The sequence below is a fragment of the Xiphophorus couchianus genome, chromosome 22 (genome assembly GCF_001444195.1).
Source record: "Xiphophorus couchianus chromosome 22, X_couchianus-1.0, whole genome shotgun sequence".
Lineage (NCBI taxonomy): Eukaryota > Metazoa > Chordata > Actinopteri > Cyprinodontiformes > Poeciliidae > Xiphophorus > Xiphophorus couchianus.
Window position 1 is genome coordinate 11,003,007 of NC_040249.1, and position 60,948 is coordinate 11,063,954.

General features: G+C 36.9%; 3 protein-coding genes across 7 annotated transcripts; 1 reads left to right on the top strand and 2 right to left on the bottom strand.

The window, feature by feature from the left end:
- Positions 1-24,585: 24,585 nt before the first annotated feature.
- Positions 24,586-32,354, bottom strand: chst3a (carbohydrate (chondroitin 6) sulfotransferase 3a). 2 transcript variants are annotated; one of them, XM_028007999.1, is made up of 4 exons: positions 32,152-32,353; positions 29,969-30,126; positions 27,675-28,226; positions 24,586-26,984 (listed from the first exon to the last, which is right to left on the bottom strand). In XM_028007999.1, exons 2-4 carry the CDS (start codon positions 30,046-30,048, stop codon positions 26,288-26,290), a joined length of 1,329 nt encoding a protein of 442 aa, XP_027863800.1. In that variant the 5' UTR covers positions 30,049-30,126; positions 32,152-32,353; the 3' UTR covers positions 24,586-26,287. The 2 variants fall into 2 exon arrangements, with proteins under 2 accessions (XP_027863800.1, XP_027863801.1); XM_028008000.1 differs by lacking the exon at positions 29,969-30,126 and having other exon boundaries at positions 32,152-32,354.
- Positions 32,355-39,956: 7,602 nt separating this feature from the next.
- Positions 39,957-53,721, top strand: cdhr1a (cadherin-related family member 1a). Of its 3 annotated transcripts, XM_028006123.1 has the most exons (17): positions 39,957-40,096; positions 40,616-40,711; positions 40,965-41,110; positions 41,192-41,242; positions 41,943-42,032; positions 42,142-42,228; positions 42,768-42,884; positions 43,170-43,313; positions 43,953-44,031; positions 44,143-44,243; positions 44,429-44,632; positions 45,249-45,401; positions 46,819-46,983; positions 47,818-47,885; positions 50,201-50,429; positions 50,526-50,783; positions 51,716-53,721. In XM_028006123.1, exons 1-17 carry the CDS (start codon positions 40,036-40,038, stop codon positions 52,274-52,276), a joined length of 2,610 nt encoding a protein of 869 aa, XP_027861924.1. In that variant the 5' UTR covers positions 39,957-40,035; the 3' UTR covers positions 52,277-53,721. The 3 variants fall into 3 exon arrangements, with proteins under 3 accessions (XP_027861924.1, XP_027861925.1, XP_027861923.1); XM_028006124.1 differs by lacking the exons at positions 39,957-40,096; positions 51,716-53,721 and adding an exon at positions 50,979-51,203 and having other exon boundaries at positions 40,364-40,711; XM_028006122.1 differs by lacking the exon at positions 39,957-40,096 and having other exon boundaries at positions 40,367-40,711.
- A 1,484-nt stretch (positions 53,722-55,205) lies between these two features.
- lrit2 (leucine-rich repeat, immunoglobulin-like and transmembrane domains 2) lies at positions 55,206-60,526 on the bottom strand. 2 transcript variants are annotated; one of them, XM_028006383.1, is made up of 4 exons: positions 60,392-60,526; positions 59,398-60,188; positions 57,176-57,921; positions 55,206-55,667 (listed from the first exon to the last, which is right to left on the bottom strand). In XM_028006383.1, the coding sequence occupies exons 1-4, from the start codon at positions 60,499-60,501 to the stop codon at positions 55,641-55,643; spliced, it is 1,674 nt and encodes a 557-aa protein (XP_027862184.1). In that variant the 5' UTR covers positions 60,502-60,526; the 3' UTR covers positions 55,206-55,640. The 2 variants fall into 2 exon arrangements, with proteins under 2 accessions (XP_027862184.1, XP_027862183.1); XM_028006382.1 differs by lacking the exon at positions 55,206-55,667 and having other exon boundaries at positions 57,066-57,921.
- Positions 60,527-60,948: the final 422 nt, after the last annotated feature.

Genomic DNA, 60,948 nt, shown 5'->3' on the forward strand with positions numbered 1-60,948 from the left:
GGGATTAATGAAGTTCTGCTTGATTAAACGTTGATGGCATTAAAAAGAAAAAAAAAAAGAACGCCTATTTTTTCTCCTCCTAGTGACATAATGGACACTTTTACATAAATAATGGAATCCTTCATGGTCATGGAGACCAACAAATTATATGGTGAAAACAACCCCTCCTCCTGAACACTTCATCGATTAATTAAGGCTATTGCCCTTGATTATCCAATAACAGGTTTTGTAAATGTTTGACCTCTAACCTTCAGCCTTCCCTGACTGAAGGGTTATTGACTGAAGGAAAAGGTCTGTTTTCAGATGACCAGATTATTACTTTTACATTACAACACTTTTACAAAGAGCAACTGACAGAGTTGATTTTCATGGACGCCATTGAGCCGTGGTAGTGGTTGTTTTTGTAGAAAGTTGAAATACATTTCTTCACTATCACACTGCACCCATTTAGACACCCATTACATTAAATGATTGTCAAAATGAAATGTTGGATCAATAGTAGCCATTGTTCTCTAAAAGCTACTGATGCAAAAAGTTTCTTCCAGGTTGTGGTTCAGGAAAAAGAACACCCTACTTGATGTTTTTTTTTTTTCAATCAAGTGAATAGATTATTTTTAGTGTTTTGCAATATGATGCCATAAAAATGTTTCCAGATATGTTTTATTGTTAATCTGTTGTACGTAAATACATGTTTTCCATTTTTAACTCTCCTTTTGTGGCAACTGGAGAATGCAATCTTTACAGTCACGGTTAAACTATATGTATGTATTGTCAAAATGATTCAGTAATGGTACAGTACATATCTGTTGAGAGACTACATGTTTAAATGGCCAAATTACTCTGACTTAATACCAATTTGTTTGCACAATTAAGACCTGAATAAAACAATGTCTTCCACTGACACACAAGTTAAGAGGAGTTAAACATGGAATACAGAAATGAATCCTATGCTAACCCAAATGTGTGGGGTTTTGGCAAAAGTATTCGCACACCTAAAACCTTTCCATATTTTATCTTATTAGAACTAAAAACTGTGTTTTTGGACTTGGATTTTGTTAGACCATGAGAAAGTAATACACTATTGTACAATAAACCAAAATATATTGTTTTATTTTTTACTTCTTTTTAATAAAAAACAAGAAATATGGCATAAATGTGCATTCAGCTCTTTTTAATCTAATGCCAGAGCAAACATTTGTCTTGATAAGTGATGTAAATCTTAGCTGTTCTATGAAGGCCTACAAGGTTTGCAAAGTTGATATTCTTATGCCACAGAACAGAGGATACCTACAAGGACACTCTCCTCGTATTTCCTAAACTGACAGCAAAGCATTCAGCAAAGAAGCAGCCAAGATACCTTTGATATCTCTAGAAGAGCTGCACTAACCCACTACTCAAATGGGATAATCATTGTTAATGATTATCCCATTTGGCCATCATGTTATACTGTAAGGAGGAAAGCCATTGTTAAAAGATAGAAGAATGGGACACAGCAAACATGTGAAAGATGATGGTCTGGACAGATGGAACCAAAACTCAACTTTTTGGCCTAAATGCAATAACTCTGCACAGCAGAAAGCTAATAATTCACATTATCCTTTACCACATTGAAACGTGGTAAAGGCAGCATCAGGCTGTGAGGAGCATGTATTCTAGCAATTACAGAGAAGGTTGTAAGACTTGATTGAAAGCTTTATGTCTAGGGTTTTCAGGCTTTCCTGAAAAAGAAATCGTGTAGGCTGCGAAAAACACTAAAGCTGCAGAAGGACTACAACCCTGAATATTTAGCCAAGCCTACAAAAAGGTACCATGCATTTTCTTTTTTTTTTGCAACCAATCTTAACACTAGGATTACCAGGATTTTGAGAAATTCCTATCTCTACCAAGAGGGGCCAGATTGGGTATCTTCTTAGAGCTACCGAGAGAGGGCCAAACTGGGTTATTAGCATCCAAATGTGGCCAAACTGACGACTCTGAATGGTCTAATTAGCATCCCTGTAGATGAGCAGGGGGGAGGAGAGCCAAACTCACTACATCAACTTTCACGCTGATTGTCCTTGGAACAGGATAGAAATTTTGAAAATAACTACTTCTGGTGGTTCCCAGATCTGGGAGACTTTGTACATGCAAATTTGCATGCTGCCTTTTGTGCTGTGGAGTATAAATATCTGGACATTCACTCAGCTTTTTAGTTTGCAAGAATCAAGATGGCGAAGAGGACACAGAAGCTGATGAATGCTGAAGAGGCTTTGGAATTACTTATGCAGAATTCATCCTACAACCCTGGTCGACACATCACTGTTGATGAACAGCTTTTCCCCACTAAAACCCGCTGCTGTTTCCTTCAATACATAGCAACAAAACCGGACAAGTTTGGCATCAAGTTTTGGGTGGCTTGCGACTTGAAATCAAAGTACATCTGCAATGTCTTCCCATATCTTGGCAAGGACCCCAGTCGTCCCAGCGGGGAGAGACTGTCCGAGACTGTAGTGATGAGGCTGATGGAACCGTTCATGGACAAGGGCAGAACTGTAACCACGGACAATTTCTTCACATCACTGTCACTTGCGCAACGACTGCGTAGCCGGAAAACCACCATCCTCGGCACAGTCAACAAGTGTCGCAGGGAAATTCCACAATCCACTAAACGTAAGGATCGCACTGAATTCACCACTCAGGTGTTTTCAACCTCTGATGCCACGCTGACTGTGTATGTGCCCAAAAGGAAGAAGGTCGTTTACATTCTCAGCAGCATGCACAGCGTGGTTGAGACTGAGGATACCACCAGAAGAAAGCCAAACACCATCAAACAATATAACAAAGCAAAGTGCGGTGTGGATGTGATGGACAAAATGGTGCGGGAGTACAGCGTGCGTGCAGGAACACAGAGGTGGCCAGTTGCCGTGTTCTACAACATGATTGACATGGCAGCACTGAATGCGCATGTGCTGTATCAGGCATGCACTGGGGTGCAGGAGAGACGGGTGGACTTCCTGGTGGAGCTCGCAAAAGAGTTGGCTAACTCTCATGTGAGTGAGAAGAAGGCGTGCAAGGAGCAACTGCTTTGCCAACAACCTGCCACACCCAGCCCAGGCAAAAGGGCGAAGTGCCAAATCAACCGTCGATGCATTAAAAATAGTACAAATAGGAGATGCGTTGACTGCTTCAAATACGCATGTGGCAAATGCAGCAAGCCCATGAACTGGCAGTGCCAGATGTGTGCCGACAGTGCAGACAGTGCACAGAATGAGGGCTGAAATGCCACTGTGCCTATTGCAAATAATTGCGGAATTGTTTTATTTCTTGTATTTTTTTTATTGTTATTAATGACAAAAATAAAAAGCATTCAAACAAATAACAGTTGTTCTTTTGTATATTTTTTTTGTATATCTTCTGTATACTCTTCTCCATCCTGCTTCTTGCAAACTAAGAAGCCTCTTGACCTCTTGACTTAGACACAAATACATCTGGTACCTGTCTGTAAAATTTCTAAATCTCCATTTAAAATATTAAAAATAATTCATTGTGCTTTTTTGCTAAAATAAAACTAAGCTAAATATAACATATATATAATCTTTATATTATATAAGCAGGGAAATTACTTCGCTTTTGCAGCATAGAGACTATCTACAACTTGAAGTTGTAGATAAAATAAAATAAAGAAATAACATGAAATTTAAATTGATTAGCACTAGGAGAGGGCCAGGTTTTCGATTTCTCCCCAGACTGGCTGAAACAGGGCCACAAGACCCTGTCCAAACTGACGACTCTGATGGCTCAAATTAGCCTCCATTCATCCATTCTTCTATTCTTCTATTGTTCTATTGTACATGTGGTCGTTGACCGTCAGGCCAGAATGTAGGGATGTGAATAGTCCATGTTGGGGGTGGGTATCTATGATACCTACGACTAGTCAGTTTAGTTTTGAAGCATACATGAAGTGTTTTTGGAGAGATGTGACTTTTTGCAGCTGATCCATGATGTTGTGCTGCATTATCCAGGTCATTTTGCCAAATGTACATAGAGTTTGCAAAACATACAATCTGTTTCAAAAAATATGCAAAGGTTTTTCTAAAAGAAATTAGTAATGTTTCTCTTTGAAATAAAGCTAAGAGGGTATAAAATGACAGTTTAGAAATAAACTAACCAAATTAATTGTGTTGATCCACCTCAAAAAAATCATGCAAAAAGTGTAAGCAAAAGAAATCTGGGAGACTTTGCACATGCAAATTTGCATGCAGCCTTTTGTGCTGTGGAGGATAAATAGGTGACTGCTTCACCTATTTAGTTCACAAGAACTAATGGCATTTATTTCAGTCATAATCTTGCGGGGGGTGACTAAGGTTCCATCACTATGTGACAGCTGGTCAGCAAACCTGGCAAACATGATTGACATGGCAGCACTGAATGCACATGTGCTTTATCAGGCATGCATTGGGGTGCAGGAGAGACGGGTGGACTTCTATTTTACTGTCAGTCCTGCACTTTATATTTTATATTTAGATTTATATTCATATTTTATACTGTATTTTATTTTACTCACAACATTGGAACCTCAAACATTGTCCTGAGCCTGAAGTGTTCAATGACCCTTCTTATGGAATGCAGAGTTCAGCTTTGCCCCCCTCTTGTGGTGCGTCAGTAATGGCCTTATTTACATAACAAAGGCGCCTCTTCACACCCTCTCTCGGAGGGCCAAACTGGCCCCTCTCTGGTAGCTCTAGGGACAGGGCCAAACTGGCCCCTCTCTGGTACCTGGACGAAGATTCCCATTTTGGGAATCTTTGGTAGTCCTAGTGTTAAACAAGAGGATCAGGCTTACAAAATCCAATTGGCCTGATCTTCTTTGATTTTGCTGAAGATTTCTCAGTCTGTCCGGACTTTGACCTGAATCAGGAGTTGTTAGCTCATTCGGAGAAGAAAAAAATCCAAGAAATTATTCATTTCAAAAGCTTGCTGAGTTCTGGACTAGCAGAAAAAGATAATTATTTTAAAGGGTATTGCTGGACATGAATATAAATTAATATATAGCAGTTTCAGGATTATAAACATGGAAAAAATCCGCAAGATAAAGTGCAATCTGTTATGACTGCAATCTTTAGCAAACGTTTTACTCAGTTTGTATGAATTACTGTCAAAATGGAGATATGTCACTGGTATTTCTGTCATCAACACGGACTCAACCGTAGATAGTTTTAAACGTTAATATTTAAGCGGTTCCAGAGAGGACACAAGTTAAGAAAACATAACTAAAATCAGTCCTTCAAATGTCAGTATTCAGTTATTGAATAACCGGAGGTCACATTAGTTTCCCCAGTTTTTTGATCCTCTATCCAGGATTAATCCCGGCACTCAGAGACTCAGATATTTGTCCCATCGCACATTCCTCAAGTGGATTTGAACTGCAAGGATTCATGTGAACAAAAAAAAAAAAAAATCCCCCTGGCAGAATTCGAAACACCACTGATGTGTCAACATATCAAATAACCATTGTGAAATGCCATGGCTGCATTCATTTCTTGTTTTGGTGCTTGTTGAACAAGGTGGCGTGGGATTGCACTCCCTAACCCTGTGGTCTGTCCTCTAGGGCACAAGGAATCTAAGTCACTCACTGCACATCAGGCTTTTCCCCCCAGGGTCCCTGGCACTGGCAGAGGCAGGTTAACAAACTGTAAAAGGCTTCAGCTGAGCAGCACACAAACAGTTTCTCTCCACAAAGGGAAGGGGCTCCAACAAATGCCATAAGCCTTTAATGAGATAGCTGATCTCGGTTGTAAAGAAGAAAAGAAAAGAAAAATGTTTCTCCTCTCAAGTTGGTGGCTATTAGAGTCAGTGAGAGTGAAAAGGGGAAGCTGCCCCGTTTTCTTAGGAGCCCTCGGAGGTTGGCCAACATGACAATGCTGGTCAATTAATTGGTGAAAAAAGTGAAAATCCAATTAATGTGTATCAAGCTGGCAGTTTTGCATGATGATGGCTCATTAGGAGACCAAGCTGAGAGTGGAAGAGTAGAGGGGCGGAGGGGCTTAAACCCCACTCATTAAAGCTCTGTCTTACTCAGTGGGGTTTAGACTCTGACTTATTTATGCAACAGGTTGCAAACAAAACCTCAATGCAACACTCATTTGGTAGATCTGAACCCACTGAATTCCTAAATGGTATGGGTGGGGATCTGCTTTAGCTTGGTACAAAGTTTATGTGCTTTGAAGGTTTTGTGACAGGTTTCCATGTTTAATTATTGCGACCCCCTGGTAAAGATGAGTAGAAAAAATGAAATCTTTCATTTCAGTCTCACACTAATGCTTTAATTTAACATTTATTCATTTTAGAGGCTGGAGGGGAGAGAATCCAGTAGTCAAAAGTAACTATTTTTGACAAATTCACAATATGTACATGTTTAATCTTTGTAGGTGGGCCACTGTCAACTTTTGATTGGTAATCCATGACTTCCTGTTTTGCTGGGATACCAGTATAATCAGAAACACGGGCCTATTTCATTTTTTACAGAGGACAGGAAAGACAGGCACCTTTTAGGTAGGAACTGTCCAGCTTAAGCAAAGATGATGAGTGTGACAATATTTGCACTTGTGAAAAGTTTTATATAGAATAAAACTGCCAGCTTTTACATAAATGTGAAAAGTTTTATATAGAATAAAACTTTTCACATTTATGTAAAAGCTCACATTCTGTCTGTTTTTGTATCTTTTGTTTTTACTTTTCTGGTCATTCTCCTCACTGGGGCAAGAATGACTTGGGTCCTTTCCCAGCTGTACATGTCACTGGTTGGTTTAACCTTTTTAATCATTACTTTGGGTGAAAATGTGAGCAGGTTCCAATAAACCGTCATTTTCCTGTAGTCATTGCCAGACTTATGCCGATGGACATGCATCTACATTACTTGAATGGTATGTTCTCTTGTCTTTACTATTTTGAAGAAAAACAAAGAAAGCTCACTATTTCTGTCACTCAACAAGTTTAAGAGTGAAGGATATTTTCCAAACGTCTTTCATTTACGCTTAGGTTAGAGTTTTGTTTTGATGTTTGGAATAACAATAAGTGTGCTACTAATAAATTTGTAAAAAAAAAAAATTCTGAATTTGTGGTATTCTTCCCACTCAATAAAAAAATGTAATTCAATTGAAATGACTCTATTTTGTAGTATATATGGTATAACACATGATATGTTTATGTAAAAGTCTGTGCAGTGTCTGCTATTGGTTTCCGAATAATTTTAGTTTTTTGATGTCCTTTAATATATGCTTGCAAGCAACTTGCAAACCACCCTGCCGCATAGACAGCTGACTTTTTCCTGTACAATAAAAATGCCTCATTCTAGTAAAGTGTGCAAGCTACTCATCAGATGTGCCATGAAATCACTAAAATGGGTGCAGTGGTCCTCTCAGCGTAATGCAAAAGGAGATGATAAGGTTCTCATGGCTACTTCTAAATCTAACCACATGCTGACAAAATAAAGAATGTACTCTCATACTGTTGCAGGCTGCTTTTGTTTGTCCAGCCCCTGCCTCAATGTGTAAGATTAATACTCTTGCCACACTCTCATAGAATAATGTCACTTTAATCTTGTTTGGGGCAAAATTCGAAGTGGAGTGTGTCTACTTGTTTCCTGAGATTACTTCATCTTTCTTTCGGCTGCGGTGTGTGACTCTGCTGCCTGCTGTCCCCTGGCGTTGGATGTCCCATTACCCTTCACACGCCGCAACTTTCTGCTGTTTGCACAGCGCTGGCCACAGGACCTATAACAGGGGGCCACTATACTGCTTGTGTTCCTTTACTATAGCAAATCTCATTTCGCCTGTGCCACCGCAGCGGACTATTGCCAGAGGCTGCTTTATTGCGCATATTTTAGATAGTTCAAAATGTTTAATGCAAACTAACCGACCAACTGTTTTGCTTTATTTCTGCAGCTAAAATCTTGTTTGTTTTTTTTCAATTTAGACAAACTGAAAGCACATCTAATACATGTATCCAACTCCTAAACTACTTTTTACCACAATCAAACAAATTTCATTTAAACTGTAAGATACAACATAAAAAGGCCAAATTAGACATCTCATTTTGGAATGTGAAGCTTCCTTTTTAGCCCGTTTGCCATTAGGTTACTTGTATTTCCGTATTTTCCTTCAGTAATTTACAATAAGTGTTTTCACGCTCACGCTTTCCACTGTGTTGGCCCCAGCTTTCAGAGTGCATTGCGTCAGCAATAAATCTCTAATTAGGCTTGATGTAAACACCACAGTACAAACCACATAAATTTCTCACGCAACAGCTCATCATTTGCACCTTTAGCACACAGACCCAGCATAACCTCTGACCAGTAAATCAAATCTGCTCGCTCTTGGCTCATTGTTTGAGATGTGTAATTACCGTGTGTTGTTTAAATGCAGTACACTATTAATTTGTCTTTCCAGTCACTCTATAGGAATAAAAAGGACTACTCCACTGTGTTGGTGGATGTGCAAACTGCCAGAGCTGCTATTTTTGCTGCTTCCTTATGTCTGAGGTGAAGAATCTGACTTTGCATGGAAAGCTCTGCACTGTTTGGAGAAGCAGTGTGTTTTTTCCCCTCTGTTCCTAATAATCTATTCTGTTCAGCCAGCTGCATACGTTGACAAATGTTTCCAGCGTTAGGTATTTACCCGGTGAAAGGTAATGGATGCAAGGGTTTTAAAATGCCTGATGGAAGAAACAGCAAGCGTACTGGGAAATAAAAAAACACAATAGGGAGCATTTGTCTCTTCTTTGCAAAAAAACAAAAAAAAAGAGGTGGAAAGGATCTTTCCAAAACACGTTTGCGATATAATGTCAGGGCAGATATTTTTTTTTTATTACCATACAAATAGAAAGAGAGTCGTTTTACAGGATATATCCAAAGCACATTCCTATTATTTGGATTACTGATGTTCTAAAATGTAATATTTTCTTTCCGTTTTTACATTTTATTGAAGAGGAATTGTAAAACTGGGTTCTTATTGTCACACACAGTTGCAACCTGGCAATGAAATACAAAGCAACAAAACACGTGCAGTTTGTGTGCCTTCACTGCAGCTTAGATTAATAAAAAACCTCTCAGACTGAGAATGAGTTATTGCTGCTGAAGCTCAGTTAGTTTCTCTAATCTCTTGATTGTGTTTTGTCAATTATTTCAGTTGCATCTTATTCTTTCTGGTTTATGTTTGTTTACCTTGTTCTTGGGAGCTAATGAAAGCTGTGTCGGTGCATTAATGAGCTGCTCGTTTCTGCCGAACTCCCCTTCATCTTGCATCCTTCGCTTTTTTTCTATCAGTCTGCATTTCCTCACTTGTTCTTGTTCTCGTTTGCCTCGGTGTCATGCCACTCCTTTACAGCCTTATCTACTCATTTCTGAATTATCACCTCAATTTATGACCACATGCAGCTCCAGAAGAACTTTTCAAAGGTGAGCCCTGATGGGTCCCTGTGATAATCTTAGAGGTGGTACAAGAAAACTGAAAGCCAATGTTACGAATTTTATTAAATACAAGGGATGGGCATTTACAAATGGTGTAATATAAAACGACAAAAAACTTACAGAAGAATTAAACAAATGAATAAAAATTAAACGAAGATTGATATGCAATTTACTGAATCTTTTTGACTACTCAATTAAATTATTATTATTTTTTTTAATATTATGCATACCAGACTGTTTGGCCAAATTTTTGCAGGGGGCATACCTTTCCCTCTTCCCCATTGTTCAGCCACTCTTTATTGTCCTAGTGTTCAATTTACATTATTTCAAATCAACCAATGGAGCTTGCTCAGCATCAAGATCTAATACTGAACAAAATAAAAAAATATTTTTAAAAAGAAAATACAATGTGAAATGAAGAAGTGTTTCTAAAAAAAAGTTGTGTGGTTTCAAAATATTTCACATTGTAATTCCAAAGTAAATGCAACAAATGTAAAATTATCTTTTATTCCCACCAACTTGGAATTTAAAACAAACACGACAGAGCTGAGTGTGAAAGAGTGTGTTGGTGCTGTATTCTCAGGCTACTGGGATTAATGAATAACTCCAGGGAGAAACGCCTCTGTTCTTAGGCAGGACAAAATGACCACAGGCAGCAAAAAAAATTTGGTGGTCAGTAACTGTGCCCGTGTTTCCCATACATACATTATTATAGCAATAGTAGTGGTGGTGATTGAATTTCTGACCTTTTGTTGAAATGGAAAAGGAGGGAGGGTAGTGCATTTCAATTTTTGTTGTGTCATTCATGTCTTAAAATAACTACGGGGAGGAAAGATCATGGCTTGATTCAATTACAGTGTTGTGTAAAGGCTAAAGATGACTGTATTCTACATGAAACCTCACCTGTATTCCAGATTCAAACACTTTTAGTCGTGTTAAACAGGTTCAGTGAACAACTTTGCGCTTGCTCTTGAAGCCAATTTAGACTCTTGGAGTCTCAAGTTACAGTTCACTGAAAAAAGAAACCATTTTTAATGCAAGATGATTGATACATAATATGATTAAAGAATTCAGTTACAAATATACGAAGACGGAAAACCCAATTCTGGGCTTTTGATGCCACACACACATGTGATAGTTGGGAAACATGAAGTCGTCTATGGAAATTTGGTCAACAGCTCTGCCAATCAATAACAAAGTTCACATTAAAAACTGCTGACAGCTGTGGGAGAGCGTTCCCACTTTCATCTAGTGCTGGCTCTGCGGCGTAGCTCCACAAATCTCTTCTCTTTATTAATGTTCTGCAGGTTCCCATATCCTGAGTCACAGAACTAAAACCAGTAACATTTCTCACTCATCATCAACGTCATGGCTCTTCCTTGTTAAATCTTTGCCTGTTTGTGAAAAATTCAAACTACAAAAATAAAAGATTTCACTTTATAAAGTCAAACTGATGGGCCTCCACTTTCACCGCAAAGCTCACACAGAATCTCTATCAACTTGTTTGCTGAAAGAAAGAAAACTAGTTTGCTGAATGAAAGCTGTCCGTGTTCACATGGTGGATTTTCATAAGAAAATCTCACAAAGATCAATAAAGCTCAGAATAAACCATGTAATGTATATATCAGCTTTATTTATTATTATTATTATTATTATTATTATTATTATTATTATTATTATTATTATTATTATTATTATTATTAATAAATGTTATACTCTTTGTTCCTTTCTAAGTGATTCTTGATCATGAAATGATCGGTTCTCAATTGACTCTCATTGCTCATGGAATAGCTGGCAGCACTTAAAGCAGGCCTCTGCTGCCCCTTAGGGGCAAAAGACAAAAATAAGCTTTGAAGAAATGGTAGAAAACTCAACCTGAACGGTCGATTCATCATCAGTTCATTCCTTCTTTTGGAGATTTGCTTTGCTTGTTCGTTGGTTTGTTTTAGGTAATCTACCACCTGAATTTCAGTTCACACACTTATCAGTCATTTTGGTCCTATTGTGTATTTCAAGTGTGGAGACGCCAATCTCATAGTACACCTGTTCTGTGTTTTAAATACTAAATTCCATCTCAAAAATAAGATTAAATGATCTGCCACTCGATAACAACAGTAATCTTTCTTTTTTGGGGGACAAAAAATATTTCTAGATTATCCTCCTTTTATTATTTCATATCGCATTAATATATTTATTTATTTATTGTTTCTTTGTTCATGTGTATTTTTTTATTCTGTCGTATTATCTTATCAAAGCTGTTTTCTCAATTACATGGATCAGGAAAAAAATAAATGACTTAGAGGGGATTTTTTTATCGTTTATCTTGTTTTATGTTTATTGTTTCATGGTTTCCTTCAAATTCAATTTAAAACCATATAGATGTATAAACAAGCTAATTGAGACTTGCACAAAATAATGACTGAAATAAAGCTTGATCAGAACATTTAATTAAAGGAAATTAAATTTCCTTAAATTTTTAACAATTAAACAATCTTAGAAAACCAAGATAAGTTTGTGTATTTGTTGATGCCACGCAGGAAATTTTGTAGCGGACGTGGCTCCTCACAGGTGAACTGGACTCAACCCGGTTTAGTTAAAGAAATGTTGTGAACCGAGTCCAGAAAAAACAAACACTGTCAACTTTTTATGCCGTTTGACATTAGCATAATTTAGTACAGAAAATTTGATGTATTTAATAATAAACAAACGTGGTAAGGTTAATTTTATTTGAATTGTCCAATGCAGAAAGAATTTTAAAAAGGCCATGATATGACGTTTTATAATTATCATATTATTCATCTTACCTTACTGTTGATAAGTACTGTATATTTGAAAGGCAGAGCAGATTATAGTCCAGGTAGCTGCTGTTTTCATAAAGCCAAGTCAGACGAATCTGCAGATTATCTCTTGGAGGAGACTGTATGATCCTTTTCTGAACAAACTGTGTTCTTCCCTGTTGACATAAAAAGTGGGTGATTCTACTGGATTTTCAGTTGTATCAAGAAATAATTTATGAGACAGGTTAAAAGAGATTAACCTCCAATTAGGTGTGAGGCTACAGTAATTTGAGTGACATATCACAGACAGATTTGTCTCCTTGTATTTTGTAATGGGATAAGACGCCGAGGCCTTCACTGCCTTCTTTTAGGCAGAGAAGGCAACCAAATGGAAGGTCAAGAGGAAGTATTTGCAGTGTCATATGCATGGTGTTAAGTTCCTTTTTTGCGAGGATTAGTACATGCACTTAACCTTCAGTCCCATGCCACGGCCCCTTTGGGCTTCTGACCTGAAAAATATGTCTCCTCTTTTCTCTTCCTCTGGAACTTGTCAGCAGGACAATGTGGAAGGAAGGAAGAGATAAAGTTGCGAGGCTCTCCTTCTGTGCAGTGTTTATTTGCTGTGTCAAGAATTGAGAGATTACACCGTTTCTATGCAGCAAGGGAAGAATCTGGTCAAGCATTTCCTCAGGCTAAAGCTGTCATCTGAAGAGGCTGAGAAGGATTACTGACACCTGCATTAGGAGCAAAAGTCCCGACTCAGGCCCATTTGCTGGTAGTATAGCGGCTGATCATCAATCATGTATTTAAAGTGTGGAGAAGCCATTCAGAAGCTTTAGTTTGGGCTGGTAGACAGAAAACTGTGTACAGTATCAAGTTCCTTTTCCCTTCTTTTTTTTTTTGCCTTTTCAATTCAGAAATAAAGGTGTTTTTTCATTTCTTTCATTGTTTTGAATTTATTAAGTTTCTATAAGTAGAAATAGCTTAAAAAGTTTAAACTTTGTAACTCTTCAAAATATAGAATCATAAACAAAAAATATTTTCTTCGAACAATCCTTTAAAGCAAAAAAAAATGAAGAAATGCTTTTTTTAGAAGGATCATTTTTACATAAATTGATCATAAAGTGCAGCATGCTTAATTAAGACTCTGACTCTTATTAGTTTTTACCTGTCCTCTGTGTTCAGCCTGCAGACAGCCAGTCAGAGGCAGCAAGGATGGTAACACTAACCCTTGTGCTGTCAGTGGTGTGATTGATCATCAGCAGATAAACATCAGATTGGCAAGAGAACAGGACAGACATTGATCCCCAGAGGAAGAGAGGACTTGTCACACATCACCATACACAAACCTCATGTGAAGCATCTGTCAGAAGACAGAGACAACAGAGAACTGTACCTGTGTGACTAACATGGGAACCCAGAGACAGCTGTCAGCTGTTTTAGATGCAGACCGGTGACCAAAGAGTACAATTCTGTTTGATTCAACTTAGAAACGAATGTCCAAACTTCCCCTTAATATCTTCTGAGTCTCTGAAGATGATGAGAAAATAAGATTTAATCTATGCAGTGCCTTGCAAAAGTATTCACACTCCTTGAATGTTTCCAGATTTAGCCACAACAGAACAATCAACTTTATTGTATTTCAGTTAGGTTTTATGTGAGAGCAATGCAAAGCAGCGCATATTTGTAAAGCGAAATAAAAATGGCCCATGACTGTCAAAATGTTTTACAAGTAGAAATTTGAGAAGTTATTTGTAATGTTTATATCCTTCACACTTTATTCTGACCATCTGGTGCCTTTCAGGTTATCAGATGTGTAGGTAATTTAATCTGAGTAAAAATATGGTTGTTCTTTGAAGCCCTCGGAGGTTTGTTAGGCAATATTGATGAACAAAGCATCAGGAAAACCAAGCAGGTCAGGGAAAATGTTGTGGAGAAGTTTAAAGGACTGTTAGACTGTAGAAAAATACCTTAAGCTTTGGAAATGTCACACAGGCTTGTTCATCCTCAGAAAGAGGACTGCACAATCGCTCTTCTGTACAAACATTATGGTCCACCTGAATTGACACATTGGGCAAGATCTATAAAAGAAAGACACAGCAAACCAGGCCCATAGCTACAAAGGAGGAGCTACTGTAAGCCACAGCTCAGATGAGAAAGTCATTTGATGAGTAACTATATTTATTTAATAAAAAAAAAGTTATTTTATGTTTCAAGACACAGTGAATATGGGGAAGAAGGCGATCTAGTCAGATTAGCTCAAAATTGAATTGCTGTAGGAACATGGACACATATATGTAAAACTAGCACTGTGAGCACTCCATAACCTCTGCGAAAAATGGTGGTAGCAGAATTATGCTGTGGACAGGCTTTTCTTCAGCAGCTACAGAGCAGCTAGTCAGAATGAATGAGAAGAAGAAAACCTTCCAGGATTGCCCTGCAGAAGACCAGAGACTTGGACAAAGGGTCACAGCAGGTCAACACCCCCAAGCCTACAGTGGACTGAATACTTTTGCGAGACACTGTAACTGATTGAGGAGCCATCTCGCGTGAGAAACAATGAGCAGTTTAATAACATTTGTTTCATTTAGATGTCCTTAAGAAAAGCCTCTGAAGTTAACACCCTAAAAACATATCTTCACAGGGAATGCATTCGAACTGAGTACATAATGATGTCTCACCCGGCTGGGTCCAAAATATATATATTTTTTCTGTTTCTAGCAACAGACCTCAGCAATGAAATGTTTAAAGAACAAAAGGAAGGGGGCAAAGAAAATGAACTGAAGTGAATGGTTTTGGTGATAAAAAGAGGCCAACCTTGTGTCGACAGGAAGAAAAGCATTAGCACCCCTTTACGTCCGCATGCTACGCTGTCACTGTACTTTCCCTTTAATTAAAACAGCCACAAGTTTCATTGAGCGGCGAATCAAAGGGTGGCTACACCATAACGCAGACACAACCCTGTAACCCCACCAAGTGTGTTTGTGTGTGTCCATGTGTACCATTTGAAAGTCAGACTTACACCCACACAGGAACCAGGATGGAGGGAGTTTAAGCTGTAACGATTCCCATGGTCAGTGACTCAGAATAAGTGAAAACATGACTATTAAGACAAAGAGGAAAGCACAGACATTTAGAAGTACTGCATTCAAAGAAGATTTTTTGGGGTTTCTTGTTTGAATAAAAGTAGGGTTCTGATGTTTGATAAGTTTCTGCATATTTTGGATTTTTCTAAATGTTCCTACAAACAAAGTCTATATTTCAAAAGTTACCTTAGAGTTACACCATCTCCAATATAGCCTTGCATCTGAACAGTCATTTTTAACCTGCAGATCATATGAATATTTAGGAGCTAAAGACCTAACAGCTTCCACAGTTCATCATTTCATTGATCATAGCGGGGCAATCCTTGCCAATAACATTCTTTTTTCAATTTAAAAACTCTTCAATGGTCGCATGGAGCTGCATTACTATTATTTTAGCTCTCCCCTAGGTAACTTATCTGGGTTTGTCATAACAAGCAGGGATTCCTTTTTTGGCCCACGTCCTTTTAGTAAGAGGAACAAAGAGCATGAATTATGCATGTAGTATACATAATGGTTGAAATTGCTAATCATAGCTCGTGTAACTTGAGAGGAGGTCAGTGGCACTGATCAACAAAGGGTAGCAGAAGAGACAACACAGGATAAGCTAATGTGGGCTGAAATGGAGGTCCACGTATTATTCAGGATAGTGCTGTACTGAAAGCAACAGACATTTTATTTTCTTCTTATAAAATTAATTATAATAAACTACAAATAATCTCATGGTAAAATGATAAAGAAGTCCCATATTTTTAGGCCCGAGCAGCAAAGCGCTGCGAAGGCCTATTGTATCTGTACTGTTTCTTATTATTTTTATTACATTCCCAAAATTTATATTGAAAAAAAATATATCTAAATGGATTAAATTAAGCAGTTGAGTTCTGTGTAGCTCAGTAAACTTTACAGATTATTGTGTCGGCATTAGGACGGCTTTATCTGACAAAGCTGACATTCCCAGAGTGAGCTTTAATCCACAAGTCTGACATCTCCAATAGACTTCTCTGATGGGGCTTTCACATCAAGGACACATTTAACTGAACACTGTTATATGTTGTTGTCAACAAAAATAACCTGACTGTGCACATGACTTTTAACATATTTAAGAGTGGATGGAAGACGGATTAAAGCTAACCATATGATACATTATTTGCAAAATGTCTGTCTCTACAGAAGACGCTGCAGCCAAAGGTTGTGTTGTTTGAGTTATATTGGTTATATATCCTGGCTAATACTTCAAAATATTTTAGAAAAAATCATTATGTGTATTTGTTTGTAACGCATGTGTAGTTCTTAAAACAAAGCATTATACATCAGTAATCATTGAGATCGTTGTAAAAGGCAACTCAAAACCTAAATGTCTTTTTGAAATTATTGCAAATTAAGACTTTTGTTGTTGCTTGTTTTGTATGGTTAGAATTGCTTAGGTTAATTTTTTGCTGCCATTGCATAGAGTGACTTTTTTTGTTAAGACACAAACAAACAAAAAAGTAACAAAATGAGTTATATTTAAAATTAGCTGAGAACAGTTTAACATTTGTAAATCTTTGAAGTCATACAAAAACACATTAGAATCATTAAAATGCCCTTCTGTAAACATGTACCATTCCAACACCTTTAATACATTTCCCCTATTGGATGAAATCTGGGAGCAAAGTCTTTGAGTAATACCTCACTACGCCATAAATAGAGATTGAAAACACTTGGAGACAACATGGAGTCAAATTCTGTGATGCTAAACACAGTTTTATGAAACTTGAAATTTTTTTTTTTTTGTTGTTGCTTTTGTTAAAGATATAAGAAGTTTGACTTTTGTTTGAGATTAAATAAATTCTCATTTTAAATTGAAACATATGGTTATCGTGTTTTGTAACACACTTAGGTTTTGCTGTGCGTATATTCTGGACAACTGCAATGGCAAGTGTAATTATGATGCTAATATGTGAAACACATTTAAAATACAGAGTACAGAAACAATTCCTCACTCAGGATATCCATTAACATATTAGTATTGAACACATTCTATACATTTTTGTCTGTTTTGCAAAAGAAACTGCTTGGCAGTGAGCGTTTGTAGTGTTTCTAGCCAGTTGTCTCTGTCACAATGACGGAGTGTCTGTCTGATGGGAGCTGTGATTTCCCTGACCCCATTGTATTCAAACAACATGGGCTCCTCACACAGGAAGAGCAGCTGAAACAATGGTGCAGGTGAGTCTGGAACAATTTCCCCTGAAGGGTTCTCCACCTATCATTTAAAAAAAAAAGATGTGTGTGTGTGTTGAGGCTGGTGCTTTTAAATGAAATTAAAGTGATATACAAAACTGAGTGATGTCATTTCTGACTTCTAGCCTGTATGAAAGCAACTCTTTTGGGCCTTGCAAATCAAGAGACTGTACATTTCCTCCCCCATAATTCCTTGCAAAAGAGCTCAAGTTCAATCAGATTGAATGGGAAGGTAATATACATTTTCAAGCGTGCCTGAAATTATTAGTTTGGCTCTAAAGTTGGTAGTTACTGGGTCATTTTAGTGCATGAATATGCTTTTGATCTATACGATGCCATGGTCGCTCTGGGTGTGTGTTAAGGGTTGTTGTCCTGGCGGAAAATAAGTCTTTCTTCCAGTCTTTGGCAGCAGGTTTTCTCCAGGACTGACCTGCATTTAATTCAACCGTATTTGTGTTAACTCTGAAAAGATTCCCTCTTCCTTCTGAAGAAAAGCATCCCCACATCATGATGACGCAACCATTGTGTTCACACTGGGGATGGCTTTTAGGTGATCTGCAGTGTTGGTTTTTTACCAAACATTGCATTCTAAATTTAGGTCAAAATGTTCAGCTTTGGTCTCATCTGACCAAAGCAAGTTTTTTTTCTCTTTTGCTGTTTCCCCAACATGCTTGAAGTCTTTCAGCTTTCTTTCAACATCCGTTTTCTTTCACCACCCTGCCGTCAAGGCCAGACTTGTGGAGAGCATGACTAATAGTTTTCCTGTCAACAGATTCTCCCACCTGAGCGCTGGCTTTTTAATTTAAAATCATATAAAATGTTTTCTAATAATCCGTTCAGCTTTCTTTCATAAAATTCCAGGAAAATACACTAACGTTTGAGATTGTAAGGTTGCAAAACATAAAGTTCAAGTGTTTTGAGTACTTTTGCAAGACACCATGTGTTTTAAATTAGCACTCTTTACCACTCTCTTTCCTCTCCCAATTTTTGCCCACTTGATAATGGAAAACATCAACATTTGAAAACAGGATGTAAATGGTCATAACATAATCTTGAGTTTTTAGACCACATAACTTGAGCTTTGTTATACGTGAGCTTTGTGCTGCATGCAAACATGTAGTGTCATATTTACACATAAAAAGGCACATGGAAGAAACAACTAATCTTATTGATATTTAAGCGTCTGCTGCCCTCTACAGGACTCACTTGAAATAACTGTAGCGTAGCAACAGCTTTGTATTTTGTCTTTCAAATATCAGAAACGTGTTTTGAAGATCATTATAAACCTTTATGAACACCCATGAAACTTCATGGTTTCAGATTGAAATCATGTTAAATCATATGCAGCCTGGCTGTACCTGCCGACCGACACAGCACCAACAAGGACTCATTGAGCAACATCTGAGCCAAATGAGTGTGCTCAGTGTTCCACACCATCCACAGGATTTATTTACCTTCTGACAGGCAACCACTAAGAGGAAATTTAGTGCGCAATGAAAGAGGTACCAAACGTGTGTGTTTGTCTTTAAATGGGGACTGGAAAGCTGAACTAGAACATCGTGGTGGTGTGACTGGAAAGTGACTGTCATCATCCCAAAGAGCACAAGACAGGAAAAAAAAAAAAAAAAAAAAAAAACTTGTTGAAATAGCGACACACTGAAAAATTTCACTTTTTTTGTTGTTAGGAACATTTTTTAATTGACCTCAGTTCGGGTCATGCACAAGGGTTTTAGAGAAGACGTTTATGAAAGGCGGAACATGAATTGAAGCCATAGAAGCTGAACAAGGGAGGGTGGGTTTCCTGTTTTCTCAGCTCTCTTTCCTCTCCCTTCAGGAGCACAAGCCGCATCATTGAATCCGTGTGTGCTCAAAAGCACATTGTGCATCTAAATGTCAAAGTGCTTTGAGCACTATGACATTTGTCACTCAGTGCAAAGAAAGCCAAATGTTGGAAATATTGCATGAAAATCATCTGAAAATTTGTGTTTTTTTGTAAATACTGAGATGACTGAGGACATATTTACTTATATATGAACATATTTACTCCTTAAAGATCCCTACTGCTTTTCTTTTCAGATCATAAAACCAATCTTAACATTAGACAATAGGCAATGCAGTTTTAAAATCATATATTGAACCAAAAATGCTGAACAAACTTACCTGGTCTTGTGTGGAAATATCTGTGATTAACTGTGACTGATTCAATTTCACATACTGATTATTGCCACAAAAGTAAAAACAAGACTTCACTTAAATATAACCCGACTGACAACCAGACACATACTTAAATATCACAAAAGCAACACCTCATGCAATTTTTTGCATGAGGCATAACTAGAATTTTTTGCATCCCAATGCAAAGAAATTGTAGTTATTTGGTGACATCTGTCCGTCAGATCCTTGGAATCTTCTGCTATTCCCAAAATGCCCAAAAATATGCCAGAAAATTTTAAGGAATACATTTTATATGACATTACTGAAGAATTAATGTGATGGTTTTGAAATGTTTAAACAAGTAAAATGAAATGAAAAAAGACTCTCTCAAACCGGTCTTAGTGTTCTCTTAAATTGAAGGACTTAGCAAATGACTTAGGTTGCCTGGGTAAAAATTACCCTGCTTTCTTTTTTATAATAACATTTTAAGATCTTTTGAAAAAATGAAGATCTTAGTGTTGTGTAATGTGAAATATGGGGACAGGTTTTATGATAAAATCAGTCTGACACATTTAGGACACATCCAATACAAATCTGCTGCTGTCCACTACTTTTGATTTTATCCTATTTGCCCACAGGCAGTAGCAGAGAAAAAAAATAAATATTGAGTGATACTGAAATTAGGCTGATACATCTGTCTATCCCTACTGAAACAACCCTTCTTTACCTTCAACTGGTAGCAAGTTCAACGGTATATATTTTTTTGTTGTTGTTGTTTTTGGATCTCTTTGTTTTTGCATTAAGTTTTAGTTATTCTCTGCACAACTATGACAAAAAAATATTTCTGTTATCCCCTAATTTTTATCTCAAACTTTTTGTTTTTTGTGCTAATGTCAGAAGTGGATCCCAACAGTTTCTGTTTGGCTGGGCAGCTACAGCTACAGTTTCTAGCCCTTATTAAACAGCAACACTTGTAAAGAAAAGAGCTATGCTTGTAATTATTTGTTGTTTTCTCAATTTAGCATTTTTTACTGACCCAAAAACAACTTAAACATACATTTCTTTGAATGCATTACATTGGCTATCACATGTAATATAGCCATAATGTTTGAGCCATAAATGTATGAGTATCTTCTTTGCTTTTGACAATCTTTCTCCATAAACAACTTTCTTAAATTAGATTTTTAGTCACAAAAAAGGAAAATCTATATAATGCCTTACTTGAATTAGAAAAAAAGTTTTATAGCTAGAGTTATGACATTTTTCTTCCTTAACAAGATTTAAAATACATAATTAAAGGCTGAAATTTGCTTTTGGGCTGGTAGCCGTTTTTGTGACATGCATAAATGGGATCTTGCCATACCCTCATGATTTTGCATGTTTTAATCACAACTTCACATTAGATGTTTCCTCTCACCTCATACATTTCAACTCACTTTTTAAGTAGCATCAAACCATGACAGCTCCCACTTGTAATAAACAAACTTATCACTATAACAACTTACTACGACAAGCAGTTTCAGTAAATATCTTCGAAGAACTTAAGATATTTTTAAGCTGGAAAACCGTTGTGATGGCCGCCACATGGCTCAGAGGTAGAGCAAGCGCACCATATACAGAGGCCATAGTCATCAATGCAGATGTCCGTGGTTCGATTCCCGAAAAGGAAACTACTGTCGAAAAATAATAATTAAAAAAAAACCCACTACTTGTGCTGATACAGAAACATCTTAAGTAGAGTGATCTCCTTGACCAGCAGCTGTTGTAACTCCAAAGTGCTTCGCAGCAGCTGGGACGTTAACGATGAGGAATGTGGAGCTGAATGGGTTCCCTGTCTCAGCGTAATTCACACACTGCCAAATGGGGATGGCAGGCAACAGGGTACATTTAAACAATTCTACATTCATCCTCATTTGATCAATGCATTCCTCATCCACTGTGCATTTAAAGACTTTCATATGACACAGAGTCAGAAGAAGTTCTGTTCTTTAAGGACGTTCAAAGTGTAATGAAATACTACATTGTGATATAATATGTGTGTGAGGGTTTTTCTTTTCTTGTCTTTAAGACTTAGTACAACGTCAAAACAAGATTTGATGTGACTGCAAATAGATTTGCAAATAGTTATAAAAATATAGCATGGCTAAGCCACTTCCAAGTATAGGCAGTAAATATAAATAGGATCATCACATTTTGTCGTACTGCAACAACAAACTTCTGATAATTTTTTTCACAGAAACACAGAACATTTAAAATAGAGAAGAAAAAATAGTCTTTTCAAGATATTTACAGCAGCACACAGGCCAGAGATAAAGTTATGGGGAATTATATAGTAAAGTTAGGCTATAAGAAAGCATCCCTTAATGGGGGCTGAATCTGATTTCACAACACATTTTTATTATCACTCAAAATCCTAATAAAATAATTTCAAATTTCTGACTGTTACATGGCAAAATGTGAAAAGGTTCAAGGGGTATGAACAGTCTTATGAAGAAGCTTCATATATAAAAAATATTTTAACGTTTTCTGTTGTTGAAACTGTAGCTTATCATGTGTGACAGAATATTTTTTTATTGGTACAAACCGCTCATATCCAAAGGAATTTAATCATCATTTCAGCAGAATAACATTTACGTTTGTGTGATACAGCTCTAATAAATTAGGTATAATCTATTACTATGCATCTAGGTTCATCTGTAAACAATAAATATGGCAGCAAAAAGGTATAGGCAGTAGTAGGTTTGCACAATGCAATAAAAACCAACCCTACAAAATGATACTCCATCCTTGTCACTTCTAGTTATCACACAAATAAATATACAACAAAAAAAATCTAACTTAAAGCAAACGTTCAGCAAAAGATATGGCAAGGTATAGAAAATGAGAATTAAACTGGAGAGAAATTTTGTAGAAAATGAAAGGCTAGTTAAATATGATGATAACAGAGGACAACAGGTTTTGCATGAGAGGCTGATTAGTAATAGGTTGGACATAAAATGAATCCTTTGTGCATAACCTGAGGCAAAATGTGAAAGGCTGGAATTTGGTTGAATGAAACAAATAATATTTGTATGTTCTTAAGTTTTAAATAAAAAACAATGTCATTTTAACAGTTACCATAAGAAACCTGAAATACTTACTTTTCTATTTCAGAAATTAAGATATAAACTGAGACTTGTTACAGAAAAAATATATATTACGGATTATATTAATTCCAAAAGAAACTCCAAACACTGACAGTTTTAAAGTCAGGTATTTGTGTATCCTTGGCAACCTGGTATGTTAAATATTAATTTTAGAATTTTTAAGGTGAAAATAATCTGCTCTATATGAATCTCTGCAGCAAACTCCTTTCCTTAAGCAGCATGGCAGCATTCTGGGGTCTGAGCCAAGCTGAACACAAAGATGTCATTGAATCATAGTCACAGTAGTTACCTTTATACAACACCACCTGTGTTTTACAGAGATATGGTCTGAGGCATGCACACATATAGCATTCTGCAAAAAACTCCACATATATTTCTGAAGATTGAATAAATGTTGGTTCTAAATTTTCGTGAAAAATATGATGACCTTAATTTTGCCAGCAAATACAAGCCAAACTTGATAGACAAAATTTCTCAAAGAGCTCATAATGTAGTTTAACAGCTTAATCTCTTGTTTAGGCAGCCTGGTGACAGAAATAACATGTTATTAGAAAAGAAGCTTCACTTAAAGCCTCTCATATCCTAGGAGGTAGGACAACTTTGGCTGGTGGGAGGAAAATAACACTGAACTACTAAAAAGCCATCTGAGGTAAGTGATGTTTCAAATATAGTGTTTCCTAGAATATATATATATATATATATATATATATATATATATATGTACTGTGTATATACAGTACAGACCAAAGGTTTGGACACACCTTCTAATTCAGTGGGTTTTCTTTATTTTCATGACTATTTATAAGGCAAGATATCCCACTTATTAACCTGACAGGACACACCTATGAAGTGAAAACCATTTCAGGTGACTACCTCTTGAAGCTCATCAAGAAAATGCAGAGTGTGTGCAAAGCAGTAATCACACCAAAAGGTTGCTACTTTGAAGAAACTAGAATATAAGGGGTATTTTCAGTTGTTTTACACTTTTTTGTTTAGTGCATATTTCCACATGTGTTATTCATAGTTTTGAGGCCTTCAGTGTGAATCTACAATGTCAATAGTCATGAAAATAAAGGAAAGTGTGTCCAAACCTTTGGTCTGACGTGCGGTGAGGTTCATGGCTGGCGAGGCACTGACTTAATCAAAATCATAAGACCCCCTGCATATTGTTTACATACGTAAATTTTGCGCATGCGGACAATATTGAAGGCCTATGACTATACTTTCACATGCCATCTATAGCCGCGCTGCCAATATACAATAATTCCGTTAACTCAATGAAACTTGGAAATATAGATATTTTTCATTTAGTGCTATGCTGCACAGCAAAGGGGAAACCCGTTGAAGTACAAGTCAAACCACACTTTTCTCTCTCTGTGTATCAGCCAAGCTACACGTAGACTCGTTGCTTGTAGATCCCCTTATTTACTGTACCACTAGTTCGCTGTCTCTTACTCTGCAGACCCTGAGTCACAATGTCTGGGATTATGAGCGCCCCCTGCCATGATTCAAGAAAACTGCCTGCCTCACCTCGAATCCGTTCTCTGCCGTTTCTGATCGCTCCTCAGCACACGATTTAGAAGAAAAAATAATCTAAATTCGTTAAGCTAAATGAAAAATAAATACTTTATAGTACAAAACACAGGATGAAAAAAGCAATATAATTTATCTTAAAATTATATTATTCTTCCTTGATGACAGGTGAGGCTCTGCCTCACCTGCCTACCCTGACCTCATGTCCCTATATACTGATATATATATATAGATCAAGTTCACATGTATTTTCATAAATTACCGCAAAACCCTTAAAAGTAATATTTTTAAAGCTCTGAGTATTATCATATACATACACCTGGGAGAATACTGTATGAATGCTCTTCATAGACACAAGGAACTACTATTTAACTTTACCTGAGTAAGATTTTAAACTGCTAAAACACACCCCATCTGATCAAATGAGACCTTAGCTGTCTAGTCCAGTTTTAATTATAATATTAGTAAATATTTGTGAATATATGATGAATGTCCCAATCTGACTCTAAATATCAATAATCAGTATAGGAGCCCTAGACTGAACTCTGATAGACATATTGATATAATTTGATGTCAGTTATACCCCCAGCAAAATGTGCAGATGTGTTTGAATGGGTTCATTTTTAAACGTAATTTTGTTTGTTTCTTATTGCCTGCAAAATTGTTGTACATTAATCTGTCCAGCAAATTAATTTGTTAAATGTTTTACAATTATATTAACAATTAAGGAGAAGCTGTGTTGGCTGCAGTGACCCTCTGTCTGTATCATTATGGGCCATGTTTATGAAGGTAATCTGTTTGTATTTTTAATTTCAAACAGAACATAGTTCACTGGAACTGCACAAAAATATGCTATGGGCTAAATTATCCTCAAGATATATGATAAAAACAGAAGAATCATGTTAAGATAAGCTTATTACTACTGAAAGGATCTCAACATAAAAACATTGTCATCAGAAGCAAGATTTCAATTTCTTGAATTATATTAAATTTTTAAAAGCACAAGATAAAAGCTATTAGATGAAACTATTTCAAAACATTGAAGCAATTTTCCCATTTAACCCTTGTTCAGGTTGCTGTAGGATCCAGAACATTTATGGCACATGAGTTAAATTAGACACAATAATTTCAATGAATTCAATGGATTGTTTCACTTTGAAAAGGGAGTTGTCAGTCATTTACACTGATTTTATCAAAAGTAATGACACTTCAGACTGGGACCCTGTATTGGCAATTGATACTCTTAACTGACTTTTTATTATTGGTATTTGTGACATGCTAGCAATGTAAGGATATCCCAGCCACTGTTGTCAGTATTTTACTGTAAATTAGGGTTTTTTTGTGTTGTTTTTTTTTTTTTGCAGTGTACTGCAGAGGCTGTTCCAATGTTATCCCACTTTTGTTTATCTCTGAAAATGCTATCATCTTAAACTAAAACCATACATCTCATACAGTGACCACTGAAAAATGCTGACTTGTCTGATAGTTGACTAAAAAAATTACATGGCACAAAGTGCCAGTTTGACAAACTGGCATCTCAGTGAATAAAGTGTGCATATAAAGTATTCCCTTTAAAATGAGGCTATCTATTGGTAAGGTTAGACACATGGTTAACATGTTGTTTGTTGTTTTGGTTTATATGTATGTATTTGTTATACTTTTTTTATTGGAGCTGTGCAATATTTCTTCAATACTGCTACATATTCAAGCTACATGTAGCTTGAATATTCTCCTTGTGAATACATGGATTCTCCCTGGTTTCCTCTCAGAGGACAAAGACATGCATGCTAAGTTGTTAGGTCTCAAAAATTGCCTTTCATGTATGTGTTTCTGTGACTGATATTGTTTGTCTCTGTTTTCCTGTGATGAACTGTCAAGGATGCACCCCACCTCATTCTATGGCCCAGTCTTTGCAGAAACTCCACTTGATTATGAAAACTGTTTATCCTCAAGCAAACTGATAGACTTATTACTCAGTGTCTTTTCATCATCCACAAATCTGTACCCAAACAGCTTCATGGTAGGACCGCACACCTTCTGCACAACCTGAACCAGTGTAAAGGGAATGCTAGTCCTCCATTTGTCCGCCTGCTCCGAAGAGTTCTTCTGTGTGGAATATATTCCACTGGCTTCCTCTGTAGTCTGTGTGTTCCTGAGGATCCACTCCCTTGCTCGGGAGCTGAAAGGTATCCCTGTAAACGTGTACATCTCCTCGGCCTTCTGCATCGGGTACCGAGCAATATCCTCATAACGCACCAACATGTAGCGTCCCTTTAGCCATTGGGGCTTGCTAAGTCCCAATTCTGCAGATATCCTAACTTGATCACAGTTTCCTTTTAGCCTCTTCACCTCCTCATCGTTTTCAGGCACCTGTCCGTCCTGCGCCCAGGCTTTCCATGTCTGGTATTTTGAGGGAAAGGCCACCATGCGTGAAACTAAGATGGCTCGTGGATCTCGAACCAGCTGGATAATGGTGACGTTCAGATGGGGGTCCTCCACCAAGGGCTGCAGTGTGTCCAACTGTCGCACACGGACAGCCTTGATGGCATGGTGTTGTTTGGAGAGGCAGGACTCAGACACAAGAGTCAAGTTCAGTGGTCCACACTGGCGAATCTTGCAGTGATACCTAAAACAATACATACTTTCATCAGACAAATGTGTTTAAGAGAGCTGGTTCTGATTTTTCACAGGTAATTTAAGCAATAAAAAATAAGTTTACTAAATTTACCAAAAGTGTTTGTTAGTTTAAGAATATCTTGAAAGAATAAGTTCAAGGAAAGTATTGCTTTTGTTAAGCACTGTAAGGACAAGCACTGTATATATAATTACTAGATCCATCCATCCATTTTCTGTACACCATTGTCCCTAGTGGAGTTGGGAGGGATGCTGGTGCCTATCTCCAGTGAACGTTTTGGGTAAGAGGCGGGATACACCCTGGACAGGTTGCCAGTCTGTTTCAGGGCAACACAGAGACAGACAGAACAAACAACCATGCACACACACACTCACACCTAGGGAGAATTTAGAGAGACCAGTGTACCTAACGGTGACATTTTTGGACTGTGGGAGGAAGCCAGAGTACCGGCAGAGAACCCACACATGCACAGGGAGAAATTGCAAACTCCACGCCGAAAAACCCCGGGTTGGGAATTGAACCCAGGACCTTATTGCTGCAAGGCAACAGTGCAGCTATATAATTACTAGAACCTTTGTAAAATTCAATTTAAAAAGAGTCATTAACAATACAAGATATTTCAGATGCCTTGTTCTCCCATTTTGCAGCTTCAAAGTTGGTTTAGTAGTATTTGGACAGTACCTCTCAAAAACATCTTTGAGTACAGGAGTACAAACAGGCTCTTCGCAGAGAGCTAAACTTGACTCTCTGCGGAAAAGATTAGGGGTGACGTGGTTCTGCGGTGATGGAGAGATGAACTTTTCAAGGGGAGAGAAATTACAGAGGAACAGCGCCTGGAGGATGTCCCCGTAGATTCCTGGCAAAGCTGTCGAATTGTTCACCTCTGCTTCTGTGGCCAACAGGCGCTCAACATGCCACAGAGGCTCAAACAAATAAAACATTGTCTCTCCCTGTTGATTGAAAAACTCCCCCACGAACGATGATCCTGTCCGTGTGCTAGCCATGAGCAACACATGCTTGCGGCCTCTGCTGTTTCTTTTTACATTTATATCGCCAGTTTCATCCACTTCTTTCATTCCTAGGAGATTTGTTTGGCTGTTTTTTGTAGCGGGTTGTTGGCCGAGCAGCACTTTTAGAACATCCACATAATCTTTGGATGCTGTATTGTTGTCATTCTGAGGAGTCTTTGGAGTTTGCTGTGGTATCTGCCTGTGGATCAGCTTATCCGAGACCCTGGTAAAAAATAGATAATTGAGCATGAAACATTAAAATGTATGAAACATTATTTATCTCAATACAACCACAAACATCCATGTAATTTAAGTTTAGATAGAAATTTAGTCAGATAAACTAACAACCAATGCAAAGCAGTAAGAAGTAAAGCATGACCAAAGATATTTAGCTTCTGATAAATACTCTCCTTGCCACGCTTATCAGTTTAGCCCCATGATGATAGTCATCTCAACAATACATGCCTTACTCTTATAAGACTCATCAGATAACAGCTACTTTGGAGTTGCACCCATCAATTAACCAAAAATGAAAATTAAGCAATTTTCCCGTCATCAACTTCCATTGGTGATTTTTGTTCGATTACTGAAAATGTTATCATTAAATGCATCAAAACTAAGAACCCCCATCTTTTATTGCATCAGCCAACAACATGTTTCTTGATGCATTTTTAGAATTTAGTAAAACTCAGTTAAAGTTAGAGGCATGTTCTTGAACCAATAAGAACAGTGTTCTTGGAATCAGCTGCCAAAAGTCAAATTGAAAGCTAAGATATCAAAACAGTTAAGATTTGTAAGAGCTAGTAAAAGCCTCATTTCTGCATCTCTAACCTTTCTATATGTAATTAAACACAAAGTTCAACAATGGGGTGTTGACAACATAATTGGCAGGTCAGCAGCAAACCTGAAAAATCCAGACTTTTCAAGACTGTAGCAACCCTGATAAATGGCTTTTTCAACATGTGATGCTGCACTGTGTAGTAAGAATTACAAAACAGTAAAAATATCTTTTTACATCCAGACCAGATGTGAATGGCTTAAAATATATTCAGCAGTCACTTGACCCTGATAGTGTGGTATGCTGGTATGCAGACATTGCTGCACAACCCAGCAGGAATTGTAAAAGGGGGTAGATTCAGTTCTAAGAGCTAAGTACAAACTTTTATATAAAAAAGTTTCAATTTTTCTAGCATGGAATATTAGAGCTGATAAATAGCAATCAGCACTGTTATCAAACCAGGTAAGCCTTACAAAAAATAACCAATAATGGTTTCATTTTTTTAAAAATGTAGCTGACACAATGTAATAAAGGAGGATCTCATTCATAGAATCACAGGGATAAACATTGCAGTGTTTTAGTTTACAGTAATTTTATAATAATGGTGAAGATAATCAATTTTAATCTTTACTGAGATCTGCCTATTTGACACTTATGTACTTTGTGTGGAAATATTCTGGTTGTAATGTAATAGGATTCTGACAAAATTAATATCTTTCAGATATCCAAGAGATGTGTACAAACATGTGGTTTACCGTCACAGTTCTGACGACTGAGAAATAAGACACACCTGTTTCCTGCTTTGGTCACAGTTTCGGTTTTGTTGGTTTGAGGAGGATATTAAATTCTCACGCTCATGGCACTTCTAACTGATAGCATCATGTGCAGATTTCACAGAGGTCCTGATGCATTTAGATTTATGTAGAAAACTTAAGCTTTCACTGCCTAGAGACAATGTAAAACAGTCCAATAATGTGGAAACAAGTGTAGATATAGTTGATGGTTACAAAAAGTAAAAAGGAAAAGATATGAAGGGGGAGAAATGGGCCTTTTATTAATGAAGGTAAATACCCAAAATGACTTTTTGGAGTAGTCAAAATAGAATTTTATTTTTTATCTTAGTAGTCTCAACAATTTTCCTTGAAAATATGAAATTGCAATAGGTTCTTGATTTTTATTTTTTTTACCTTGATAGAATATTGCTTTCTTTTTCGATGATGACCAGGGCCACAACACAGATGAAGATGACTGCATACTTAGTCCTCATTCTTGAGTCCTGGTTTTGGAACTGGAGCTCGAGAGTCTAGTCCTTGTTTTGGTTGTATGTAGAGACTAGTGATTCATTCTGCAACATATTGAAGATATGCTCATTAACTGGACGAAGATCACAAGTGTCTTATATTCCCTTGATCTGTTTTGATTAGTAATTAACAGATCAAATGCAAAAAAAAAAAAAAGTTTTTATTCAGTAAATGCACTAAGAAATCCAAGTATTTATGGTTTATGGTTTATATTTATATTAACTGACAAACATTTGGGACATACTATTATCCCTATAAGGGGATATGCTCATATTTATTCTGCTGTCTATTAGACACTAACTCTAGGGAAAGACCTGAAGCAGATTTTCAGGAAGATGTTTATTTTCCACACTTTTGCTTGAAATTATAATCGTGTTATGATTAACATTTTTGTGACTCTTTCTTTAACATTTCACTATATCTCCAGAACATTCCATTAACTGATTTCTTTTTCATCTATTAACTTTATGACCTCTCTGTTCTTTGTCCACAATGGATACAATTCGCTGAATAATTATGTCTGCGAACCTTTGTACTGTATAGTTTGGTCAGTCATTGAAAAAACATGTAACTTTGCTTATAACTTTTGATCTATTGGTTTTATAATCTTAATAAACTGCCTTGTACTGCAATGTGCCATATGTCAATCATATGATTGTTTTTTATTGGTGTACATTTGATTTACTGTGTAATTGAAAACATGTTTCTTGCAAAGTTCATAGAAATCAAATTTGTTGTGAATTGGTGCACTACGCATAAGCTAAATTTAATAACTGCAAAACGGCATGTTTTGCTCCAAATCCGTTGCATTGTTCCAATGAAAACCTATACAGATCTGTTATGTTTCCTTTCTGTGAAAAAATGGTCTAAAATGTCTAGGTAGTTATCTCCAATGTCCAACATTGTTTAAGTAAAGACTAAACCCAAGCTGTAATAAAGGCATGTCTTAAAAATCTTGCAGGTAGTTGATTTTATTCAAATCTTGAAGAACCAATTATTTTGAATAATATTCCCACAGTTGAGAAATGTTGTCTTTTGCCAGGAAAATTATGCCCTGAATCTAAAAGTAGTCCAACCTTTGTAGTAACTTATTACTACTTATTGCAGTATAAAAACATATTGACAGTTTGATGCATTGAAAATTAAATATACTCTTAGTCCTGCCAAGACAATTAATAAGACATCCACAATTTTCCAGTAGTTTCTTAGTAACTGATAGGTCTTTAACTCTATGTCACCCAATTATCATAAATGAGTTAACCACAGCCGCCAGAGTGCTGGTGAAATGTTTGAGCAGACACTTCTACATGAGTCACTGGAGTGCATCTGAGTATCTCTTCTAGCAGAAACACATATCACTGTTTCTTATTTCTCTACAAATTACATTAATGGCTGCCTTCAGAGCACTGGAGCAGCATCTACCAAAAGCTGTCAATTATCATTTCTGAAAGCTTTCAGTTCAAAGAGTTTTTGAAGACTTTTGAGTGACTGTTTCAAATTGTATACACGAAATAAAGAATGTGATTTTATTTAAAACCACTTGATTCATTTGGGATGTTATAGAACTGCTATATTGACCAACAGCCACCATGTGAATGTGGCGTCTGTGTTGTTCAATATCATGCAGTCGTCGGGGGGGAGGGGGCGTCCGCTATGTAAATACGGGTTGATGACTGGCTAGTTTTTATACTGTTCTGTATGAGAAAAAAAATGTAAATTTAATCTAGTTTAATCTATGTGAAATACTGGTTTGTTCTAAGAATTATATATCCTTCTGCTTTCCCTTAACCTTAGATCTGTATTCAGTACATTAAGATGAGTATAAATTTCACTCATGACTACTATAGAAGAAGTAGAAGTTATGAAGGTTTTATGAATATTTAACCTCTGGAACGCTTGATATGCGAACTAATATGTATTACAAGCTCTCTATCCGAGGCTGTCGCGCTTCTTGTTTTATTTTCGACCAGCTCTCTCACTCATTTCCTGTCAGAAAAAAAACACACACACACACGCACACATGGGACCTTTTTTTCTCTTTCTTTTTTTAGGTAGCGGATTTAACAAACCTTCAACAGTGCTGTCCGCGGCAGTCGAGTGAAAGATCCCTGGTCCTGCGCAAATTCCCGTCTCCTCGACGCATCCTGCAGCTTTGTCTTCTCTGTGGCGGACACACTGACTCATTGTATTGCATGTGTGCTGGGCTGCATGTGTGCTGGGACGCGGGCTGCTCTCCTCTGCCGGATGCAGAGTGTAGGCACCTACAAGAAGCTACCACCAGGCCAAATTAAGAGAGAGGAAGGTGGAGCGATGAAGCCAAACACCTCTGATTTTCACCTGACGTATTAGGCAAAACGCCTCCGAGAGCTTATTTACAGATTTATGTCTAGAAATCTAATAAATAAACATTTTAATTTCTAGACGTATGAAATTAGAATTTTACTTACACTGCATAAAAACACGTAACTTCTATTTCACTGTCTTATCGAGCTAAATTTTGGGTATGTTTCGAATTGCCTTTAGAGCAAGGCTGTTTATTCATTTGCTCCCACTATAGCTTGATGATATTTTTGAGCCACTTTCTGACAGAAGGTGTTACTGAGGATTGTTTGTAGGTCTTGCTCTGATATGCCTGTTCCACTCACATTTCAGGGTTTTGTAATAGCAACTCTTAGATGTGTAAACTCTTGTTCCTGAGCCTTTTCTTGCTGCTGGCTTTTATTTGCTACTAGCCTTAACTGGTATGTATAATTAAGTTTCTCTTTTGTGTTTAGGTTTCTGTTTCAGTTGGGCAGAGTTAGGTTGTTTGAGGTCGAAACCACATAAATAATTTTTCGTAAAGCACATTTCAGCAACAAAGCAGTTCACAGTGCTATCGTATAGTAGTACTGTAGTTAGTTTCTTTCTTTAAAAGGGGTCCATTCCTCTTTAGGTGTTTTGTTTATCAGGAGGACTTGCAGTAAGCTAATGGGGTGATTTAATCAACTAGTTTAACTGGCATGAACCATAGTATTTGGAATGGCTTTAAAGTGTATCAAACTGATCTCTTTGTTACATGAATGAATGTGAATATGACTGTTGACAGTAGATATGATAATTTGTTTTTCTATAAAGTGGAATGTTATGACACCATTGATTGTCACAAGACAAGACAAGACAAGCAAACATCCTGAAAGTGATTCAGAGTCTTCACTTACTTAATGTAGCACAAATGTCTCCAGTCTGTTGAAAGAGGCAATATTACTGTGAATACAGATTACTAACTACCAAGCTTGTTATTAGAAATACCTTTAAATCAGTAGCAAGAAATTACCTCCCCAGTGCATAAACAGCCTTGGACCACTTGGAGGCAGCAGAGTAAAGCGAAATTATTCGGAAACAACTCGAGCCTTATTTGAACCCTAGAAGGCCATGGAGTAACAGTGTATGCCTATGTAAGGGAGTGTAGAGCAACTATGCTTCTTAGCGATGAGTCAGTATTCTGAGTCATCTCAAATAGAAATGATTATGTTATTCTTAACTGACCTGTTTGTAGGTGGGAAAGGTAGGTTTTGCCTTTTTTTCCTTTCCTTGAATAGAAAACATTATTTTACCAATTTATACACTATATATAAACTGATGTATGCAATTGCTTTTGAATCTATCTGTATGATTGGACTAATCTTTTTGTAAAGTGCCCTAAGGTGATATTTGTTGGTCCTCCAGCAAGTCGTGGGTCTTTCTCATGGCCCCTTTCCAGTGGGACATGCCCAGAAAACTGTCAAAGGGAGACCTTGGATGCATCCTGATTAGGTGCCCAATTAACTCAACTAACTCCTTCTCATACAGAGTAGGAGCAGCAGCCCACACGATTCTTGCATTTGGCATTCAATGATCCTTCTTAAAAGCCACTAAGATACCCACAGCACCCACAGCACCCCCCACAAAATACATCAAGGGACACAGGTGTAAGTCCTCTCCAGATCCAAAAACCACATGTAAACTGGAGAAGCATTTTCATTTCACTGCATCCAACATCTTCAGGAGATCCACCAGGATAAAGATGTGGCCCATTATTGCATAGCTATGGTGTTTCTGAATTCCAGGCTCAATAATCAGTCTGAGACTCCACACCCTAGAGCAGGTACATAGTGGGTACATTGGTGCACGGTGCATTGAATAATTAAATTTACTGTTTAATTAAGATTTAAATTTTAGAAAATCTGTTTTGTCTTTTTAATTCAGCAATTTACTCCTTGTGGTTTTGTTGCTCAGGGTGATGTCAGCCTACCCATGGCCTACCATCTTGTCTTGTCCCACTGATCTTCTGACAATGCAATGACTCACTGGAACCTTCTTGTTTGCCCATAAATGTAGAAAAGGGATTGTCGTGACCATTGTGGATAAACACTATGCCAATTACACTATGCCTGTTTTTATGTCTTTTTTGTAATTGCATGATGAGGTTGAGGCATAAACTGAAGAACTGAAGGCTTGTGTAATCAAGGTTAGTCAGGAGAAACATTCCAAAAAACTAATGAGATAAGCTCATGGAAGCATACCTAAAACAAGTCACACAGTTTAAAACGAATTTGCACCAAATCCATAAGAAATGCAAGTTAAACTTATAAATTTGAAAGAAAAAAAGTGCTATGATTTCCCTCTTTGCTCTGGTTTTTGTCTTATAAAAATTATTTTTGGTAGTAGAAAACTAGCTCTTTACACACCTTCAAAAGTGATATGCCGACACACTATCACCACAATCCCACTTTAGGTTTGCACTGCTATTTTTACAACATAATACGGCTTCAGAAATACACATATCTTAAATCATCACTTGACCGTTGTGAGAATAAAAGTATTTGAACTTTTACTACACTGAATTGCCTCCGTTTTGTCACTAGGGGGCAGCAGCGTAACTCAATCACAGATAGAATTTGAATATCTGCAAGCACCAGCAATGTACCTTAGTCATTATTACAGTTCACTCACCAATATTTTTACTTCACTCCTATAAACTAACATATTATACTACTTTTTCAAATGGGAAAATTTAAGTGTGACGCTATGTTGAAGAAGACGTAAAGAACAAATTACGCTCGGCTTGGATAGATGGGTAGTGATGGTAAACCTTTTGGGAGCTAGTGCTGAGAACTCTGGCAATCTGGTGCATGTTTTTGCAATTTGTGCACAAGGACGTTTCTGTATGGAACTACCGGGAAAAAAAGTTTTGTCACAGCATGAATCGACCCAATTATTTAAAGTGATAATTTACTGTAGCTGTCCGACTTATTCCCCCTGGGCTAATTTTGTCAACCTGTTGTTAATTTTCTGAAAAAATTATTTTGCAGAATATTTGCTCCAAAATATGGAAGGTCATAGATATGACTATTGGAAAATGTGAGAAGACATTTGTGTTCTTTTCAGTCAGTAATGGGTTTGGAAGCCATTTATGGCATTTATGCTCAGTCACTTTCTACGTGCTGAATCAAGAAACCTAATCTTAATTGAGGCCTACTCTGCTGCAGATGTTGTCGTAGGTTCCTGTCGTGTGACCTCTACAAAAAGTAATGGAGTAACGTTTGTGGGCTTCCTACTTATTCCATTGTTTTCTTCATTTGTAGATAATGGTTCATACTGTGGTTAACTGCAATCCCAAAGCTTTCAAAATGACTACATGTCAATAATTTTGTTTTATGTTTGAATTGTGGCATTAATGTGTTCCTTTTTGAAATCTTTTACCCCACTTTATATTTTTGGGTAGATTTTATTCAAGTGATTTCATGAGACTACAGGTCTGCCCATTGGGGGTTGTGAAATTGAACTGATTGATTACAGTCAAATTCATGGTTGAATTGTTACTTTTTCACAAAGAGCCAGATTGAGCTGCATAGCGGTTTCTATTAATAACTGAAGTTATCATTCAAAAGCTGTAGCTCATGTTGATCTTGTTGGTAGTTTTTGTCCCATAAAACATTTACTTTATGATCTGAATTATGTGAGCATGAGAAAAAAATCTTTTTTACTGATAAACTGAAATAGTGCATCTTTATTTGGCAAAACAAAACAACATTTAAACCTACTGCAATTGGATTATACCTTTTCATTTGTGTAAATCACCATGCTGTTACAATATCTGCCTGCTGAGATTGTAGAGATAAAAGTACACATTTGTAAAAATGATCAAAGCAGATAAAATACTACAAGAATGCTTGCGATAGACTTGGATCATATTAGCTCTTCAACGGACAGCTGCTAATAATCATCTCAGTTCATCTGAGATGATGATGACTTGTCCCGAAGTGGTTTGTCATATCTTTTAGGATTTTGTATGATTTAAAACTGTGTATTCCCTCTGCTTTAGCACTCTGGGATTTATGAACATAAAAGGCTGCTAACCTACAGTGTGTTCTGCATGCAGAGATTAAAGACATGACCTAGTTTTAGAGTGGACCAGGACTAAAAGCGGACTTCTGCCCTTGGCAAAATGCACAAGAGATTATCAATAATAATCCAAAATGCCAAAGCTGAATTGGGCGTCTTGCAAACAGGTGCTCATACAAACAGAGGGATTCAATACTAAGACTGGCACGATTCATATGATCTGATGTGTTTCTGTGCATGTTCTGCCAGGTAAACTCTATTCAAACAGCAATGATAAACAATAATTTATTATTCAATATATTTTTATTCACTCCTAAAATCTCTATACCAAATACAAGCCAGAACAAATATCTCATTTTTTTCTTTAATGTACCATGATATCACAAGTTTGGCATTTCTTATGAAATGAAAATCATTCCTTTAAAGCGTGTGTTTAGGCAGTTTTATTTTTATCTTTGGGAATCTTGTAGTCTAAAATGTCTTTCATGTCTTAAAGATAAACTGCTTAGTTGTAATTTACATGATTACTTCAACTTTTTTTTGCCCTCATGTTTTAGAGGCACATAAACAACTTTGAGCCAAACTAATGCAACTTGAAGCTCTTCTTGTTAACATAGCTTCCTGATGAGCAGCCAGGACCATGTTCCAAGATACAAACGGATAACGTGATCTTACACGGCACACCAAAATAGGAAAAATATTTTCCCATATGTTTTTATCTATGCAAGAAATTGAATCTACTTGGGGTTCTTTAGTTATCCAGCTCTTCTAGAATATTTGTGTAAAGGTGTGTCTTTTTTTTCTTTTTTGTACTTGTAAAATTCTTAATTATTATGTTCAAAACTCTCAAAACCAAGTTTATGCCCTGTAACATGATATTATTTAATTGAATCTCTTTTGATTAAGTTAAACCTTTTGCATTTACCTCATTGTGAATGAAAAGTGCTCGATAGATAAAACTGGCTGGCTGATTGATGTGTCCGGGTCAAAAAGTAAGACATCGTCTGCTTTTCTTCAGCTGTTCACATGTGAGGGAAAATCCCATTACTATCCATGATTCTTCCTCTGGTCCTTTTGATTTCTTGAAATTTGTTTGTTTCCATGTTGCGTCTAAACCTTTTAAAGTTAGCATATCCTTTTGGTCCATCTGGCGAATTGTCCTATCAGCCAGTGGATGAGCACAAATCCTTCAGCATACACAGCAAGTAGGGAAAGACAGGGTTAGCCAATCTCTATCAAAGACATTAATCTAAATCTAGTGTTTCACATGTAGCCATATGCTGTAAAGATAAATATCACTCTTAAGTTTCTTTTCAGGACAGTGTAATGACTTTGTCACCAAGAGGACAAGAGATCAGCATGTGCTGCAGTGATTCCACTCACAGGATTAGAAACTAAGAAGACGACTAAAGACGAGCAGCGACCTTTCTTTTAAACATGTATTTAATCCCATCCTTGAAAATACATTACAAATATTTATGTCCATTTACTATCACATTTTATATTTATTAGATTTTTTTTTGTTTTGTTTTATCATTTTTAGTATTTAAAATATAAAAGTTTAACTGAGTTTAAAAACAGTTAGGAAGAAATATGAAAAAAATTTCACTATTTGGTTGGGGAAATAAATAACTGCACACAATTGCTACATTTCCAACAGTGTTGTTCACATGACTACGCTTGTGCTCTAATTGTGGACAAGTGCTAATTGTGCTCTGCATTCACATTTGATGGAGTCTGTTTTCAACATGGAGGGTCTGTGCATTACAAGATGAAGGGAGATTAGAGCACAGTGGGTTAATCTTCAGGCTTGCCATCTGCCGATCCCAGGAGAGCAAAACCTGAAGATGCAGCCTCAACGTTACCAACAGCACACAGATGCAGGTCAACGTTTGACTGGTTTTGTCAAAGCTATTGGATTTCTTGGTGAGGTGGTGTTTGAAAACACTGTTAAAATGTGAAAAACTTGGTGGGGATTAGAGAGCTACAGAAGTTTAGATCTTTTTTTAAAAAATTCTCATTTTGGTCTCTGTGTTTTTTATTTTTCTGCATGCAAACTATATGCAGTAGACTTACTTAGTGGTTTGCCTTTTTTCTTAATATTGTGAGGTGTCGTGGAAAAAATACTATTTCCAAGCACTGTTCTGGTGAAATCACTCAGTCAGGTTTATTCATATATTGTGCACAATACAGAGAGCTTGTGGGATAATCAGTAATGAAGCAGGTCTGGATGAAAGCTCTGCCAGGCAGAGACAACACATGAGTTTTATACAAAGGGATAAGGGATCCTAAGCATGGGAAATAGACTGGTTCCCATGCAGCTGGGGAAAACAACGTCCAACCTTGTACATGTAACGAAAATAGTTTAACTTGGTGGGAATATACTGAAACTTAGAATACACATATAACAATACAACTAGCAGGTGTGGCCTTACTTTAATTTTTCCACTACAGAGGTGTTTCCTGTTGTCCTCAGGTTGCGGTGTAGATTTAAAATCTTCATGGTAAGTGATAGAATAATGGAGGCAGACCTGCTGATGTATTTTAAGGCAATACAAACACATTGTTTCATTTGATGAAACTGAAATCAGGCAAGAAAATGCCACTGTGTAAATGTGTAAATATTTGCTCATTAGTATGATCATCATGGAAATGTCCAATCATCTTACTGTGCAGGAATCAAATTCAATGATCTAGAAATGGGTTTCGGTTTGAAAAAAGGCAACGTGACCTAAAAACCCCAAGATATTTTATTTATTTATTGATTTATTTTGTAAAGTTTAGACTCTGTAGGATGTTAGAAAAACTCTTTTAAAACATATCTACCCCATTGACATGAATTTTTCCTTTCTTACCAACAGAATTACATTAATATTATTATTAACACAAAACAAAGAAAGAAATGTATCCACATCACCCTATGTATTTAAATTAATACTGTGTGAGGCAAACTATGGAAATCAACCATAGACCAAGAGCCAAAGACCTAGTGAAGATGCTGGCAGAAGCCATTATCCACAGTGAAACGTATTCTGTATCAACATGGCTGACAAGCCACTCCAGGAGGAGGAAGCTTTTATTCCAAAAGAAACAAAACACCCAGACAACGGCTTACAAATGCACACAGTGACAAAGACCTTCAATTTCGAAGGTGTGTCTGTTGTCTGATGAAACTAAATCAGAACTATTTGACCATAATAACCGTCATAATAGAGCAACCGAGACCATGATTACACAATTAACTTTTGTCCATCAAGTTCTTTTCCCTTTACAATTTTTCTGACTGAAGAATAAAATTGTTATTTCTGAAAATCAAAGCATGTTTCTGAGCAAAACTATCGAAAAGAAAAAAATATATATTACCTACTTACAGAGTTGTTATTACCTCATTTTTGCCGACAGAGGTATGTTATGGCTTTCTGCATGATGAAGCCCAGTTGGACTGGGTAAATCTTAGCGGTCATTGGATTACCAGGTAAGCATCTGCTTTTAGCCTTGTGCAGCCGTTGGAAAACACCTTGCGAGCTGCGCCTGCATGACTCTCAACAGAGCTGTCTTCATGGTGCGGCTTCATTACTTCATTTTGTAGGATGAAGAATGTGGAGATTTCTAATTTGCCACTGCTTTTTGTGTTTGTGCAAACCTGTCTAGGTAAGTTTTCTTCAATAACAGTCAATATTCAGGTGATTAGATAAGAATGAGATTGTTGAAGCTTTTAAGAGTCTCTGGTATGATTACTTTGTGGATTTTTTTATTTAAATAGATTTTTTTGTATTTACGAATTTATAATTATACGTTTTGTGGGTTTTTTTATTTATAAATGTCAAGCTTATTTCAGTATATTAATTTATTTGTCAAATTAATATATAGGAGGTGCAGCTGTGATTACTTCTGTAGATATATGCTAAATAAATTTTGTAAAAATGTATTGACTATGTTTAGATGAGGTAGCTAAGCAGGCTGACGTAATCCCAGCCAACGGGACTTGAAAACAAATGTGTATATTTATGTATATCACATAAGATTAGCTGCAAAACTAACAAATGAAAAAAAGGACAAACATTCGAGAGTTTAAGATGCTTTGGTTTCTGTTTAAAGCTAAATGCAAAAAAATGTTTTGCAATGCATTTCTTTTCACAAACTTTGGTGGAATAATGCTTCCATCCTCAGCTCAGGCAGACTTTGCTCCCTATTTCTACGACAATGGCCCATCCAGCAACAATGGGAATCTGGCCCTGTTCAGCCTCTCTGAGGATACCCCTGTTGGTGAGACAGACCCCACTCATCCACCTCTCTAAAATAATGACAGTCCAGTTTGAGGCTTTGGTAACTTTGGTGTCTGAGAGTTCAGAATGCTAGATAATCTTTGATAGTTGGACAGCTTGTTAAATGCCCTGTTCATCTGCCGTCACCATCTGTTGATGTGAGAAACTGCTTGATCATGGTGAATGTGGTTCACTTTCTATCGGTCAGGAAACTTTGTCACTGTGATTTATGATATAGTGTTTTCTTTTTTTAGGTACACAAATCTATCAACTTAACGGCACAGACCCTGAAGGCCAGGAGGTGAGGTATGGTCTTTCCTTTGACCCAGGGTCAAAGGAGTACTTCAGAGTAGACCCAAAGTCAGGAAATATTACATTAGTGGAAACAATGGATAGAGAGGTAAGCTCAAAACTAAAACATAAATTCACACAACCATTGTTGAACCTTTACAAAAATATATTTTTCTTTCTTTTTATGTAGCAACAAGACTCGGTTGATGTTAATATCAGCATTACAGATGGAAGAAGCAAGGTATTTAAAGAAAAATAATTAATCAAGCAAGCAAACCATTTGCCAGAAATGTCGTTGATATGAGAAACTTGGAGAATTTTTAGACACCTTTTGTAATTTTTTGGAATAAATGCAGCTTTTCAACAATTAAATTTTTATCAGGCATGTGTACTCTGTAAATCTTAGAGGTGCACTGATTTGAGTTTTCTGCATGATTTCAGACCTCTAGTGTTTTAGTGCTCTGATTTTGTTATTATACCTGAATCTAATTTCTGTTTAAGAACCATTACTAACAGCATTCAGTATATATTTTTTTCATTATATTAAACACCTCAATGACAATAAAAATAACTAACTAACTTCTTTTTACAATTACATATTCAACATCCAAAAACATACTAGAAGCATCACTAGTGTGACTTGAAAAGTCTTGGGTAAAGTTCACAAATTGGAAAAATAACATCCAGTTCATGCTCAAGGCCAGACAAACTGAAAATTAACCAATTCCATCATGTATCGTTTGTAATTATGTTAGTGGACTTGAATAACAGTAAATGTCTACATGTTTGTGACAATTATATATCAGCAGAGTGATTGAGTAACCTAAGATATTCAGTGCTGCTTAATTCACCCGTCAGTAGGTTCAACGTTGTGGATGGTTTTAAGGATGAAGTCTAGTTGTTGTTTAAAATAAATCAGATACCCTTTTTATTCCTTCCAGGTTGTTGAACGAGTCACAATATTTGTGACGGATGCAAATGATGAAAAGCCTGAATTCCAAAACATGCCTGCAATCATAGATGTGTTGGAAGTAAGATAAACAGATGTCTGAGTTTTAGTTTCATAACCAAAAGAGACTCTTATCTAATAATATGATCACATAAATGTGAACTTGTCTTTGTCCACTTTGCAAACTTTAGACAACTGAATCTGGTAAAAGTATCTACAAAGTGGAGGCTGTGGACAAAGACACGGGCTCTGGAGGCTCAGTTACCTACCATCTCCAGGTATGATTCATGAACTAAGCTAATGTTGATTTGCATGACCAACTCTATGTATAGATGAAGCTCTTTTCTAGTTAGTATCAATCAGATTTTGTTGTACATTCACATTTGTTCATTTGCTTGCATGTGGTGGTGTTATTTTGAAGGCAGGGATTACATCACAATCACATTAGAGTCAGGTACTGAAAGATTAGAGGGCTGCTTTGGCAGTGGGTGGTAGGTAGTACTAGTTTGCACTTTGGGCTATTGGGACTATAGAACAGCTGGCCTTAACGTAACAGACAGAAATGAATGCGGAGCGTTCACATTTAGTTATACCAGCATTATACAGTCTGCTACGTCTATAATCACATGAGGTTTAGTACATTCAAATTGACAGATACAGAGATGTTGGCTAATTCAATCAGCTGTGGAGAATTTTTATTATTCTTCCATCTGTCCACCTCCACATGTGTTATAGTTTCTAAGGGTTTGCAGTTACAGGCTTGTGTTACTAGATTTCAATCTTGCTTTTTTTTTTCTTGCTCTTTCCTTTGTTACAGTCACCACACTCCAATTTGTTTGCGATTGACATAAACAGCGGAGTTCTCCGTATCAAATCTGGACAAATGTTGGATTATGAGAAAACAAAAACACACTTTGTTACTGTCATTGCAAAGGTACAAGTTCTATCAAGAATATTTATTTCTGACTTGCACTTCAACACTTTCCTCACTGGATGAAGCTGTTTTGACTGCGAGTAGTTTTGAATAAGTTAAACCTTCAGTTGCTAGATGTTTTACGACATGTCATTGTTTCAAGTTTCTATTAAAGTGTATTCTAGTGCCATACAAGAGAAAAGAACGAAACATTACACTTGTTTAATGAAACAATTATTTAAAAATCTCTTAGATGTATTTTAGGAAATAAATAGTTGTGTGAACATCTCAATGTGTTTGTTTCAGGATGGGGGAGGCAACTTGAATGGCAAGGAACAATTTATGTCATCCTCTGCGACGCTCACTGTCAATATGATTGATGCACAAGACACTCCACCTTTTTTTATTGGAACCCCCTACTTTGGCTATGTTTACGAAATCTCAGTGCCGGTGAGTGTTAAAATCTCCCAAAAACTTTGAATGAAACACATAATCACACCACATTCACCACATTTGTCGTTCTAACAGTATGCATATAACACCCATATCTATTCTAAAGTTTTGACATATAAAAGTGATAATTTAACACATTATTTAACAAAGGTGAAACCATTTTGTAAAATAAATTCATTACACACATTGTGGTGTATGTAAAATGTATTTGTTAAGCTTATGAAAGCTATTAGAATAGACCACGATGGCAAAACAAAATCAAGAAGTATCCGACACAGTAATGGGAAAGATGGCTGACTTGACAGTAATCCATCTAACAGTCATTGACAACCTCCATGAGGAGGTTAAACCACTAAAAGTCATTGCTAAAAACTTTTAAAGACAGAACTGAGTGGAATGAAAAGCATAGCAATGTGCAAGAAACAGGGACAAATGCAGTCTTAAAAATTATCAGAATTGCAAATAGCTTTGATTTTGTAGAATTTAGAAGCTCGCTCTGAATCTCAGTGAAATTTTGATTTACAAAACTAATTTAATTATATTAATTTTTAAAGTACTGTAGTTCATTAGGTATCAAAATATAACGTCACACTTATTGTATGTTTGTAAAGGATTCTCAGGTTTTTTCTTTGACAGGGATCTGAAATATTTACAGTTAGTGCCAAAGATGGAGATGTGGGAAACCCAAATCCAGTCAGCTATTCATTCGAAGAAGGTGAGCCTTCACAGCAAACATTTGCGGGGGAACTTACAGCTACATAAGTAAGAATTAATAAAAATAAATAAATAAGTGTTTATCTGCCTTTCTTTGTTTTTGTCTCACTAGGTGATGACGGTGTTTTTGGCATTAATAAGACAAGTGGTTGCATATCCCTGCTGGTTGCTCCAATTTATCTGAAAAGAGAAATCTTCAACATTAAAGTCAGGGTAATGCAAGTTCCAACCAACCCATTTTTCTTAACTTATAAAGAAAGCAAACATTCAAGCTCTTTGAATTATGACATTATTGTTTATTTTGCTTTTACTGAGCATTTTGCTCCTTTGTGATTTGAGATGGCAACATATGTTTATCTTGTGCAAACAAAATCACCCAATATTGTACCTTTGGACAGGCAACAGAAATAAGTCCAGAGGCCAAAGATTTGGACTATGGAGTGACCACAGTGGTGATACGTGTGGTGGATTTAAATAATAATCCCCCAACCTTTTATGGGGAGAATGGCCCACAGAATATGTTTGAGTTGACCATGTACGAGCATCCACCAGAGGGAGAAATACTCCGGGGACTGAAAATCACAGTTAATGACTCTGATAAGGTAGGAGATCTCTTGTAGAAAACTGTTGTTTATAGAAATTTTACCACAGCACATATTATTATGTAGCATTAACAATAAAACACCATCATCACTCCAGGCCACCTGGTCTGATTTGTTATACAGTGATACTAATTTTGTGAAAGTATTATGTTGTCATCTAATCAGAAGCAGGTTTAATCAACAATGACTGTGTGTTTTGGAGAGTGCCATGCTGTCAAGAAAGAGCTACTATTATCAAAAACCATTCCCATTAATATCCCATGCATTTGAATTCAAGTCAATGGAAACAGAAAAGTGCGTGCTGTGCCATTTGTCAACTTACGCAAGCGCCTTTTGTTTTTAAAAGCTACATCACTGGTTGATGCTGGATGGATTTTCCATGATAATACTCTCACAAGAGCAGACTCTTTATGTCCACTAACATCATGTTTCACTCAGGGTATTATTACTTAAGCTGTTATCCGAGTGGTTTAACTCTTATTACTATAGCAATTAAGGACAAAAAGCTTTTACTTGAACAGGAAAGACAGCATGCAACTCAGATTTTTCCGTTTGTTGAGCATAAAATGTGTTGGCTTTTTGAATGGCACGTTGATGTATGTTCATGCTGTTGCAGGGTGCAAATGCCAAATTTAATCTAAGATTGATTGGACCAGGACGAATGCTGCGAGCCGTCCCCCAGACTGTACTCAATGAGGCCCAAGTAACAATCTTAGTGGAGGACTCTGCTGCGATGGACTATGAGAAGCATCACTTCCTAACATACAAGGTAAACTCTTGACAACAAAATATGGTGGGAAAAGTAAAAATGTCAATGTTTTCTTAAATAGACATTTTTCTGACAAGACTAGAGGCATACATTTATATAATTGATAACCCAAGTGATTAATACAGAGTAGAAGCAAATAGGTCCATAAATGAGATTAGACAAAATAAAGTTAAATAACAGCAGGGAATAATTGCACAGGAAGCAAAGAAGATATAAAAATGGATCAAAAGACAAGAAGATGCCTTAATCTATCAGGATTTAGAAAACAGTCCGATTCCCTGCCAGTGTAAACAATGTCTGCTGGTTATGACCTATTTGATGGGCTATGAAAAGGTTAATCTGGACTTTTCAGAAAAGTTGTCCATGAGTCAAAGACCACTCACAAAGAAAAGATCTAAAGTTAGCAGAAACATATTTTTTTCCATAACAAAAAGCAATATAGTGAAGCCCAATGGTCCTCAATGAAATACTGTGAAACTATAGTTTGATTAGAATGTGACTGTACACACCATTGTTGGAGGAGGCAGAAATCACTGTGCATCACCCCAAAAACATATAAACAGTAAAAATTGTAGGTGGGCACATTAGTGTGGGGGGCTGCTTTTTAGTGTATTACCGATAAGACATCTGTCTGCCAATAATATCTATTTAAAGAACCCATAGATGGGTCTCACAGAACCTCCAAAATTTTAAGACTGTGTGAAAGCAGGTGGCCTGAGCAATGCATCTAACCATACACAAGCCTTCTTAACTTTTTTATTACCAAAATAGTTTTTTATTTATTTTAAGAGTTCAATGCTTCTTATTTGTATCATGCCACCGTATTAAACAAAATTATGAGTTATTGGGGGCTGCACAGTGGCGCAGTTGGTAGCACTGTTGCCTTGCAGCAAGAAGGTCCTGGGTTCGATTCCCGGCCGGGGTCTTTCTGCATGGAGTTTGCATGTTCTCCCTGTGCATGCGTGGGTTCTCTCCGGGTACTCCGGCTTCCTCCCACAGTCCAAAAACATGACTGTCAGGTCAATTGGTTTCTCTAAATTCTCCCTAGGTGTGAGTGTGTGTGTGCATGGTTGTTTGTCCTGTATGTCTCTGTGTTGCCCTGCGACAGACTGGCGACCTGTCCAGGGTGTACCCCGCCTCTCGCCCGGAACGTAGCTGGGGATAGGCACCAGCAACCCTCCCGACCCCATTAGGGACAAGGGTGAACAGAAAATGGATGGATGGATGGATGAGTTATTGGTGTTTGTAGATTACAAGCCCTGTCACCAACATCTTGTGAGAATTTTATGTACATCCCCGTATTATAATATATTCACTGATAAAACTTCAACATATTCAGTAAAATTTTCTTCCTGCCATAGCCTAAAACACTGTTTTGAAGTTGAAAATATTTCTTAGCTATTTTTGTCTTTTTCAGCTGCTCGCAGTTGAGATTGACACTCCAGAAAGATTCAGCGCCACAGCACACATCATCATTCACCTTCTGGACACCAACGACAACGCTCCCAAATTTTCCTCGGACTATTACATCGCCAGAATTCCCGAAAACTCACCCGGCGGCTCAAATGTGGTGTCAGTCACGGTGAGAGACTTCTTGTCTTGTCTAAAAATACATGCCAGTACGGACATACGTCACTCAGAGCAATAACGCAGTGGTGATTTGGACAAAATGCTCAACAGGGCCCTTTAATTCTCTAAATGTAGACTCTTTGGGCTGTGGGGGTTGGGATAATATGTGAAATCATGTAGATAAAAGCTAGGCGAGGTAAGCTGCCAGATGGCTATCACTTTCATTTTGTTGTGTAACAGCAAATACCCTGGCTTCACCCTCCTCCCCTACTCAGCCCCCAACATGTATCAGGACATACAGCTGCAAAAATATGTCCATGTGTAAAACAAAAACTTTAAAGGACACGCTGAAATGATTGATATTTGCTGTAACACATCCTCTGCCCTTGTCGGTTCATATCAGATCAAAAGCCACAGGGAGTCCAACTAATAAGTCCTGGCGTTGAGCAAACATCACACAGGCTCTTTGCCTTGATCCCTGGCAATTTCAATCAGATAAAAGAACAGCCAACAAGTGACCTTGGACACATGGAGACACTGAACAGACCTCCCAGCAGCTGCAGACAGACAGATTAGCCGAAGCCCAGGATAATATTTCGTCATCAGATAGGCACTGTTTTCAGACCTAACCCCTGTAACATCATGCACATACGTATGACTGGTTTATCCAGCAAATTGAGTTGAGTTTTCAAGGTTCAAGTAAATAAAAAATAAATAGAATGAGATTCTCTTTTTATAAAAAACTGAACTATTGAGTATAAGGAATTTCTTCCACTAATATAATCAGTGCAAGCACACCATATTTTTTTCTTCCACTTGATAATGTGTCACTGGTGATTGTTTTCAGGCTTTAGACCCAGACTCAGGACCCTGGGGTGAAGTAAAATACTCTATCTACGGATCGGGGGCTGATGTGTGAGTACTGCCAAGATTTGTAAGAAATTTACTTCTGTTTTATTACAGTATGTAGACTTTTATAGCATATTCATCACATTGTAAATGCAGTAGTCACCTTACACAAGTCAGAAGTTAAACTTTTTCATGTTTTTAAGATAAATAAAACCTAATTAAATGGGAGCGCAGTGCATAATTGTAAAGTAGAATTACAAGGACTTGCTTGGCCAGTGTAACACCTGCATGTGCTTCAAACAAAACAATTCTGTTATAGTTCTGGCTATATGTTTAAGGCTGTTCGTCTGTTGCTCCATCCATCTTCCCATCAAACCTATCAGACCAGCTTTCCTGTCCCTGCTAAAGAAAGAAAATCCCCTCAGCAGGAAGCTGCCACCACCTTGTTTTACCTTGTAGATGTTATGTGCAGGGTAATTATCTGGATGCCTCTCACAGTGTTTTGCATGTTGACCGTACGACCATAGGTAGTACATTAAATCACAACAGAATAAGTTGAAGTTTGTGGCGGTAACTTCACAAAATGTGAAAAACCTTATGGTGTATGAATACCTTTGTAAGAGAAAAAATATCCACATAAATTGCTACTTAGCCAGTCTTATTTGACTACTAAATAAAGGGTTTTTTTATTTAGATTAATTTTGAAAAAATAATTTATACATTATGTTATGTATTCAAACATCTACGAACTTTAAAAATTAAATTTTGTGTATTTTGTCTATGTCTGATGAAGTAAGAGAGAATTTGTTTTCACAACAACAAAAACAAGTGGCCTTTGTTGCCAATGCCATGTTTTCGCAACTGAATAACAAACTTTTAAATAGATCTGAACCTGGAAATTTGTAGAACAAACACAAAAAACAGCAAAGATATCTGTTGCCATAGAAACATAAAAAAATCACATATTTTTGGTTCTATTTGTTGTTTTCACATTTCTTTCCTTTCAATGAATCTCAGTCTTGTAACCTCGGGAATCCACTGATTTCTACTTCCAGGAAAACATCTAAAGGGTCTTTGTTCTTCCTTTGTGAACAGAAGAAGGTCCACCAAATTTCTATTTACTTTAAAACCCTTCATATTAAGGACCAGAAATCACTTTTCAAAGTGAAAATGTGTTCTTTTGTTTATTTGTTTGTTTGTTTTTTAATAAAATACAAATTAAAACAAACTCTTACATTATGACACGAGCTTTGTTAACAAGGCCTGCTCTCTGTAACCATCTCATGTGGTTCATATTTTTTTGAATATTTGATGCAGATTTTGAGCTCTGCAGTAATGAGTTTAAGTCGATATGTGATGTTACATGGCAGAGCAAAGGATTTCCAAAATAAGCATCAGCGAGAGATTTGGAACACTTACGCTTACATGTTCGTTTAATCAAAAACATTTGACATCTATCCTGTGTTATACTTTTAACAATTTGTTCCTTCAAGGCTAAAATGCCATACTTTAGAATGACAAATTTCAGAGGTTATGCATTTTCACAGAAGGTTGTGGATGGTTTGGATGTCAGAGAGCAACGCAGTACGTATCAGCCTTGGTCTGCTTTAATCCCTTAATGGGATTGGAGGAGAAAATAGACTGCTCTTTGCTTCTGCGTACCTTGTACTACAGCAAAATTCATTGTTAGTCATGCAAACAAGTCAGTAAATACGATCTAATTCCAAACTGACTGTAACTATTATGAAAAACAATAGAGCTATTTCAAGAAAAAAACATAAGCTAAAATGGTTATTTTGTTTTGTTTTTTTAACAATTAGCTCACAATACTTAGTTGTTGCAATACACATCAGGAACAGATCAATAATATGGAAGATGGGTGTTTCATATCAACACAAAGCTCACTTAGACTGTGACGCTCAAGTAAATTGGTGATAATCTCTAAAATTGTGAGGCTGACTTATATGCATAAATTTTAAAAGTTCAACAAAATGAATGTTTCATTTTCTCAAATGGATTTTTTGCAGATTAACAGATTTGCAAAATGTTTTGAATTGCTAGGAAACAGTATTCTTAATTGGCTACTCTTACCCACGTGCTTTTTCACAATGAATCACAAACTTCTTAGAGTTAACTTTTATTTGTTGTATTTTAATTCACAGCTACATCATGAAGATGTGGAATCTTTTTTTAATTTTTATTAAAGTTTAAAAAGAAATGACACTAAGGATGTCCCAATTATGGCATTTGTTGTTTCCAATACCAATCCAGGTTATTTAAGATTACCTGGTCATACTGTAATAATTTATAAGGGTAACATGTTTACTTAAAATACTCAGTGAAAGTAAGGAATATTTCTATTCGACTCTATTTATTTGCAGGTTTCTGATCCAGCCTACATCCGGGATCATTTACACCCAGCCCTGGGCGAGTCTGGATGCTGAGGTGAGATCTAAGTATAACTTTTATGTAAAGGCAGAGGATGCTGAGGGAAAGTACAGCCTGGCTGAAGTTTTTGTGACCGTGTTGGATCTGAATGACCATCCACCTGCTTTCAACAATAACTTCCTGGAGAAGACCATGGTGATAGGAGCGCCAGTGAAAATAGAGGTATGCACTGTTGTGGTACTGGATGTAGATAAATTAAAATTCAGTCAAACATATTTTTTGGAACAACTGCCGTATTTAAGAACAGCTCCCCTACAGGCTATGGACAACGACGCAGAAGTACCCAACAATGTTATCGAGTACGCCATCATGAAGGCCGAGCCAGACAACAACATCTTTGACATAAATGCTGACACAGGAGAAATTAAGTTAAAGTCCTACATCAAGTCAATGGCTATCATTCAGAATATTACCAAGAAAAGAGACTGCAGTTGGTCCCTGGTAGTCCAGGCTCGTGACCGGGGTCAGCCATCCTTCAGCACCACTGCAGTTGTCAAGATTGACATCACTGAAGCTGTAAGTCAAGTAGTTTGTCTATACCGGTAGTTTGCAGACATTAATTTTTTCCTTATTCACACTTTTCCTCAAAGTCTGACTCTTTTAGAGTGAATCATAAATTTAGAAATGATCTGTGCTGAATTTACTTGAAATATATATTTTTGAAAAGTTATAGCCACAAATGTCTCATAGATGCAATTGTGATGTTTTCAGATCAAATCCAGATTTGTCTCATACTTCGTGGGTCTAAGGAAACGTCCCGGGGCAGTGTTTGGGATTTGTTTGACCCTCGTGACCTTCGCTGTCTCCCTAACAATCGTCATTTCAACCGCTATGTACTGGAAATCTGTGAAAAAGACCCGTGTACAACCTCAGGGCAAGATCAGAAAGATTGCACGGAGGCCTGTGTCATAAATGAAACTTGCCTTGAGATCATCAGCACAGCCGCACTGTTGTTTTTACTCTGTGGTTCCAAGAATTTGCAGCTACTCGTTTTCAGAGGACTTTGTAGTACATCAAGACTGTGTCTGTAAAAGAGTACATAAGGGAGCACAATCTTTCAAAATTTGCAAGTTTGTCACCTATATTTTGATGTATCACTCTAATTATGGCACTAGGAATTGTTCCTTTTAAATTTTTGGATTGGATTTTTCAAAGTATGTTTTTAAGTTTTTTTCTGTTATTTTAATATTGTTCTCCTCAAATGCTGAATGGTCTATTGGTTCCTCCACGAACCTCTCTGATCTTGTCTTGTCAAAACCTAAAAAAGCTAAAGAAAAATTCAAATTAACACCCGAAGAAGCATATAAACCAAAGCTAAAAGTACAGAGCTATAAGCAATTTATAGCTCTGAACATATCACTAATCAATCAATACCAGCACTACAGAACAGTAAATCTTTGTGTGATTTTAGTCCCATGGATTTGAATTCTTCTTGTGCTCTTTTACAGACTCAACTGAAAGGGGGGCCTTTGGGATCATTTATAGAGATGAATAGAAACAACTCATTACAAATCATAGGTATGCTCTTTGGTATCATTAGCCTTGTGGTCATAGTCACAGTCATCATCTCCACCGCCACATTCCTGCGTAACAAAAAGTCCAATCGGATCCTGCCCAGCCGCAGAGTACGGAGAAGGCCACCGAAACAGCCGTTCTGGAACTTCAAAAGCCCATTTAAGTCATCAGAGACCCCAAGAGAGGATTTCACAGTTCAAGAAGAACAGCAAGAACCAGAGGTGATTGTGAACAATGTCAACTACAACAACAATTTCAGTACTGTTGTAAGACATTGGCCTCCACCACCCTGTGCACCTTCTTTGCCCCCTCCGCCGCCCACCTATTTACCAGGAGAACGACACTGGACTGTACCCACAGTCTCTGCAGTTGTGGTCCCCAAACCCAAAAAGAAGCCGACAATGGACAGAAGGGACACTGTAAACAAAGCATTAGTTTCAGAACTGAAGATGAGACTGGAGCAGAAGAAAATGGCATCACTTTATAACACGTAAAAAGATTAAGATTTTGTAAAGTGAGGTTCATTATCGGTAACAGTTCCTCTACCTGCCAGAGACAGATGTCATATAGGAAACTTTGTAGAACAGCAAACTTTGCAAAGTTTGTAGAACTTAGAAGGGAGCTTAACAGCCAGCTAGATGGGCTCCCAGCTTTAGTTCATTTTAGCAAATCAGCTCATAGTAAAACTGTTCATACCTGTGGAAATAAATGCAACAGCAGAGGTTGAAAATCTGACCAGCTGTTTAAGCCTTTAACATATACAAACTTTTCACTACAGCCTCAATATCAACACAGTGTTCGCATCACCGTGAGATATAAATTACCCAAATGTGGAAACCAGCCGATCGTCACACTCTGTCCTTGTTAAAAACAAGCATTATTTTTCTTCTTCTGCAAAAAAGTTTTAATTACAGTTTTCTTTATCTGCCATGTGTTTATTTATGTCACTAGAATAGCCACAATCACAGTAAAAAAGTTACTGGTGGAGTTCTGTTGAAAGTACTGGTGGACCTCTAGTGGCATGTTCTTATGAAGAAATTAATGCAGATAAGCAGATATTGAAGTGGATCAGGAGTTATAAATTGGACCTAAACCATCACATCTACAGTATATAAGGAGTATTTTTCTATTTTCTACAAATTCACTAATGTGGCAGCGTTCGGATACAGGTATAAAGGAACTATTACAGTTAATAACCTCACTTCAAAAGGATAAGCAATCTCAACACAAGGTCTTTTTGGCAAGTCCAGTTTTCTGAGAAATGTCTTTTATTGTTTAATCATCACCAGATCATCACTACTGCAGCCAGATGAGAACAAGCTGCAGCTCTTTACACCTTGTGATGAGATTGAAAATAAAATTGGCATAGATACAAAGATGAACTCAATCATTAACAGAGCTCACACACACAGAACAATGTGTGTGTGCATTGTTCTGTGTGCATGAATGCAAGCTCTTATAAGTTTAAATAAGTTAAACTAAAATATGAACCTGTTTCATTTCATGTATATAATGTAATTTTTATAAGTGGAAAAAACTGCCATATGTATTATTGTTCTTATTGAAATCCTAATTCTAAATGAATAATCATTTTTTGTTGTGGTTGATCAAACAATCTCATAATTGTAATAACTGAGCTCTTCTTTCTTGAATATTAAGACATATTTGACAGCGTTTTTGTTGGAAATATATTGTTTGCTTAGCTTGCAAACGTCTTCCAAGAAATTTTATAGTCCTTCAACTCATAAGGATCAGGCAGAGGGAAGAACGCCAAAGTGGTCAAACAAAGAAGGTCTTGAACATTTTGTGCAGATGTGAAGCACTGCATTACCATTAATATTCACATTTGATGTATTTACCATTTTATGGTATGTATATTTCAGTAAATATTTTTTTTCTTATTGTTCAAACAATTATGCTTTCAATAAAAAACGTTATTCCTTTCACTTAATGTGGAGACATCTTATTTATTTGCAATGTTTATGTCCATCAGAATTATACCTTAAGGTAACATTTTATCCATTAAAAGTGAATATGAAATAAGAGATCATCCTTGATAACTTTTGAGCTTCGGCCTTCTTTATCGTCTATAAAGAAGGCCAGCTTCATTTAATAATAATCTTTACCAGCTCTATACATCTACTATACTAAGTCTACCACACATCATAATACTAAGCTAAAAGTCATTTTTTAGAGCAAATATTGAATAATGAAGTCAATAATACATGAATGAATAATAAGTTGTAGCAGTGGTTACAACAAATTAAATTGGGGAATAATAAAAGTGACATTTTCTTCTGTCATATGGAGACCAAGGATTTTACAGCAAAAGGCTGCAACCTTACACCACCCTCAAAATCACATAACCACATATGAACAATAACAAAACATCTGCCTAGCAGAAAACGAGAGGTGCCAATCTCAGTGAGCTGTTTAAAACCTTGATCCTAAATGAGTCCAAGCGCGGCTGAACTGATCTTTTTACGTCACTGAAGAGAGCAGAGGAAAATGCAAGAGACGGGGGGGTTGGTTTGTCTGATCTGATCATAAAGTGACGGTGGGAGGGATGTTAGAGAGGATGCAAGTGTTTGGGTATTATGTCAAATGAACAATGCCATTGGCTGCTGCATATCCGAAGTGCCATCTGTCCCAGCCGGTCAGTGCAAATGTGACTTTTAGCTGCATTTTGGAGTCAAGAGAGAGAGCTGCAGAAAATATGCAAAGTAATATTCAACAAATTACATTATTATTGAAAAGTATGTTTTATTTAGTACCTCGGTTCTCTACGTTAGACACATGACATAGATTAATTACGCACAATTTTAAAGCCTTCATTTTTGTTAATTATAATTTTTGATTTCCAGCTATATCAGACCAAATTACAGAATTAGGGGTTTAATCAAAACTATATCTGACTTACTGTAGAGTTGCTTTGACAAATGAACCTCATGATATTTTGTATGGTTTTTTTGCAACTGTACATGTATGCTTAAAAAAGAGGGGCAAAAATAAAGAAATTGTGATAGAACTGATTTTTCTTTTATAGACAAACATCATTAGATTAATTCAGAAATCTGAAAAGTTGTGTTTGTCAATGTGAGAATGTAAGCTTGTAGCTGAAATAAGTAATTTTATTTCAGTCAGTCTGTGTTTATAGCATTGTAATGAGCCGCAAATAGTTGTGTTATTCCTGCGAATAATGGGTTTACTAAATTACAACCTTAAAAGTGAGAAATGTTCTCTGCCCATACAATAAATCCTTATGTTTATTGTCTTCTTTCTCATATTAAGCAGAGATCCATTAGTGGAATAAGCAAGCTTGACAAGAAGTGCTTGATGGTAGTTTTTACTAAAGAAAAGGACATTTTACATACATTTTGTACAAGTCATGAGTGATAAATCAAACATAATTTTACTTAAAAATAATTCCATTCTTGGTTTATTGCAAAAGGAAGGAAGGTTTTGGCAAAAGGACGACAAACATAAAATGTTTCAATAAAACCACAGCTAGATGTTTTATGTACACATTCTATGAGACAAATATCTAGATAAATATTACACTATATGAACAGAACACGAACACACCCTAGTCAAGACATTCATTTAAAAAGTATTTTTAGGAAACTGGCTACCTTCTGTCCAATATGTCTAAAAACTGAAACCAGCCAACAGAACCCCACAGTAGAAATTTATTCCCATCCATTTCAATCATTGTCAGAGTAGCAAATTCATAATTCAAATTCAATCAGCAAATAAATGACGATGAGAGAAACATACATACGGTAGGATATATACATGTGTCAATTTTCTATACTGTTGCAAATCCTTGAAATACATTGGTGACCCAACAGTCATCTTTCACACCTTTCCAACAACCTTCTTGGCCTAGAATGGAGAAAGAGAGAATTAAAACCAAACCATGAAACTGTGTCATGCTCTACAAATGCGTAGTTGAAAACATGTTTCTACATTAATAGCCTGAATTAAAGATCTGATTAAAATAGTAAATAAGTGGAGAAACCCTAAATGAACAATTCAGAGTAAAAAATTACCCAAGGTAATAAGGCATTAATTTACTACTACTACTATTATTATTATTATTATTATTATTATTATTATTATTATTATTATTGTTGTTGATGTTGTTGTTGTTGTGAAGAATGTAGTGAGAAATAAATGAATAAAGTGAGAAATAAAAGTTAACAGTTGGCCAACTGAAAAACGGAAGAACTTTATTTATATTTTAAGAAGAATAAATAAAATCCTATTTATTCTTCATATAAACAGGAGTTTATGTTAAGAGCCTATTTTATTGAGTTCCCGAAAATGCCATAACATTATGACCATCAACAGGTAAACAGTAAAGAGAAAGTGAACTTCGTGGCTCTCTGTGATGGTAATTGGACTTTTGTTACCAACTAAAGCATTTGAAAACATTTTCTAAAGAGCAACCTAATCACATTAGCTATCATGTCCTAAACATGTCCTTACTTTGACTCATCAGTAGAGAGATGTGCTGGAAATTAATCAAGGAAAATTTGAGTTGCTAAACTTCAAATTTGCAAAACTTATATATACTTAAAACACATTAAAATTTAAAAGTCCCCTCTGACTCCCTTTTTGGCTTGACAGGTATACAGCTCTGGAAAAAATTAAAAGACCACTTAAAATAATAAGTTTCTTTGATTTTACTTTTTATAGGTATATGCTTGAGCAAAACAAGTATTGTTCTTTTATTCCATGAACTACTGATAACACGTCTCAGAAATTCCAAGCAACAATTTAGTATTTATTTGCAGAAAATGAGAAATGGTCAAAATAACAGAAAATATGCATTGCTCTCAGACCTAAAATAATGCTGAGTTAATGTTTTAACTCAGGAAGAGCTCAGACATCAATTTTTGGTGGAATAACCAGGAAGTTTTCAGTATGGTTCAGTGCAGTGGGCTCTTCATTTTTTTTCCAGAGCTTTATTCAGACTAATGAAAATTATTTTTTTACCCGTGAATAGAACCTTGTTTCATTTCAGAATTGCATAATTGAATTGTGAAATACTGCTGCTGCCCATAAAAGATTCCAACTGAATACTTTTTTATTTAGGAAAAATAATTCTTTTTCCTAAATAAAAGAATGATTTAATATAATTTATTTGACTTTGTTCTTTTTTTACATCTGTTGCTTTTGAAAATCTTATCATTTTTTGTAATGTTTTTTTGCAAAAATTCTAACTTCACAAACATCTAAATTATACATCTAAAAGAATATGTATCCAAAGAGGGATTTTGGTTACAAGTTGACATGTTTAATGTGCTATTAATTCAATATAGTTCAGCGGTAAGTCTGCTCTGATCATCTTTGCCTTTACGAAATCTGTCTTCAGACCTCCTCCTCACCTTTCTGTCTTCATTGAAATCTTTATTGACCAGCTCTTCATCACTGGCAGCCTGCAGGCTGTCAAAAGTGCCCTGTCTTTCCCGTTCCAGCCCAGATGAGTTGCTTTCTCTCTGCCGTCTCTTCCACGACTCTATGATGACCTCATAGCAGGGAATTCGAGTGTCAGTGGTGCAGACGTACATGCCTATCGGCACGGCCAGCACCATGGCTAAAACTATCACCACTATATGGATTAGCTTCTCCCTCTGCTCCATCTCTGTGATGTCAGTTCCTGTCACAAACACAATGCACTGGCCTGGTCGTGGCATCTGGCTCTTTAGAGTTACACAGATTTCGTATTTGGTGGCAGGCATCAGATCTGAGATGGAGTAGGAGTGAATTCCAGGCCCAATGTAGGTCATTTCTTTCTTATCATCACCAGCTTGACCAAAGTGAATGGTAAACCATGTCTCGGAGGGCCGTTCTAGGGCGGCAAACCACTCAATAGAGATGCCACGCACTGTCTGCTTGGCGATGCGAATGTCAATGAAGACATTTTCATCAGCAACGTCCGATGCAGGTAGGAAGCCTGCGACGTGAGATGACGAGGCACTGTCAGCAGAGATGACATCCAGGAGGACGCTCGCCGAGGAGTTCCCAATGAAGTTTACGGCAGTGCAGGTGTAGACCCCACGGTCTGCTGCACTAAGGGAAGGAATCACCAGGTGGGATCTGATGGTGTCATCGGAAACTCTTTCTTGGGACTCTGAGAAAACAAAAAAAATATATGTGTTGTTACTTAACATTTGTGCAGGGCAAAAATATTAGATAATACATACAAAATTATTTAAAGATTCATTTGAAAATTCATGAAGCGATCTTCTTCTCAAGGATTCCATTAAAGTGAAAGGACCAATTTATAAATGGATTGGAAATTATATTAAACAATGTAGCAGAATTTTTAAATTCTTGCATATAGCTTGAACAGCAAAATGATACTTTTCCATATTTCAGCTGTTTAATTTTAAATCAGATGTAGTTTTAAATTAGTATTTGTGCCTTCTGATAATTATTTGCACGTAATGTAAATGGATTGATGGTAATGCTAGTCATCATTTGCTTTACCATTATGAAAACGGCTGCAAATGACAACAGATATGTTATAATTAATAAATCATAGCTTTATTCCTGATGAAGATAAGAGATGTTTTTAGCAATATTTCCCTTTGTTTGGGGAGGGCAACAAGGCAACTAAGGCAGGGTTATTTGCTTATTGGATGCAGAAAATGCTGCTGCTCAGCTCTTGTTTTATGTTGAGCGTCTGATTTTCTTGGTGTAGGTTAGTTTAGATAAAGCAATATTGCCTAATAATGCTCCTGTAGATACTTATGTTTATACTATAAGAGTGTTTATATCGTAAAGGGTTCTTAGTTTACCAGTAAAATGGGTAAACTAAGAAACCTATATAGTTAAAGAAAATTAATGTGAAATTCAGATTTTCATGTTTGACACCATTTTAGAAAAATCAACAGTCTCTATAATTAAAAATCTACAATCTTCTATTATTATGCTAAAGGTTATGAATATGAGTTCACCCAGGGACTTAGACTGCAACTACCTATTAAAGTTAGTCATCAAGTTTTCTATGTAACACAGCAAAATTTCATGCTATTGCAATTGTTTAAGTAGTAAGACTTAGAATCAAATGTTGGGAGGGGCATCAACTCATAATATCAGCTGGCGGACCAAAGTGCCAAGGATAAGCTCTGCTAGCCCCCTAATAAAGATAATTGGTGTGAGTTCCTTGTAGTAAATGTATCTCATAATTTGTTACATTGGAGAATGTTGATGCAGTTCTCCAGCAGAGAGCTTTGGAGATCACCCAATCAAATAATGAAAATGTAATAATGCACTGGACATACAGTAGATTCTTGTTTAAAGCCATGGACAGCAGGAATCTTCCCAGTCTAAAGATCAAGTGAAATGAGCTTTACTCTGTAACACCATGACCCGACATTATTAAGTAAACAGCTGCACTTAAATCTACAACAATTTAAATGAATGGTGATGCAGAGCGGTCTCATAGCATGGCACTTATTATTATAAATACCAAATATCCAGATATAACTCTTTCTGGCATAAACATTATATGTTTGTGATTAAAATGTAAGTTTAAGTATCTAATTTCACACAATTTTATCGCCTTAGCTGCAGTGTAGCTGACAGTCCATCACACTCTTACCATGAAATCCTCTGATTATCTTCAGACCATATGTCCACCACACAGCAGGGTCCGGCCTCGCCTTGGCGTAGCAGTGCAGGGTGAGGTTGGATCCCAGAGGCAAGCTCATATTCGCCTTCGGCGTGCTGACCACTGGTTTCGTGCACGCCTGCAGCTCGATCTCGTGGAAGAACTTGCCCGCCCTAAAGTCCGGCCCTGAGCAGATCAGGTAAGAGTTCATCAGTATGATCGGAGGACTCAAGGATGTGATGAACTCCACGAGGCCCTTCAGGCGGCAGTCGCAAAGCCAGGCGTTGTCGTGCAGCGCCAGGACGACGTTTGTCCTGGACGCTGTGACATCCCGCTCCTCTGCATTTTGTATTTTCTGGTAAAGAGGCCAGTTCTGGAAGACTTCTTTCGATATGACCGTGAGCTGATTGAAGGATAAATCTAAATATGTGAGCCCTGGTAGAAATTTGAGGGCGTGCTCCGGGAGGACGTCCAGCTGGTTGTGCTTCAGGTCCAGGATCTTGAGGTTCGGTGTGTCCTCGAACGCTGTCCATGGTACTGATCGCAGCTTGTTCCCCTGCAGACGGAGCTCGGTGAGGTTCCCCAAACCCTCCAGACCTTTTGAGTTTATAACTGTGATATCGTTAAAGTTCAGCCACAGGTTTTCCACTGCGGGTGTTTTGGAAAAAGCTCCTCTGGGGATTTCAGTGAAGTGGGATTTTTCTATCCGTATTTTGGTCAAATCGTCTGGAAGGTTGTCGGGAATGGCCCCGAAGGCGCTTTCTTCCATACATATGAGTGACCTGTGGAAAAGCGCATTTGATCAACTAAAACTGGTTTTCTTTCATACAAATAACTGGATGTCACTAGATTACCACTAGTAGAGTATTCCTATTCATCTCTTACTTTGTTGGCAAAACTAGTCTAGAAATCCCAGAACCGTTTACGGAGACAGATAAGCGCATCAAAAAATAGCAAGACGGCGCCAAATGAAATCCGGTCTTACCTTCCATGACGGTCATCAATACAGCTGCACCCACTTAAACATCGAGCATAACTTCTACATGGTTCAGCTTTTATTAATATTACAACCAGAAGGTAAATCATTGCGTCCATAGTCCGTGACAAAGTCTGAGGTTTGTATGCGTGGTAAAGAGATGCCCATGGCAGCAGACAACAGAAGCCTATTAAACTTAATCCCTGACATGTTTAGGAAGAAGGAACGTCTAATTCTTGGGTATCAGCTTTGGCATCAGCTCAGCGTACCTGTTTTGTAGGTCAGGGAAAGTACAACTGCAAGGAATTCTATAGAAATTAGCTGTACTCCATAGTACAGAAATATAATTGTTGATAAGTGTGCAAGCCTATTTTTCTCTAACCTACATTGGAACTTTCCCACATTTTGTCACATTAAGATATTAGGGAATATTGGTTGTTATCTTCTTTAATGGAGGGAAAATGACTTTCAGACATTTTTATGAATAAAATGCTGAAAAATGAGGCATTCTTTTCTGTTTGGTCACTTTTCCTCTGATTCCCCTAAATAAAATCTAATGCAACCAA

Coding starts and splice junctions, on each gene's coding strand:
- chst3a (XM_028007999.1), bottom strand. CDS start 30,048: ATGAGGACTAAGTATGCAGTCATCTTCATCTGTGTTGTGGCCCTGGTC. Junction 28,227..29,968: donor GAAAGCAATATTCTATCAAG/GTAAAAAAAATA, acceptor ATTTTTTACCAG/GGTCTCGGATAAGCTGATCC. Junction 26,985..27,674: donor CTCAAAGATGTTTTTGAGAG/GTACTGTCCAAA, acceptor GTATTGTTTTAG/GTATCACTGCAAGATTCGCC.
- cdhr1a (XM_028006122.1), top strand. CDS start 40,489: ATGAAAAAAAGGACAAACATTCGAGAGTTTAAGATGCTTTGGTTTCTG. Junction 42,229..42,767: donor CAGTTACCTACCATCTCCAG/GTATGATTCATG, acceptor CCTTTGTTACAG/TCACCACACTCCAATTTGTT. Junction 43,314..43,952: donor TTTACGAAATCTCAGTGCCG/GTGAGTGTTAAA, acceptor TTTCTTTGACAG/GGATCTGAAATATTTACAGT.
- lrit2 (XM_028006382.1), bottom strand. CDS start 60,501: ATGGACGCAATGATTTACCTTCTGGTTGTAATATTAATAAAAGCTGAA. Junction 60,189..60,391: donor ATTGATGACCGTCATGGAAG/GTAAGACCGGAT, acceptor GCTTTTCCACAG/GTCACTCATATGTATGGAAG. Junction 57,922..59,397: donor GATAATCAGAGGATTTCATG/GTAAGAGTGTGA, acceptor TTGTTTTCTCAG/AGTCCCAAGAAAGAGTTTCC.